This window comes from Trachemys scripta, chromosome 5, assembly GCF_013100865.1.
Source record: "Trachemys scripta elegans isolate TJP31775 chromosome 5, CAS_Tse_1.0, whole genome shotgun sequence".
In the NCBI taxonomy this organism is placed as follows: Eukaryota; Metazoa; Chordata; order Testudines; family Emydidae; genus Trachemys; species Trachemys scripta.
In genome coordinates, this window is record NC_048302.1 from 58,560,746 (window position 1) to 58,624,493 (window position 63,748).

Here is a 63,748-nt window from a genome sequence, read left to right on the forward strand (position 1 = left end):
TAGACAGCACTGATGACACTGGAATCCAAATGGGTCTGTAGACAGCACCAGCAGGATTTCAGTCGGTCAAACAAACATTCAACCACTATTCTACACCAGCTGAGAGTGTAATTAAACTTTCTTTAGCCAGGCCTTCTGAGATCAGGATATGGTTACTTAAGCTAAAGAAGAATGGGATCGACGGGTTCCACCAGAATAACAGTGTGGATAGTAACTACATTTATGACAATGTTCTTTGGTGGGCATAGTGTCCCAGCCTATCCATGAATGTAGATTTCTGGTTAGCAGAAAATCTTGGCATCATGAACTTTTCCATTGCAGCCCACACTGACTTGCATAAATCAGCCTCTGTGGTCCACAAGGGTCTGCCTTTGAGGTTTATGTACTCCTTGTTCTCTGAGGAGGGCAACCTATGGGCATGTGAGTCCCATCAGTGGCCCCAGCCCAGGGCTGGCTCCAGGCACCAGGCAACCAAGCACGCATGCTTGGGGCGGCACCTGGTAAGGGGAGGCCAATCTTGGGGTGGCGGGGGGCAGCGCGGGAGGGGTGCTCCGGCGGGGGGGCGGCGTGGGCCGCGGCACTCAGGGGGTCTCTGGCGGCGCTCAGCGGGGGGGCGGGCTCCGGTGGCACGGCGCTTGGTGGGGGGGCGGCACAGAGCGCTGCGCTCAGGGGGGGGTTCCAGCAGCGCTCGGCGGGGGGGCGGCATGGGGCGCGGCACTCGGGGCGGGGGGGTTCCGGCAGCGCAGCGCTCGGCGGGGGAGGCTTGGCAGGGCGGCGCTTTTTTCTGCTGCTTGGGGCATCAAAAAAGTTAGAGCCGGCCCTGCTCCAGCCCAGTCTGGAAATCCCATTTGCTCAAAGCCAGCAATTACTTCAGGAATATTGTTTATGTTCACCACCTTGGGGTAAGCCATATGCCTGATTGTCTCATAAACCTCCACAGTTGACTTTCCAACACCAATCTGGTTAGCTGGGCCTGTTCTAACTTTTTTGCTGCCCCAAGCAAAAAAAAAAAAGAGCACTGCCCCCCCCCAACCCCCCCCCCGCCCCGCGCCACCCCCAAAACACCCCCCCCCCCGCCGCCCCGCCCCCCCCCACCCCCCCCCCCCAAGTGCCCCCCCACAGAACCCCCCCCCCCAGTGCCACGCAGCCGAAACACCCACACAGCGCCATGCCATGCCCCCGAAACAAAAACAGCCCACCCCCCGAGCGCCGCCCCGACAAAACAAAACAAAAAACCGAGAGCCCCCTGCCACCCCAAGATTGGCCGCCCCTTACAAGGTGCCGCCCCAAGCACGTGCTTGGTCGGCTGGTGCCTGGAGCCGACCCTGCTGGTTAGAATCAGAACTGTAGCAGTCCAGGGTAGCCAGCTTCCAGATGGTTTTAGCAATCTGCTTCTGAACCTGTATGGCCACCCTCATGCATGTGTCATGACCCACCACTGGAGGGTCAGGGCAAGCTGGTCACAGAGCTCCAGAAGTTCTGGACCCACTGCTGTTCCTCCCAGGTCTGCATAATAATATGAATCCCCCCCCCACACACATACATCTTCGTCTGTGCTTTTGGCCCTGTTCTAGAAGTGCTGGCCTATGTAAAGGGCATCAGTGTCTGTACTGAGAGTCATGAACATCATCAGCCAGTTTGAACCCGCCATGTCTGTATTGTCCTCCTCCTCTGTCAGATGCATTCAGGAGGTCAGAAAAAGCTGCTGAAATGTCCACCAAAGGCTCATAGAAACTCTGTGCTTTTTCAGAAACGGGAGTGTAAAAGCCCAAGCAAGAGAAGTTCTTCAAATGGTGATTCTGCCATGTTGCTGGCTCTGGTTTCCAGGCACATGCAGACCCAAAAGACAGCTTGGCAGGATGTAACATTTGGGCTGCATGATCAAGTTTTCCCACAGGGCGGCACACCCACACCTATGAACAAAGGACTAGAGCAGCCACATTTCAGGAGGGTGCTAGGAAGCCTGGGTTATGGTAGTTTGACTCAGGGCTGTTCATCGCAGTGTGGACACGGTAGCCTGGGTGTGGGTCCTGGACTCAAAATTTTGTAACCTACGATCACCAATGAATCGAGACACTCAAGTCCTCGGTTTTCAAACCCATTGTCCATGGACTTGAGACTCACTAACCCTGGGCTTACATTGCAGTGCCGACATACTCCTTTGTAAAAACAGGCTAAAGGAGGGAGAGTATGTACTTAGGAGCAAACTCTGCATGGGCACTACATCTAAATAGAGATACACACTCCCTGTGTGACCCTGAGCTCAGCTCCATGCTGCTGCCCTGCATTAAAGTACTCATGGGGCAAGGCTGGAGGATCTATTGCTATGTGGGTCGTTGCATCCTATTTCTTCCTCCTTACCGAAGCGGGAATGTTAAAGCAATGGAGCTATAGTGCTAAACTGCCCCAGGGGAGGATTCCTTCCCCTGGACCATCATCTGGAGTAGCTAAGCTAGGTGCAGGGCTGATGTTAGCATAAGCCGAATTTAAGCTATTAAGGAAAATAAATCAATCAGTAAAGGTTGTTTGTGCCAGGTGCAAAGTACAAGCATCACTACATCCAAACATTTGTGCACAAAGAGTCTTCTCTGTCCTGACACTTTTTCAGTGAACAATGGAAATCAAAATTGCAGAGAAATTCTTTGAAACATGAAATGCAGATACAACGTTTAAAAAAATGAGGTATAAATCACAAGATTCTCGCCTCCTTGTAGGGCAATGTCTTCATTCACAACGACACTTCCAAATAGTTGAGCTACAGGGCATGGCAGAGTGACTGGTAGTTACATAATCTGAGATGTTACTAAATTACAAAACAATTCCCTGATTAATGGGACTGTGGCTGATTTCCTTGCTATCAATGTGCTTAGTCAATTATAGTTCTCCATGGGCATTTCGCTTGTGTGAAGACTGTCAGATCTAGTCTAACCAGTGATTCTCAGTGAGAGAGAGAAATTCATTGCATGCATGAACTTGGGTTTTTTTAGCATTTCCTGGTTTCAGTCATTTGTTATGTTTTACCTGGTGCAGCCAGCCAAAACAAATTAAATTGATGAGAAATGCCAAGCTACACAGCAGCTTGTACAGACATGGCCTGTCCCTTCCCTTTTAATGTGGTAACCATGAGAAATAGGGACTAAATCCTCTAAGGTATTTAGGCTCCTCTAACTTCTATTAAAATCAATGGACATGAAGTGCCTAAATACTTTTGAGAATCAGGGCTTGAGCTGATTTTCCACCACTTTTATGTGTATGTAGCTGTAAGAAAGCTTGGCATATTGCTATGCAAACATTCATATACACACCCATTCCCATAATCAGAAATCTTAAGCTGTGACGGGAAAGACTGTAATGAGTGACTGTCACAGTATTACCTTTGGCAACATTTGCATACCTTGTTGTGCCAGTGAAGCTATTGAAATGGCACTCAGAGAGACTAAATTCATTGCTGCATGCACCAGTGCTCCCTTCGTGCTACTTCTCAGCAAGAGTGGGAGCTAGAGCAACGCACGCGCCGCAATAGATGGAATCTGATCCTATCTTCCATGGTGCAAGATACAAGATTGTATCCGCATCAGTTCCATTTGGAAAGTTATCATTGCACCATAAAGGCTAGAATTAAAACTTTTTTTTAGGGCTGTCAATTAATTGCAGTTAACTCATGTGATTAAGAAAAAAATTAATCACGATTAAAACATTTAATCGTGATTAATCGCAGTTTTAATCGCACTGTTAAACAATAGAATACTAATTGAAATGTATTAAATATTTTGGATGTTTTTCTACATTTTCATATATATTGTATTCTGTGTTGTAATGGAAACCAAAGTGTATATTTTTATTACAAATATTTGCACTGTAAAAATGATAAAGGAAATAGTATTTTTCAATTCACCTCATACAAGTACTGTAGGGCAATCTTTGTTGTGAAAATGCAACTTACAAATGTAGATTTATTTTGTTACATAGCTGCACTCAAAAACAAAACAATGTAAAACTTCAGAGCCTTCAAGTCCACTCAGTCCTACTTCTTGTTCAGCCAATCGCTAAGACAAACACATTTGTTTACACTTACAGGAGATAATGCTGCCCTCTTCTTATTTACAGTGTCACCAGAAAGTGAGAACAGGCTACTTTTGTAGCCGTCATTGCAAGGTATTTGTCACAGTTGCCAACTTTCACACGGTAAATAAGCACCCCAACTTTCACAATAAGCCAAAAATCAAGCTAATCCAACTTCAAAACAAGGCCAAAACAAGCCAATCCCTAAGAACCCCAACACTTGATGTGACTAGACCCCCCGACATGCAGTCTGGGACTGTGGTGGGCCCATTGTGCACCCTAACTCTCCCCCCACTTTGCTTGCCACTTGCCCCTGCTTGCCGGGAGCCGATTTGGGGGGGGGGGGGGGAAAAAGGCAACAAGCTACAATGAGCAACTCACAAGCCAATTAAGCCAAAATCAAGCCCAATTTCTGTGTTTTTTTTCGAGGGTGTGGCATGTCTGATTTACTTGCTAGATATGCTAAACATTCGTGTGCCCCTTCATTCTTTGGCCACCATTCCAGAGGCCATGGTGGTGATGCTTGTTTTAAAAAAAAATGTGGTAATTAAATTTGTGACTGAACTCCTTGGGGGAGAATTGTATGTCCCCTGCTCTGTTTTACCCACATTTTGCCATATATTTCATGTTATAGCAGTCTTGGATGATGACCCAGTACATGTTGTTCATTTTAAGAACACTTTCACTGCAGATTTGACAAAACGCAAAGCAGCTACCAATATAAGATTTCTAAAAATAGCTATAACACTCGACACAAGGTTTAGAATCTGAAGTGCCTTCCAGAATCTGAGAGGGACGAGGTGTGGAGCATGCTTTCAGAAGTCTTAAAAGAGCAACACTCCAATGCGGACATCACAGAACCCGAACCTTAGGGGGAGGGATAGCTCAGTGGTTTGAGCATTGGCCTGCTAAACCCAGGGTTGTGAGTTCAATCCTTGAGGGGGCCACTTGGGAATCTGGGGCAAAATCAGTACTTGGTCCTGCTAGTGAAGGCAGGGGGCTGGACTCGATGACCTTTCAAGGTCCCTTCCAGTTCTAGGAGATGGGATATCTTCATTATATTAGCTAACCAACAAAAAAGAAAATCATCCTTCTGCTGGTGGCATCTGACTCAGATAATGAAAACGAACATGCATCAGGCCACACTGCTTTGGATTGTTGTTGAGCAGAACCCATCATCAGCATGGACGCATGTCCCCCGGAATAGTGGTTGAAGCATGAAGGGACATATGAATCTTTAACACATCTGGCACGTAAATATCTTGCGACGCCAGCTACAACACTGCCACGAGAACGCTTGTTCTCACTTTCAGGTGACGTAAACAAGAAGCAGGCAGCATTATCTCTTGCAAATGTAAACAAACTTGTTTGTCTGAGCGATTGGCTGAACAAGAAGTAGGACTGAGTGGACTTGCAGACTCTAAAATTTTACATTGTTTTATTTTTGAATGCAGTTTTTTTGTACATAATTCTACATTTGCAAGTTCAACTTTCATGATAAAGAGATTGCAATACAGTATTTGTATTGGGTGAACTGAAAAATACTATTTCTTTTGTTTTCTTTACAGTGCAAATACTTGTAGTCAAAAATAAAGTGAGCACTGTACACTTTGTATTCTATGTTGTAATTGAAATCAATATATTTGAAAATGTAGAAAACATCCAAAAATATTTAAATAAATGGTATTCTATTATTGTTTAACAGTGCAATTAATTGCGCGATTCATGTTTTTAATCGCTTGACAGCCCTACTTTTTAAAAATTTTTAATGAAAGTTTAGATTCCTTAAATACAGGGATACCAACAAACTCCGCTCCTCCTCCAGACCCAGGATTAGCCCCATTTTACATAACATCTTCATTAATGATTTGCAAAAGGATGAAAACAACATGTCAAAGACATTTGCAGATTATGATAAACTGAGAGGTAGTTTGCACACCAAGGACAGACAAATAGTGCAAACCGGGACATAGAGTCAGTAGGAATATGCAAATAAGAATTATTACTTTAAATTTGTCTCAATATTTTCCATTTAAATCCCACTGGAGTTTCTGGAAGTAAAATTGACTAGTCTCCCTTTCACTTCCCACGCAGGCGCACTCCTATTCCCCCGCCCACAAAAAAATAACCTGACAAAAAAAGAACAGAATGAAATAAAACTTGGAAACATGAAAGCTTCCAGGAGCAAAAATAATTCACAACACGCGAATAGTGTAAATTAAATGGAAAGCTGTAAGAAAGTATTGTGAACTTTTAGATTCACTGCACTTGGTACAAACATCTCCAGATCATTTTGAATACGTCTGCGCTGTTGCGGAAATATTCCTTGTCTTTGTAACTTTATTTTGTGCTAATAGCTCAAATGCCATAGCGTGAAGCATGCATAGCTGTATGTGTTTAACTGCAGCAGAAAGTACTTTCCTGCAGGGGGTTGATCTCCTGAGCTAGTTTTTTTGCAGCTATAATAGTAAATTGGGGATTGCATTACAGAACAAAGACACAGCTGTCCATCACTATGTGGTTGTAATGTACCTACACTTGGTATATTGTGTCCAGACCCAAACACCTCATTACAAGGAAGATATTGATAAAATGAAGGAAGGTCAAAGAAGATCAAGAAAAATAAACAGGCTGGAGGAGAAACTTAGCAGGACTGATACAATGATTTTCATACTTAACATAAATGAATAGGAGATTTGAGGTGAAAGAGGACCTGAATACTATGGGGAAAGTTGGCCAAAGACATTTTATTTTTTAAACAGGCATTAAAAATCTGCTTTTATTAATTAAGAGATTTATTCTTTGTTTCTACTTAGAGAAAAAATAAACTGTACACACAGACCTCTCTGAACAAATACATCTTGAAAACGGTTGTCACACTGTCTGGAGTGGGTTATGGCAAACCATCAAAAGTAGGGCAGATACCCAAAACTACTGGTATGTTCTATAATTAGATTTCACCAACCCAGTAACAAATGTGAACGCTTGGCTCACTGTAACAATCTTACCGTGGAGTCACAGACAGTCCTTTTGGACTCTCCAGTTTGTTTTGCCACCCAGGCAAACTGGAATTAGTGATAAATGGTCATTTACAGCAAAAATCATAAAATATTCAGGTTGCTCCCACTCCCATGAGACCAATCACTTACCTGAGACTAATTTGTACCTTAGATCTCACACCAAAGACAACACTGGTAGCCAATCCTATAGTAAACTAATTAAGAAATGAGAGGGTTATTTACAGGTTAAAGCAAGCAACATATGTTCACAAATGAGTTCATTCTATGATTCCAAAAAGATGACAGAGATGTAGTAATCAGACAGCACTGAATGTCTTTTCAAGGCTAACATAGGTTGACCCTGGGAATTTCTGCTTTTTTGTTTCTTAGTTCCAGCCCTTGTAAGTGTCTAAAGGGGGGGGGGGGGGACAACAAAACCTTCTCATGTCAACTATTCTTATTTCCCTCTTCTAGCATTCAATCCAATGGGACAAGGCCTTCTGCATGTACTTCTCCATGGGTGGATGGGGCAATCAACAATACTTTTCTCTTACAATGGTGGCTACCCGCTCCAGCCCTGACAGGGTTAAAACCAGTCCTGGGAGAGAGCTGGAGAGCTGAGAGAACAGCCCAGGCTGAGTGGGAAGTAGGCTCAGCTGAGGCCATGCCCAAATCAGGGCCCAGCTGGCCTTATAAAGGCTTGAGCCAGGCGCTTAAGCAGATAGTCTCTCTCTGAAGGCAGAGAGAGAAGAGCCTGGCTGCAGGGAATTTAACCAAGTGCCTAGAGTGGAGCAGGGCTGGGGAGCTCTGGCCTTGGAAAGCCCCAGGTTGCAGGCCTAGGGTAAGGCCAACGGGGCACCTGGGTTGCAGGAGGCAGCCCACGGGTATGCAAGGCAGAGGAAGCAGATCCAGACACCCCCCCTTGCCTGTGATGAGTGGCTGATACACTGCAGTCTGCCCCAGTGAATGGGGGCTAAGTGGTGACTAGCAGTAGCCAAGACTGAGGTGGGAATAGGGGGTGGGGGTTCCCTTGGGAGGGGATTGGGGGTTACTGCCAGAGGGGCAGCACCCCCAGAGAAAGGGGCACTGGGGTCCTGGGAGGGACATGAGGGCCAGCGGTAAGGCGGATCACCGGCCTGCAGAGGGCGCTCTGATGGCTGGAGAGCTAATTCCTGACAGAGACCAGCAGGAGGTGCTGCAGGGGTGAGTCCCATTGCTACAGGCCCACTTAATTTTGATAGCCCTCCTGGATAGATCTCCATGCTTATACTGCTAGAACCCATCTGCAGACTTTGACACAGTAGAGCACAAGGTACGTACACAGCATAGCAGGAGTAGAAGGCCCAGCACTACAGTGGCTCCAGTCATTCCCCTTCAGCACAAGTTAGAGAGGGGGGATGGATAACTGCTCCTCCTCCTCTGAAAGCCCTCACTTACCGGGTCCCACAGGGATCCATACTGTCCCCTCCCCTTCAATATCTACATGAGATCACTGGTAGAGGTAACATGCCATGGGTTTGGCTGCCAACACTATGCTGATGATGTTCAACTATATATCTCATTCTTAACTGATGCAACCACTGCTACTGCTAACATGTCAGAATTCCCAGAGGAAATTAGCTTTTGGATGAATAGCAGCTGGCTCAAGATGAACCCTGATGCTGGTCACAAAGGAGAAATGCTTCAAAGACCTGGCCAAAACATCATCACCACCTTCTTACAGCCCCATTCATCCATGTGGTGTGAAGCCTTGGGGTCCTGTTTGACTCTTCGCTAAGCGTGGATGACTAGGTAGCATCAATTTGCAAAAATACCTTCTTTCACTCTAGCTCTCTAGGAAACTTCATCTCTTCCTCCAGGACAAGGCCGTGGACGCAGTGATCCATGCGTTTGTTGCTGCCATGCTGGATTACTGCAACTCATTGTTTCTGAAGCTGAATGTAAAGACAATGCACAGGCTCCAGCTGGCACACAATGCTCCTGCCCGCCTTTTGGAGGAGATCAGGTGAATCCAGAGACTGACCATCTTTAGGAAATGGTACAAAACCTTCTCTTTGAATTGTGTGTGTGTGTAACTTACAGTGGAAAGACTTTCTCAAATACAACTTTCGTTACATCCCCAATTCCTTGCAATTCCCTCTCCAAACAACAACAACCCTACCCCACACAGAGTTTTCACCCCATAAAGTAAGCACTGCCAATGACTCCATGAAATCCACTAAGGACTTTGCTATTGATATTGATTTTACAGGGAAAGCACTCAAATATGACAGTGATGGGTGGCAATATTATTAACACATGGCTCGTGGACACTTCCTTTGTCCTCCTGGGTATCCTGGTTTACATCGTGCCTGTGGCAAAAGATCTTACCTGTGTCCATCAACATAAGGAGCTCACCTTTTGGTGTCACTAGAGCAATTTCTGTGCTATGCCCTGCTCTGAATCCTGATTGTGAGGCATCCAGTATGTTGGCTAATGTCCCATGTTGTTGGATCTTGGTAGTTACTACTTTCTCAGTTATTTTGCCCAGATATCGCCCACTTATTTCAATGGGTCCATACTCACTGAAGGCAGGTTATAGAAATAGATCCCACAGGTAAGAAGAAAGCCTGGATCTCAGTTCAAAGGAAGTGATGGTGATTTGACCATAACAATTGTGCATTTTGTCTACAGAAAGGGGGCAAGTTGTTTGGTATTTTGCATTATTCCTTGCCGTGGGCTAGGAATGGTTGCTTTCTACACTTTCCTATAAAAATGGGAAAATCACTTATGCTGTACGTCTAATGTTTGTCCGATGCTGAGATACTCATTCAGTGTAGCTGATTGGAGTGAAATGATGTGAGAGCCTGTGGAGCAATCTGGAATGCTAAAAGTAGGGTCCAATTTCCTGGTGTGATTTAATTTTAAGTTGACAGTCATTTGTATGTATTTGGCATTCTGCGATAGAGTTTTGTGCCATGCTGTATTTGAAAAGGGGTACCAAAGGGGTACCTGTTATCGTATTTGATTATTGGGAACTGTGTTATATAGCTGCTTTAGCAAATCACAATTCCTAGCATTTATGTCACAAACAAACCAATTCCATCCTACCTGTTAGAATATACAATAGGAAGAAAACTGAGTTTAACTTAGCAACAGAGGGTCCTGTGGCACCTTTAAGACTAACAGAAGTATTGGGAGCATAAGCTTTCGAGGGTAAGAACCTCACTTCAAGCCTTGCATCTGAAGAAGTGAGGTTCTTACCCACGAAAGCTTATGCTCCCAATACTTCTGTTAGTCTCAAAGGTGCCACAGGACCCTCTGTTGCTTTTTACAGATTCAGACTAACACGGCTACCCCTCTGATACTTGAGTTCAACTTATTTTTGACTGGAGCCTTGGAGTATTTGCTTTTTATAAATTAACTTTTCCATGGGACTTCAAATTGAAAGTTTCAAATCCCCCTGAGAGACAATCACTTCAGAATTAGGTGATTTTTCCCAGAGGCTATCAAAGGGAAAATGTGGAATTGTAGCATGCCAAACAGCTACGTGTTCTCTCCTGTGTAAAGGCAGCTGTTGAGTTGCCTGTTCTTTCAACGGAATGTTTCAGTAAGTGGCTGGAAAAAGTTTTCCAGGTTCCCGGCACAGAAAGCGAGAATAGCTGACTGCTGAGGCTGCTGCTGCTGCTCACGTGGCTTTGTGCTCTCCTCTGAGAGAAGGGGCCAATCCAGGAACCCCAAGAGGAGAAATTGTGGAATTTGTTCCTCTGCATTTAAAAATTCAGCTCTGCTTATCAGAGACTGTGGAATGTTCAGCGGGTGACAAATGAGTTCTGAATCAGGGTGGGGACTATGGAACAAAAACAAATTGAAAATTATTTTTGTTACAGTTGTTCCTCTTTTAGTAGTTAATACTTAATACTCACAGCCATGCAGGCAGGATGAAGGCATTGGCCCAAATGGCAAATGCTTAGGGCCCAGCTCCTGGAGGCCTGTGATGATGCCAGGCTCTCTTCTTTCATTTAAATAAAGAAGAATGTGGTGACAATACCAGCCCACCATATTTCAGTAAATGAGACCTACCTTCACGTCTGTAGTGCTATCTATAAAGCAGCCTGCAGAGCCATCCCACGTGGTTGTCACCCGGTCTACGTCCCCTGTCTCGACACGGAGAGCGCCGCCTTGTTTGAGCGATATGAGGCATCTGGTGACCCAGATGTTGCTGACCATCTGATCGAATCATTGGACACTGCTTGCCGAGCCAGATGGGAGGAGAAGACCAAGAGGATGAGCTTTACCTGCTCCAGCCACAAGTGTTGGAGTCTGCTTCGACACCTTGGAGCAGCACAGCAGCCACCTGCACTCTGCCAACCCTCAGTGACACCCAACCAGGTAGCTGGACACCTCCTTATAGTGGCCAGAGCACCTTTGGAGAAACAGGTGCGAAGACAAGTGAGGAATGAATGGGGTATGTTTAAACATCTACACCAGATCAGAAGCTGCCCAGAACCATTCACTGGAACAGACACTGGGTAGCATCAAGTGTGGAACAGCTACAGTCTATGGCAACATATCCCCAGAATTCCTGAAAAACCTTGGCTTCCGTTCTCGGCTTTGGCTTGTGAAATTCTTCACCAGGGTCATCAGTGAAGGGAGGCTACCGAAGATATGGCGCACCGCAAAAGTCATTGGCCTCCTAACGCCTGGAAAGGATCCAAGTCAAGCAGCAAGCTATTGTCCCATATCATCATTGTCAGTGTTCTTCCAGGCACTGGAGCGCTTTGTCCTACAGCGCATATTACCTGATGTGGAGAGAATTTTGAGCCCTGACCAAGCCGGCTTTCGCCGAGGCCATAGCACATGCGACCAAGTACTCACGCTGACAACATTTGTTGAAAATGGCTTCCAGAGAAACTTGAAAACAGGTGCTGTTTTCATCAACCTAACAACGGCGTATGATACAGTGTGGTACACTGGCCTGCTTGTGAAGGTAACACGGGTCCTGCTACCTTGGCTCACAGGAGTCATTTAACTGTTCCTCGGTGATAGACAGTTCAGAGTTCATATGGGGGAGAAGATGAGTGCTTGGAGATGACAGAGCAATGGGTTACCCCAGGGCTCTGTGCTTTTGCCAACCCTGTTCAACCTTTGCATCAATGACCTGCCAACAACGGAGTAATGAAAGGTAATTTATGCAGATGACATCTGCTGCAGTACCCAGGCCTGGACATTCCACGAGCTTGATGCCATCTTAAACCAGGACGTGATAAAGTTAGCTGACTACTGTAAGACTTGGCACCTCCAGCCAAGCGTCATAAAAACAGTCTCCAGTTTGTTCCATCTTCGTCACGCCAGCGCAACCCGAGAACTGACCATTCAGATAAATATTCAGAAGGTGAAGCATGAAGTAGAACCGGTCCATCTAGGTGTGACTTTAGACTGCACACTGAGTTACCATGCCCACCTGAAGAAGACAGTAGCTAAAGTTAAGATGTGCAACAATCTTCTTAGCAAACTGGCAGGTTCGTCATAGGGTGCTCATGCTCCAACTCTGCGGATGTCAGCTCTTGCCACCTTGTATTCGGTGGTGGAGTACTGTGCATCGGTATGGAGCAGATCATGACATATCAAACTGGTGGATATGCAGTTACATGCCGCCATGCGTATCATCTCTGGCACCCTGCATCCGACTCCACTCCCGTGGCTCCCAGTTCTGAGCAATACTGCTGCTCCTCATATCCGATGAGAGAGTGCCACTGGCAAGTGACTGGAGAAAGTACATGCCAACTCAAGCCTGCTGCTGCACAATGACCTTTTTAAACCACCAGCTGTATGTTTGTTGTCACGTCACCCATTATGGTCTCATCCACCATGCCAGGATGTTACGGTGGAAATGCTCTGGCGAGAAGAATCCCCAACCAGTCCCTTATCGCCAACCCCACAATTTGTCTGCCTGGTTTTGACCTGCCCCATTACCAATGGTCCCTGTTGAACAGGTTCTGGACCGGGCAAGGTCTCTTTTCAGCCTACCAGTAACTCTGGAGCCTTCATGACAGCCCTTTGTGCAGCTGTGGCACAACACAGACAATGACGCACATTGTCGATGAATGCCTGCTGACTAGGTTCAGTGGTGGCCTAGAAGAACTGCATCATGCCACTGAAGATGCTAGGTGATTATGAACACGCTAAATAAAAATTTAAATAAATATGCTGTTTCTAGCTCTGGCTGTGAAGAAAAGCTTGTGTGATGCAAGAGCAGCAGTTGGAGTGCTGTTTGCAGAGACCCAGGGAAAAAAATAGCTCTGAGAGGTGTGGACAGGCAGGTCTGTGAATTGTTGATTCTGAAACCTGCTTTGCTGGAGAATTCCTGCCAGAGGCCTCTGAGTGTGGCAGGAGAGGAGAAATGCACAGCATTCCCTGGCCTAGAGTGCTACCCCCGGTCCATGCACCCATGCTCCCAGGCAGATCTATCCAAGCTGGTGGGGTAAGTACAGCTTTCTATTTCTGTTGCTTCCAAGGTATGGGGGTATTTCCTGCTGCTGCTCCACGCTCACCAGGGGATAGAGACCGACCCCAGGATTCCTACCTCTCATTTGGGATGAAGGGCTTTCTCTGATCACTCTGGTCTATCTGCCCTCCTCTACCACTTACTCTCAACTCTGACCCTTTCTTTCTCTCTCTCTCTCCCTCTCTCTCCAGAGTGAGTGGTGCAATGGAAGCAATAATGAATGCAGAGTGTAGAAGATGATGTGTCTGGCATAGAAACAGCTATAGCCATACCGGATCAGACCCCAGTGGTTCATTTACTTCAGTATTCTGTCTCCAAAAAATCATGAGAGAGATTTTAAAATCTCATTATTTTTAAGACAAATAAATATTGGTACTTTTAATTTGCCTTCTGTGTTTTGAACCTTTAGGGGTAATGTTTTACTACACAATGGTGAGACCTAGAAACTTGCACTCTCTCTCTCTTTTTTTTTTTTTTTATAAAAAGCTGAGATTCTCATGTATTCAAATGATTCCAGGAGCTGGGGCTTTAAGAAAAATAATCAGTATCACAAGTCTCATGATAGAATGATGAGAGTTAGCGATATTGCTTATGCTGTGCAGTACTTACATGACTAGTCCCTATTGCTGCAGTGAGCCAATTTAAGAATAAATTCTACTCAGGCCTGGTCTACACTACGACTTTAATTCGGATTTATCAGCTTTAATCCGAATTAACCCTGCAACCGTCCACACAATGACGCTATTTATTTCGATGTAAAGGGCCCTTTAAATCGATTTCTGTACTCCACCCCGACGAGCGGAGTAGTGCCAAAATCGATTTTAGCAATTCGAATTAGGGTTAGTGTGGCCGCAATTCGATGGTATTGGCCTCCGGGAGCTATCCCACAGTGCAGTGCATCATTGTGACCGCTCTGGACAGCAATCTAAACTCGGATGCACTGGCCAGGTAGACAGGAAAAGCCCCGCGAACATTTGAATTCCATTTCCTGTTTGCCCAGCGTGGAGAGCACAGGTGACCACAGATAGCTCATCAGCACAGGTAACCATGCAGGCTGATAATCGAAAAAGAGCACCAGCATGGACCGTGAGGGAGATACTGGATCTGATCGCTGTATGGGGAGAGGATTCAGTGCTTGCAGAACTTCGTTCTAAAAGACGAAATGCAAAAACTTTTGAAAAAATCTCCAAGGGCATGATGGAGAGAGGCCACAATAGGGACTCAGATCAGTGCCACGTGAAAGTCAAGGAGCTCAGACAAGCCTATCAAAAAACAAAGGAGGCAAACGGTCGCTCCGGGTCAGAGCCACGGACATGCCGCTTCTACGCCGAGCTGCATGCAATTCTAGGGGGGGCTGCCACCACTACCCCACCTGTGTTCGTGGATTCTGGGTCGGGGATAGTCTCATCAGCGACGCCTGAGGATTCTGCCGATGGGGTAGAGGAGGAGGAGGAGGAGGATGAGCTTGCAGAGAGCACACAGCACTCCATTCTCCCCAACAGCCAGGATCTTTTTATCACCCTGACTGAAGTACCCTCCCAAGCCTCCCAAGCCAGTACCCAAGACTCTGACCCCATGGAAGGGACCTCAGGTGAGTTTACCTTTTAAAATATAAAACTTGTTTTAAAAGCAAACGGTTTTTAATGATTACTTTGCCTGACTTTGCATTTGCGGTCAGTTCAGCTACTGGAAAAGTCTGTAGCTACTGGAAAAGTCTGTTAACGTGTATGGGGATGGAGCGGAAATCCTCCAGGGACATCTCCATGAAGCTCTCCTGGAGGTACTCCGAAAGCCTTGCCAGAAGGTTTCTGGGCAGTGCATCCTTATTGCCTCCTCCATGGTAGGACACTTGACCACACCATGCTTGCAGCAAGTAATCTGGTATCATTGCCTGACAAAGCCTGGCAGCGTATGGTCCCGGTGTTTGCTGGCATTCAAGCAACATCCGTTCTTTATCTTGTTGTGTAATCCTCAGGAGAGTGATATCACTCCTGGTAACCTGGTTGAAATACGGGAACTTAATTAAGGGGACAGAGGTGGCAGTTCCTATTCAGCTGTTTGCCTGTGTCTGAAAAGAAATCCTTCCCTGAAGTTAGCCAAGCGCAGGGGGGGAATTGGCCCAGAGCTTTTCGCATTAGGCTAGCAGGGATCTTCCCTGTTACCAGCCACGCGGTGGGGGGAGGGGTACCGTGATCATCCCAGAGGATTCATGGGGGGGGGGGGGGGTTAGTTTGTTTTCTGGTGCTGCTGAATGTTAACAGAAAAACCGCAGCACTCTACTTGCCTGAAGGGGCCCAGACAAGCCCCCCCACACTGCCCCCCCCCCAACTGGCTTAGATTGGCCAGGCTTCTGCAGCACTCTACAAGCTATGCTTGGTATGTGGGAAAGGAGGGCAGAAGCTTACCATGGCCGCATGCAAGCCGAATTCTGTTGCCCAGACCTGTGATCTCTAGCAGCAAAGCCACAGGCACTCAGCATTAAGAGGGAAAATGCGACCTTGCACAGAAATCACACGTGCTATGTAATGTGAACAGTGTTGGTCACCATGAAAGAGTATAAGCATTGTTCTGCAAAATGTAGCTTTTAAAACAATTCTCTCTTTTTTCCCCTCCCTACAGCAGCTGCAAATTCCTCAAGCCTCCCCCCTCCATCCCGAAGGTTATCACAGATAAGGCGTCGTAAGAAGAAAACGCGAGACGAGATGTTTTCTGAAATTATGGAATCCAGCCGCAGTGACAGAGCTCATGTGAATGAGTGGAAGGAAACAGTTTCAAAATATAGGAAAGAAGTCAGTGAACGTGAGGAGAGGAGGGACCAACGTGAGGAGAGGAGAGACGCTCGAGATGAGAGGTGTCGGCAGGAAGACCAGAGGATGAAAGATGCAACGCTGGGGCTGCTCCGGCGTCTGGTGGAGGTTCAGGAACGGCTGCTGGAAAACAGACTGCCGCTTCAGCCCCTGTTCCACCCTTCCCCCTCCCCATGTTCCGTATCCTCCTCACCCAGACGTGTAAGAACGCGGGGGGGGGAGGCTCCGTACACCTTCCCATTCCACCCCAGTAGACAGCCCAAGCAAAAGGCTGTCATTTTTTTAAGCTTTTCTTTGTGGCTTTTTCCTTCCCAGCAATCCTCCTCCCAAATACCACCCGGGTTCCCTCCCTCGTTTTCTAATCTATTAATAAAGAATAAATGATTTTTAAATGATAGTGACTTTATTTGGTTTGAAAGAAAGCTGGGGGAAGGGGCAGGGTGGGTTCCTTACAGAAAATCAGTCAATAAAGGGGGCGGGTTTTCATGAAGGAGAAACAAACAGATATTTCACACTGTACCCTGGCCAGCCATGAAACTGGTTTTTAAAGCTTCTCTGATGCACAGCGCTTCATGGTGTGATCTTCTAATCGCCCTGGTGTCTGGCTGCGCGTAATCAGCAGCCAGGCGGTTTGCCTCAGCCTCCCACCCCGCCATAAAGGTCTCCCCCTTACTTTCACAGAGATTGTGGAGCACACAGCAAGCAGAAATAACAATGGGGAGATTTCTTTGGCTGAGGTCAGAGCGAGTCAATAATGAACGCCAGCGACCTTTTAAACGGCCAAATGCACATTCTACCACCATTCTGCACTTGCTTAGCCTGTAGTTAAACAGCTCCTGACTCCTGTCCAGGCTGCCTGTGTACGGCTTCATAAGCCATGGCATTAAGGGGTAGGCTGGGTCCCCAAGAATAACTATTGGCATTTCAACATCCCCAACGGTTATTTTCTGGTCCGGAAAGTAAGTCCCTTGCTGCAGCCCTTTAAACAGAGTAGTGTTCCTGAAGACGCGAGCGTCATGAACCCTTCCCGCCCAGCCCGCGTTGATGTTGGTGAAACGTCCCTTGTGATCCACAAGTGCTTGTAGCACCATTGAAAAGTACCCCTTGTGGTTTATGTACTCGGTGGCTTGGTGCTCCAGTGCCAAGATAGGGATATGGGTTCCGTCTATTGCCCCACCACAGTTAGGGAATCCCATTGCAGCAAAACCATCCACTATAGCCTGCACATTTCCCAGAGTCACAAACTTTCGTAGCAGCACCTGAGTGATTGCTTTGGCTACTTGCATCACAGCAGCCCCCACAGTAGATTTGCCCACTCCAAATTGATTCCCGACTGACCGGTAGCTGTCTGGCATTGCAAGCTTCCACAGGGCTATCGCCACGTGCTTCTCAACTGTGAGGGCTGCTCTCATCTTGGTATTCTGGTGTTTCAGGGCAGGGGACAGCAAGTCACAAAGTTCCATGAAAGTGCCCTTACGCATGCGAAAGTTCCGCAGCCACTGGGAATCGTCCCAGACCTGCAACACTATGCGGTCCCACCAGTCTGTGCTTGTTTCCCTTGCCCAGAATCGGCGTTCCATGGATAGAATCTGCCCCATTAACAACATGATCTCCAAAGCACCGGGGCCTGTGGTTTCACTGAATTCTGTATCCGTGTCTGTGTCCATGTCCTCATCATGCTTGTCGCTGCGCTGCCGCCGCCGCTGCCTCCTCGCCTCGTTTCTCTGGTCCTGGCTGAGCATAAACTCCACGAGAACGCGCGAGGTGTTTACAATATTCATGACTGCTATCTTGAGCTCAGCGGGCTCCATGCTTGCCGTGGTATGGAGTCTGCAGTGTTCACCCACCCAGGAAAAAAGGCGCGAAAATGGTTGTCTGCCGTCCGTTGCTTTCATGCAGGGAGGGAGGGAGGAGGGAGGGAGGAGGTGAGGCTGTACCCAGAACCACCTGCGACGATGTTTTTGGTCCCATCAGGCACTGGGATCTTAACCCACAATCCCAATGGGCGCGTGAGACTGCGGGAACTATGGGATAGCTATGGAATTTCTACCCACAGTGCAACGGTGCAGAAATCGATGCTAGACCCGGTACTTGGACGCACACCACCGAAGTAATGTGCTTAGTGTGGCCGCATCCATTTCGACTTTATACAACCTGTTTTTCAAATCCGAATTATCTAAATTCGGATTAATCCCGTAGTGTAGACATACCCTCAGTCTGCACATGGGTGGTAGGCCAGGGCCCACAGTGAGCAAGAAGAAAGAAGGGCAGGAGGGATAGCTTAGTGGTTTGAGCATTGGCCTGCTAAGCCCAGGATTCCAAGTTCAATCCTTATAGGTGCCACTTAGGGATCTGGTCCTGCTAGTGAAGGCAGGGAGCTGGATTCAATGACCTTTCAAGGTCCCTTCCAGTTCTAGGAGATAGGATATCTCCATTTATTTATTTAATTAAATTTGGGCACCCACGCATGTGACATGTAATACAACCCAAACCCCAAAAATATCACCACACATCTTGCTATCTTGCATTTCTTTATTTCTGCTCACTTCCTGCTGAAAAAATTGCCATGTGTGCAATAATTTGTAGCTTGACATAAATGCTTGGAAAAGCTAGGGTTTCACAAGCAGAGGCTGGATTTATTTTTGTGCTCTTATGCTGAAAAGAAGAAATATAATGTACCCTTCCCCCTCCTTTTTTTTTTTTTTTAAGCTTTACAAAAGAGGAAGACAGAGCATCACTTCAGACTAAAGGGCACATACACTTACTGGACATACTGGCATATCTGTTTATACTGACGTATCCGATAAATACTAAACATCAGCCTCTTCTGGCTAGAAATTAGAGGAAGTATTTTGTTCCTTTTCAAAAATATGCATTCAGAGTGAGTATGTTTCTTTATTAAAGCTAGATGGTTCCAAAAGATGCCATTTGGGCCAGTCTCCAAGAAAACAACTCTAGATATTGACAATCTGTCTAACCAATTGACCAGGATTCAATCTCTGTCTTTAGGAAAAGTTACCAAGGAGGTTGTGGCAGGGCAATTGTGGCTTTTGTCTGAGTCCCCAAGATTTCTTTGACCTCTGTTGATTGGGTTATAGGAATGAAATAGAAACTCTGCTGCTTGTGTTAGCTCATGATTTCTACCTACTGATGGATGAAAATAAAGTGTTTGTACTGATTCTCTAGATCTGTCAGCAGTTTCTTGAATTGAATCACTTGTGGACCTTAGTAAGGGTGAATGGATCTGTTCTTGAGTGACTCCATTCTGATCTTTTAGAGAGAATCCAAAAGACAATTGTGGACCATTGTTCTTATGTCCTAAGGGTACTGTCTTGATCCCATAGTGTCTGTCCTAGCAACCTTTCTGCTCAACTTGTGTATATGAGACCGAAGAGTGTGTTGATGAGGAAACATGGGCTGCCAGGCATTCAGCATGTTGATGACATCCTGCTGTACATCTCCATCACCTCTGACTCAGCCGGAACAATGGAACCAATAATTCATTGTTTATACGAATGTGGCATTTGGATGAAGGCTAGTTGGCTGCAACTTAATCCAAACAAGATTGAGATAATGTAGGTGGATTGGAGAAGAAGTTAGAAGCGCTGATGTAACTTATTTTGGCCCTCCTGATTGAGGGACTATGACTGCTATGTGCAACACAGATGTGTTATTAGATAGTGGGCTGGTCCTGGATGTCAGGAGAGAGTCAATATTTCATTAAATGCCCCAATATCACACCAATTCCAGATGATACACAAATGTATTTATCGAAAGAGTGGTGGATAATCTGAAAAACAAAACAGCAAAAGTATTAAGTAGTAAATACAATGCTTCTCATACTTTTTCATTTTCAAAGTGCTTTACAAACTTAATTCTAGCTTTGATAAGCAGTTTTCCTCTTGATTACAAAAAAGCTATTAAAGGGTGTGTTTAAAAAAAACTAGTAATCCTGCATTGTTTTTCATTGTCAGTCTAAAAATATTGTATCTAACATTGCTACAATTGAAAGGAATTAGAGATTTTCCCCTCTATGTTTTTTTTCTAGCTTGTTGCTGTATGCATATGACAGAACTTCATAAAAAAACAGCTTCCCTGTTTCCCGTGTATAATCAGTTTCACACAGCAAAAATGCTTTAAGTATGAACAAAATGTGATCAGCTGGGAATTTAAGCAGGTATAATACTTTTAAATCATTTTTGGAAAATGTCTAGCTGCCATGTTGATATCAATTATTAATTTTAACATATTAGGATCAAACTGCATGAAGAGGCTCAGCCAGGCTTCTTCTGTTTGCACAACTTTGGGAGCACAAATATTTGCACACACATTCTGCCACATGCACATGGAGGAATTTTAGTGCATGAACCTCCCCCTCCCCCATATGTAAAATTTATCACATATACTCATAAATGGTTGACCTGGAAAAGTGTACATGCAAAGTTGTGTACAAAAAAATGCAAAACATATTTTAAAAGTTTGGTGCTTAGAATCCAAAAGATTCCTCTTTTAGGTCTGGTTTAAAAAACAACAACCACTTGTACCTTTTTCACTTATGCAGCTGTGTAACATCTTTTTGGTCAGGAAGTTTGGTGAGGCACAAACAGTTTTAGTCCATCCTCTCCTTTAGAAGTGGCATGAATGCAAAATTTATAATTTCCTTTTTCCTAGTACAAATTCCATGCTGACTTTTAATTAGATGCACCTTTTCAGTGAGAACTTGACATTCTTTTTCATTAAAATTCTCTGTCTTGGATACAGGATCTTGATCCAATTTTCAGAACTGTTGCCTATTAACTTAATCTTTGTTGATAATAAAAGTCCACTTCAGATAATGTCTTTGAATACAGTGTCTTGGGAAATGAAAAAACTCTTCCTTCCCACCCACCCCCCCCGACTAAACAACTTGACCCAGTAAAATAGTCTATATATAAACAGTGGTTTATAGAACAGAACACTTTCAACTCAGAGGGACCTATATAAAAAAAATACCTTATGTAAGCTGAGATGCTCCATTCTCAATAGAGTAAACTAAGACAAAAATTACTCAACTCCTAATCCAAAAATAAGTGTAGATTTAAATTGAAGGAATGGGAATAGAAAAGTACTGAAACTATTATTCCTGTCAGTGCTGCAGTCACTGATTGTGAAAGAAAAATTTGTACAAAAGCATTGCGTCAGTGGTTGCACCAAAGAGAGCTGACCAAACAAAAGAAGAGACCTTCTGCTGAATTGCAGCATACAGAGAAGATACTTCAAGAATAAACAGTAACTTTTGTATCCGTTTTCTAGCACAAAAATAAATGCGGCAGAGGTTTGACTATAAGGGATGGTATAGTGCAGAGTAGCTGTGCAGTGGAAATATTGAACGATCCTACTCATTCCAAAAGCAATGAATTCGTAGAGTGAGTGCAATGGTTACTTAAAGTTTATGGGACAAAGAGTTAAGGAACATTTGGAAATTTGTTAACGTGAAGCTTTGACTAAGCAGGACAGATCAGTGTTTGCCAGCCTGAGAGCTGGCATAGCATCAGACCTGCGTCCTTCCATTGTTTATCAGCCAAAAGATTTCCAGAATCTGTTGCCATCTTGCAGATGAGAAGACTGCATGGATCCTAATGCATGAGACCAATACAAAACACTGGCACCGAAGCTGTAAGCCTCAGTAAAAAAGATAAGTACTTCATCTCTGGCTACCCAGGATTCCTATAAGATATTTTTGTGAACTTTAATAACTATGGGCCTGTTCTGACTTCCATTGAAGTCAAGGGCAAATGACTTCAATGGTAGCAGGATCAGATCCTGTGTGAATTAAAAACAGTGCTGTTCTGGCAGGGGGAATGTAATGTATAGCATTGTAATGTATTACTTGTACCTATATTGTGTACATGCAGAAAGAACTTGTTTGCTTGGATATCAGACTCTAACTTAAAAAAAGGAACTAAATTGCCTTTTGCAGAATTTACATGGAGTGACAGATATGTCTCATCCTTTCCTTTATTGTTTATACTGTTACACTAGACATTCTGAGCAACATCAGGGTCCCATTGTGTTATGCGTTGTACAAAAATAGAGGCAGACATTGGGGAGACAAGCATATATATATAGTTTTATGTTATACATATAAGCACTTTTTTCTTTTGTAATTGCACCTCATAATTAATGAAGGTGGGGGGGGGGGTCTCAGAATTCTGGGAATATACCATTAGCATCGTTTGATAATGTTAAAACTTCTAACCAAGTTAAAGGTTATTAATATCCCTCCCTGACTTAAACCAGAATTTTCAAACATCCAGAGGTATGTCTGTTTAAAAAATTGGACCAGGTCTGTGAATTTTATGAATATTTAACTTATAGTATGAATTCACTTCAAAGACTTCTCATACTTCCAAAATAAAGCAGCCAGAATGGGAGAAAAAAATCCAACAGGAAATCACTACAAGAAAAAAATCCGAATGTGAATTCCTTCATAACTAAACTTACACTGGATTTCAATTCCCTTATATTAATTTCTCTTTCTCGCTCTCTCTTTTAAGATGTTGAACCAAAGAAAACCAAACACTAAGCAGATCTGGCGAGTATGGATCTTCTACATGGCCATAAGTACAAATTGCTCTGAAGAAAAAGCCATGACGCAGGTGTGTCCTTCATGTGATGCCACTCGTTTCTGTGACTGTTCTTCAATGGATTTGAGCAACATTCCTTCAGGTTTAACAACTGATGTCATGGGGCTAAATCTGTCCTACAACAGCATAGACCATGTCAGAGAAACTGATCTGAAGCTGGGTTTGAATCTGAGAGTGCTGCTGCTGCAATCCACTCAAATTAGGACAATAGATAAGGAATCATTTATTTTCCTTGGAAAATTGGAACATTTGGATTTATCAAATAATAAGTTGACTCACTTGTCACCCATTTGGTTTAGACATCTTTTTTCCTTACAGCAACTAAACATACAGGGTAATTTATATACAACACTGGGGGAGAATCCCTTGTTTTCTAATCTCAAAAATTTGAAATATCTGCACCTGGGGAATAACAATTCCTTTTCTGCTATACAGAAGCAAGACTTTGATGGAATTACAATTCTTGAACAACTTGAGATTGACGGTCAAAGGCTCAGGCAATATGAATCAGGGAGTTTGACAACAGTTAACAGCATAAATCATATCATCATAAACATAAATGATGTTCAGGTGTTATCAGTGATGTTAGAGGATCTTATAAATTCTGCAATATGTGTAGAACTGAGAAATATAGCCTTCAATACAGCTAATGAATCTTCATTATTGGAGCCAATTAGTCATTCTGTCATGGAGAAACTTGTGTTTAAAAATGTTTTGTTTACAGATGCAAGTGTTATCAGAGTGTTAAATATCTTGAGGCATGCTAAACAAGTGTTGGAGCTGGAAGTGGATGATTCTGTACTACGGGGAACTGGAAAATGGCATGGACAAATTGAAGTAAATGGAGAAAGTGCCATTGAAGTAATCACTGTACAGAGATTAGCTATAGAACAATTTTATTTGTTTTCAGATCTTAGTGGTGTGGAAAATCTTCTAGGTAACATTACCAGAACCACAGTTATAAATACCAATGTGTTCCTGGTGCCTTGCAACATTTCAAAACATTTTTCCTCACTCCTTTATCTTGATCTCAGTGAAAATTTGCTTGCAGATCCAACTTTAGAACATTCATCCTGTGATGGTGCATGGCCCTTGCTGCAAACTTTCAATTTAAGTCAAAATTCATTGGATGATTTAGAAATGACGTCACGAAGTCTATCTCATCTAAAACACCTTACTCACCTAGATATTAGCCGAAACAATTTTGGTGAGATTCCAGAATCGTGTCAATGGCCAGAAAACCTGAAATATTTAAATATCTCAGGCACTCAAATACCCAAATTAACAACGTGCATTCCTCAAACTCTTGAAGTTTTGGATGTTAGTAGTAATAACCTCGATGATTTTAGATTAAAGCTACCACGGCTCAAAGAGCTCTATGTTTCAAAAAACAAATTAAAGACCTTGCCAGATGCTCCATTTATTCCTAACTTAATAGCCCTGAGAATCAGCAGAAACAAATTAACCAGTTTCTCGAAAGAAGAGTTTGGATCATTTAGGAAAATGGAGACACTGGATGCAGGTGACAATAATTTCATCTGCTCTTGTGAAGTTCTCTCCTTCATTCAATATCAGGAGGGAATAGCTAATGTCTTGGCTAACTGGCCAGAGAATTACATCTGTGACTCTCCGTCCTCTGTGAGAGGGCAGCAGATAAAAGCTGCTCGGCTTTCGCTGTTTGAATGTCACAGAACTTTGGCCGTGTCCTTAATTTGCATTCTGGTGGTTTTGGTAATCCTGCTTATTGTGATCCTGGGCTACAAACTTCATGTGATCTGGTACATGAAAATGACCTGGGCTTGGCTTCAAGCAAAAAGGAAACCCAAGAAATCACACAATCATGACTTCTGCTATGATGCTTTTGTTTCCTACAGTGAAAGAGACTCCGAATGGGTTGAAAACGTAATGGTACAGGAACTTGAGAACGCTATCCCCCCATTTAAACTGTGCCTTCATAAACGGGACTTTGTGCCTGGGAAGTGGATCACTGACAACATCATTGACTCCATTGAAAAAAGTCATAAAACTCTGTTTGTGCTGTCAGAGCACTTTGTGCAGAGTGAGTGGTGCAAGTATGAGCTGGAGTTCTCGCACTTCCGTCTCTTTGATGAGCATAATGATGCAGCAATTTTGATTCTTTTGGAGCCTATTCAGGAGCAAACAATCCCCAAAAGATTCTGTAAACTGAGGAAAATAATGAACACAAAGACCTACCTTGAATGGCCTCTTGACGAAAATCAGCAGCAAATATTTTGGAATAACTTGAAAACAGCATTAAAATCCTATGATGTCATTTAAGGCTGAACCACTAACTCAGCCACGCTACATTTCCAAGCAGGACATTTGTAAAGCCTTTTTCCTGTTAAGAAATTGTGTTGGGTTGGATCACAGAAACCCCCTTGGGAGCTGCCACCTGATGTGCAAAAGACTACCCCTGCTTCTGTTTTCCCTGCCAGCTCAGGACTCTAGCACCCTGTCTTGCTGAGCCAGACACTCCTGTCTGGCTCCAGACACAGACCCAGGGTCTGAATCACTTGTCCCAAAGCTGCAAGTTTACCTGAAAACAGCTCACAGAAGTGTGCTTGTCTTTAGCACGCAGATGCCCAGCTCCCAATGGGGTCTAAACCCAAATAAATCCGTTTTACCCTGCATAAAGTTTATGCAGGGCAAACTCATAAATTGTTTGCCCTCTATAATACTGATAGAGAGATATGCACAGTTGTTTGTTCCCCCAGGTATTAATACATACTCTGAGTAAATTACTAAATAAAAAGTGATTTTATTAAATACAGAAAATAGGATTTAGGTGGTTCCAAGTAGTAACAGACAGAACAAAGTAAGTCACCATATAAAATAAAATGTGCAAATCTATGCCTAATCAAACTGAATACAGATAATCTCACCCTCAGAGATTCTTCAGTAAGTTTTTTCTCAGACTGGACACCTTCCTGGCCTGGGCACAATTTTCTCCCCTGGTACAGCTCTTGTTGCAGCTCAGGTGATAGCTAGGGGATTCTTCATGATGGCTCCTCTCTCCCCTTTGTTTTCTTCCACCCCTTTATATATCTTTTGCATAAGGCGGGAACCCTTTGTCCCTCTGGGTTTCCACCCCCCCACTGGAAAAGCACCAGGTTAAAGATGGATTCCAGTTCAGGTGACATGATCACTTGTCACTGCAAAACTTCATTACTCACTTGCCAGCACACACACATACAGGAAGACTCACAGGTAAAGACAGCCATCTGCAGACAATGGGAGTCCTCAAGATTCCAAACCATCATTAATGGCCTACACTTTACATAATTACAATAGGCCCTCAGAGTTATATTTTATATTTCTAGTTTTAGATACAAGAGTGGTACATTTATACAAATCGGATAATCACACTCAGTAGATTATAAGCTTTGTAATGATACCTTACAGGAGACCTTTTGCATGAAGCATATCCCAGTTACGTTATACTCACTTATTATCATGTTTTTATAAAACCATATAGACTGCACAACGTCACAGAAATATTTTGTTATGCTGACTTTTATGTCAGTGTTGTGGAGGCTTGACTTGACTTCACACTAAACTAATTTTAGCTTAGCTAAATGAAAGATACCAACTGAGAGCATCTCTGTCTCTAAAAATGATTTGGGGAAGAAATACTACTGAATCTGGTGTGCTTCTTTAGTCTCTTTTTAACCATTCCAAAACAAATGCAGTTACAGCGCTCTCTCTTTCTCTCTCATAAAAAAGAGAGCCAACATGCTGAAACATGCCACAGGATCCATTGATTACATCGTCTTATTTGTTTTAAATATCATCAGACTATTTAGAGTCATTCAACAAAAATGCAGTGGAAAAGTAGAAATTGCCCAGTTAGATAAAAATAAGATCTCTGAAGCCAGATCCTCCCACAGGTAATACCTTTCAAAGAGAATAGAATAGAGAATATGTAACTCCAGGGGAATCAGTGATTTACACCAGGATTGTTTGTGGCCCAGCAATTTAAGAAAGAAGCAACTTGACAAATATGTCAGATACTTGGTGTGAAAACTTTGAGATGCGTCCAATCTCAAAGGTCACAGGATCACTATGTGTACGTTTTAATGGTCTGTGTACTTTATTTTTTCTATGTGTTTATTATTTGTTATTATATGCACTGTAAAAACACTGAAGTCACGGTTCCTGTCCCTAGTAGCTTACCCTAAGATATTCAAACAACAGACAAAATGCTTGTTGGTGATGTTAAGTATGCATCTTTATTAGGTTTCCTCTCCCTCTTCCCATGTACCCCAGCCAATCTGTTCCACTATTGCTGCCCCAATGTTACCCTTCTTTCCTTCTACCTACCCCACTAAGGTATAGGTATAGTAGATTCATGGTTTTTTATAGTGGGATTTTTTGCATGGATGTAACCCACCTATATAGTGGTACCACTGCAAACCTCATGGGTAGACACCGCATTGTTGTAAAAAGTGAGTTTCACTGACTGTAGTTTATTTTGTATAACTGAGGCACCTCAAATTAGTAAACATTATTGCAAAGATTGGCCATAATCTTTCTGTGCTTTAGTTCCCCATTTGTAAAATGGGGACAATAGTACCATCTCCCAGAGAAGTTGAAGATAAATTCATTCATGTTTGTAAGGCACCAAATACCTTGACGACAAGCACCATGGAAAATCCTATGAGGAAGTGAATATTTTTGTATTCAGTGCAGGGATTAAATGGTGTACAGTAAATTAGGCACGAGGCCTCACCTTGAATTAGGAGGTAGAAAAGAAATATCGAGGAGTTGCTCATTTGTCGAGCAATCTTTACTCACTCATCTCCTAACTTTTAAGTGTTTGACTTCAGAACTTTAATAATATGCTGTTAATGTAGTCTTTTATGCAATTTATAAATATATTTTAAAATATATCTTTGTTTTATTAGATGGAAGTGAGAGACAACTGGTGACACTTATTTTTCCTTTCCTGTATTCTTAAAATGCAATCAACTCTTACAGTGTTTGGTTAACAAATAAAACAAAGGCTTTCCAAGTTACTACTGTCAAAGTTAGGGCTGGTCTACACTTAGTCCGGACTTCGGACTAAGGTACGCAAATTCAGCTACGTTAATAACGTAGCTGAATTCGAAGTACCTTACTCCGGACTTACCGCGGTCCAGACGCGGCCGGAAGTCTCCCCCCGTCGACGCCGCGTACTCCTCTCGGCGAGCTGGAGTACCGGCGTCGATTGTGAGCACTTCCGGGATCGATCCCAGAACATCGATGGCGTGCCTCCGGACCAGCCGGTAAGTGAAGACTAGGCCTTAGACTCAGGACTCATTGTTTGTCAGACCACTCTGTTTTACTAGCACAGCACTCTGCTAATAACACCCAGATAATGTGAGCACCATGCAAGACACAAATTATCTTATTTATACAGATAAAAGGGTGCGAACTTAACAAGATAACACAGGAAGCAGAATCTGATAAGTTTACCTGGGCTAGACATCCATAGTTAATTTCCTTACTAACTTTTACCAATCTCCAGTTAATGTTTCACCATTAGCTTAAGCGGAATCATTGTTTATGCCTTAAATGTTCCTTTTCCTGACACCTGTATTTCAGCATTCCTTATTTCTGCTGAAAGGTACATACAGCATTTCTTTAATCCATTTTATTTTTACAATATAATTCATTCTACTTTCACACTACACTACTGTGATCATGTCATTAGAAGCTCTCTGTCATCATGAAGTTAGTGAATAGGGCCAGATTAATTCTCCTGTGGGCCCAGGGCTATTAGATTTTCTGGGGCCCCTATATACAAGTCTTTTTCCTAATTTAAAACAAAATGATCACAATTATGGCATCGAGGCTATTAACGCTATACTAAACTTGCTTTTAGTTAACATAAAGCCATTCTGTGGTTACATTTCAGTCTTAAAAGATATAGAATATAGTTAAGTTAATTCAAAATAGCCTACTTCTTACCTTGGAACAGCTGTTCTTAGTTTCTTTCTGGGAGGGAGTTTGGGTGCAGGAGGGGGCTCCAGGCTGTGGCAGAGTGTTGGGATGCAGGACTGGGTAAGGGATGTGGGCTCTGCGAGGGAGTTTGGGTGCAGGAGGGGGATTCTGACCTGGGACAGGGGGTTGGGGTGCAGGAGGGAGTGTGAGGTGCAGGCTCCGGCTGGTGGCATAGCAGGGCTCAGGCAGGCTGCATGTCGTGGCCCCATGCCGCTCCCGGAAGTGGCTGGCTGCTGGCATATCTCTGTACACCCCTGGGGGGAAGGGGGATATCGTGTCTCCGTGTGCTGCCCATGCCCGCAAGTGCCATCCTCGCAGCTCCCATTGGCTGGGAATGGTACTGGGAGCAGGGGCAGCTCATGGAGCTGCCTCCCCCACTTCCGCCTGGGGCTGCAGAGATGTGCCAGCAGCTGGCCACTTCTGGGAGCAGCGTGGGGCCATGACATGCAGCCTGCCTGAGCCCCGCTGTGCCAGGGCCCCCCTTAGCCTGGGTCCCTGGACTGCAGCCACTAAGGCCCCTGCATTAATCCAGACTTGTTAGTGAACCGCTGATGCAATAAGCAGTATTTACTTTAAGGCACTTCTGACTTGAATAGCACTGAGCATAGTTAACATCTGGCATCATTATTCCAACTTGTTTGAGGATTTAGGACTGAATGAGACTTGGAAATTTCAATTAATGCAGGAGAAATATTTTGTTTGTTGTAGGAGGAAAATCAGACCCTGGTTTAAAACCTAATTTATCTGGGAGAAACTGCAATTAAGCCTCTTTAATATAGGGGACTACTCAGATCTTCACTCTTCTGTGTGACATGGTGGCCAGTAAGAAAGACAATTGAGGATTGAAAAATATTCTATTCTGTATTGGCTGGTATATCTCCCTCATCACCACTCTATCTGTAGTGCATTAAGGGACATGACTAATATCTGTCACATGTGATTGGTTCTTTCTCTCCTTTCCCTAGGGATAGAAGTGTGTGTGCAGTGGAATGTTTTGTTTGGTAAGGGGGATTTTTTTAATGCACAATTAAAAAAAAATGTTGATGCTTCCATCCTAGGTTCAAAGCATGCCTTTGTCACATCTTGAGATACCCTGTTTAGGTTCCATCTTTCCATTTGGGAAATCCGTGAGGGGATTTCCTTTGTAGAAGCAACAGATATGAGAATTCTAAAGTAGACTAGAAATGGGCTCCTGCCCAATTCAGAGACCTGGATTTGAAGGGAACGCTACCTCAAGCTTCACATAAGCTTTCTAGAAGGAATTCCAGATATCCTGTGTAGACAGCGGTAACAGATTACTATGGGGGAACACCAGGAAAACAGCATTTTAAAAATACTCTTGAACAGTTAGAATGATTTGGGTTTTCAAAAGAAACCAACCTGCTTCTTGGAGTACCCATGTCCCAGCAAAGTTATCCCATTGAGGAGTCAAGTGTCTCTAATCTGGAAGAAGCCCAAAGTACATTTAGAGACATCAGTCCCAGACACCATCATTAGCCAGCAGCCAAAATTACAAAATGCTGCATTCTATCAATTATAAAAACAAAAAAACCCAACAACAACACAGAGCAGAGGAACCTGTTCATCTACTACCTGGTCTTGGATTATAGGTCACAGTCTGTTTAGAATTGGATGATTCAGAGGAATTTGGTTAATGGGCTTTAATCCTACCACGCAGTTTCTGCTGATCTCTTCAGTAGTCTTGGGCCTGGTATACACTAAAATGTACCATGTTTTCATGTGGTTGTGAACAATGGTGTTAATGAACATAATGTTGAACATGATTAAGCAGTCACTGTAGACCAGGATAAATCATGTTCCCCATCATATCAGCTAATCATGATCAAACTTTCACCTGAGCAGGGTACTGTGGAAGTACACTAGGGCAAATCTTTAGTAACTCCAGCTGATGAAATTATGCTCTGAAGCAGAGGAGTGATATTTTTAGCATAGTCAGTGTAACTAGAGAAGCTCCTCTCATTCATGTGTGTTAATCCCTTCTGGAATTTTATTAAACTAAAATCTTCATCAATTATACCCCTGGGTAATGAATTAGACAGGTTAATTATCTAATGCTTAGAAACATATTTCCTTTGCAAGGAAGAAAATTGGAATGAGAAAAAAGGCCAGGAGTGGGAGCAAGTGGTAAGAGAACATAAGAATGGCAATACTGGGTCAGACCAATGGTCCATCTAGCTAAGCATCTTCTCTTCTGACAGTGGCCAATGCCACGTTCTTCAGGGGGAATGAACAGAACCTGGCAATCATTTCATCCCTTGTCATCCGCTCCCAGCTGTTGTCAGACACTACCGGTGTGGTGCTCTGCTCTGCTCAATGTTGATATCAGTCGTCTGTGTGCGTTCCCTCTGTGTGCTGCCCTGGCTCTGCGCAGATACTGACACAGCAGACCCCGAGAGAGCCCCCAGTGACCACAGACTCTAATAAGGTACAAAGGCACCCGGGCCAGGTTTATTGTCGAAGAGAAACACAGTCTCCAGCTCGCCGGATTAGGTATCGATGGGTCTGCTAGTATATATGTGCTCCCTGGCAATGGACCGGCTCAGTCAGTGGCAGGACTTTCCACTGCCCCCTAGGCCAGACAAAGATGTGCACTCCGGGACCTATTCTTATAAACAGGTGCAGAACAGATTACTCATCACTACTGACACATTAAGTTACAGCCCCTCTATTAGGGGGTTGCCTTTCTCCTGGCACAGGTTGGTTGGACAAACTATCCATCCATCATACTGTCTATCCATCGTATTGTTCTTTCATATTGTCTATCCATCATATTGTCTCTACTGTATTGTCTTTAGGCTAGGTCTACCTGTTCTTTGTTATCTGTGTGGGATGTGTTTGCACTCAGTTGTTCTGGTGCCGTCTTGGCCCATGTTCATTTTATTAGTGATTAATACATACTTCTAGTAGCCCTCTTCTTGCCAACTTCTGTGAGCAGGGACCTGCCTCTGGCTCACAGCCCAGCTTTGCTTAACAATGTCTTGACTATTACTCTAGTTCAGGCCTCATACTGGGCCTCCTGTACAAGATTTTATGTTTCAGGGCCTCATCTTACTACACTAGCTTCTGACAAACAGGCTAGAAACACCAAGGGCAGGTCTTCACTACGGGGGGGAGGGTCGATTTAAGATACGCAAATTCAGCTACGTGAATAGCGTAGCTGAATTCAACGTATCGCAGCCGACTTACCCCGCTGTAGGGACGGCGGCAAAATCGACCTCTGCGGCTTCCCGTCGACGGCGCTTACTGCCACCTCCACTGGTGGAGTAAGAGTGTTGATTCGGGGATCAATTGTCGCGTCCCGATGAGACGCGATAAATCGATCCCTGAGAGGTCAATTTCTACCCGCCGATTCAGGCGGGTAGTGTAGACCTAGCCCAAGAGTATGGAGATGCATCCCTGACCTTCTTGGCTAGTTCTTTTTTGAACCCTATTATATTTTTGGCCTTCACAACATCCCCTGGTAACAAGTTCCACAGGCTGACTGTGTGTTGTGTGAAGAAATACTTCCCTTTGTTTTAAACCTGCTTCCTATTAATTTCATTGGGTGACCCCTGGTTCTTGTGTTGTGTGTAGGAGTAAATAACACTTACTCACTTTCTCCACACCATTCACGATTTTATAGACCTCTATCATATCTTCCCTTAGTCGTCTCTTTTCCAAGCTCAACAGTCCCCGTCTTTTTAATCTCGCCTCAGCTGGAAGCTGTTCCATACCCGTAATCATTTCTGTTACCCTTCTCTGTATCTTTTCCAATTAATTTATCTTTTTTTGAGATGGGGTGACCAGAACTGCATGCAGTATTCAAGGTGTGCATGTACCTTGGATTTATATAATGGCATTATCATATTTACTGTCTAATTATCTATCCCTTTCCTGATGGGTCTTAACATTGTTAGCTTTTTTGAGTGCTGCTGCACAATGAGCAGATCTTTTTAAAGAATTATCCACAATGACTTCAAGATCTTTCTTGAGTGGTAACAACTAATTTAGATCCCACCATTTTATATGTACAGTTGGGGTTATGTTTTCCAATGTGCATTACTCTGAATTACTCTGCTACTTTGAAATCTGCATTTATTAACATTGAATTTCATCTGCAATTTTGTTGCCCAGTCACCCAGCTTTGTGAGAACCCTTTGTAACTTTTTGCAGTCAGCTGTGGACTTAACTAGCTCCAGAAATTTTGTATTGTCTGTAAACTCTGCCACCTCACTGTTTATCCTTTCCCCCAGCTCATTTATGAATATGTTGAACTGGACAGCACTATTCCTAGCAGGGATCCTTGGGGGAACCCCACTATTTACTACTTGTCATTCTGAAAACTGACCATTTATTCCTAGGCTTTGTTTCCTGTCTTTACAGTTACTAGTCCCTGGGAGAACCTTCCCTCTTAGCTCATCACTGCGCTGGGGAGGTGAAGAGGAGCATGCAGAGAGTGAAAGGGGAGAGGTTTCAGAGTAGCAGTCGTGTTAGTCTGTATCCGCAAAAAGAAGAACAGGAGTACTTGTGGCACCTTAGAGACTAACAAATTTATTAGAGCATAAGCTTTTGCGGACTACATGCTATATGCATCTGAAGAAGTGGGCTGTAGTCCACGAAAGCTTATGCTCTAATAAATTTGTTAGTCTCTAAGGTGCCACAAGTACTCCTGTTCTTCTTTTTGAAAGGGGAGAGACAGGAATAGATCAAGCGAAGCCTTTCCCCTGACTGAAGTCCCAGTGAAAACCAGGGGTCGGGGCTCTCTACACGGGGAAGCAGAGTGATGACTGGCTGCGTGGGAGGACAACCGGTGCCTGGCCACAGTTGACTTTGCCTTGCAGACTGTCAGAAAAGGGAGAGGGGGGCTAGAGAAGGCGGGAGGAGATTCCCGGAGGAGGGAGGGAGGGAAGATGCAGGCAGTGAGCTGGGGAGGTGCCGGGCACCATGGCTGTCTCCTCCGCCCTCCTAACGAATGCCCCCGGCTCGCTGCCTGGGTCCGAGCCAAGCCGCTCGGGGCCGCACATCAGCACGAGCTGGCAGGCAGCTTGTCTGCGCGCAGGCGGGGCTTTCCCGGACCCTGCGGCGCCCGAGCGACCCAGCCGCTGCAGCTGCCCTCCCGCGGGGACAAGCCGGAGCGAGGGCGGGCGAGGAGCGGAGCGTGACTCGGGTCTGCGGTGGGAACCAGTGCGATAGCCTCGCCCCCGCTACCCACCCGGCAGCTCCCAGTGCGGCCGCAGACGGGTCCCGTGTCCCCGGAGGTTGCAGCCCCCCAGGCGGGAGGAGCCGCTCCGTACAGCGCTGGGGCGAGCGGGGACAGAGGGGGAAAGAGCAAAGCAGCCTCTGCCTGGGGTTGAGTCTGGTCCCGGCCTTGCTGGGTCCCACAAAACGGGCTCACGGAGGCAGCTCCCCTCGGGCCATGTTTGACAGCTTCCAGCCCTGGCTTATTGGTTGACGGGCACTTGGTTTGTAGGGTGCTCTTTGTTCTCCGAGATATTGATTTATTAGACCTCTGATCACCTCCCGGAGAAGCCCGGTGTTGAAGACAGGTGAGTCACAGACCCGAATAGGTAAGGTAGAAATAATAATCTCTCTCGGGCGCGCCCTGGGACATCTCTTTAGTTACCTGACGTTTTTCCTGCGGTGCCCATCGTGGTCAGATCCAACTGGTTCAGGACTTTGCGTGTTTGTATCTGATGAATGTAACCGTATTAAGTATATTAGCAGTTATCCTCCATATAACTTTAGCGTAGTTGCTCTAGTTCAGTGGTTCCCAAACTGGGGTTCGTGACCCCTGGGGGTTCACAAAATGTTACAGGAGGTTCTCGGGGAAAAAATTCCCTAATGGCAGACAGAGCTGTCCCTAGGGACCCTGGACAGCACGGGGCCAGCAGCCTGGAGCCCCTGGACTTCCAAGAGCTAAGCAGATCAAAGCAAGCATATCTATCACACTGAGGAGATTTAAACTTCAAGACTCATAAGAAATGGAAAGGGAGATAGATATTTTTTGTTGTTTTTAAAATAAAAGAGGCAGGTAGTATTGTTTTTAAAATGATTATGAAGAACAAGTTTAAGCTTTGTTGTAACATGCGTTGTTTGCCTGGACTGCTCAAGACCTGAATGCATATGTAGGAGGAACTCTTTGAGTTGGCTTCTTAAATATCTTCATGCTGTTTCAAATCTGATACTCCTTGATGAAACATAGGAGCCTTGTCTTATAACAGGCTTATTCAAAGTGATACAAGCTACGGAAGTGAGATCTTGGAAGAGTGTTGCCGTTTTCATAATGTAATAAAAATAATGTAATTATAAATAATAATTAATAATAGTGTGTAATAAGTATATCATAAAAACAAATTTTATATTTCCAAGATCACTGCTTTTATAATTTATACTCAGGTAAAGGAGAAAATCCCTGGAAATATTCATTTTTAGGAGGGGGTTCGCGAGACTTGACATTTTAGTGAAAGGGGGTCACAGGTTGTTAAAGTTTGGGAACCACTGCTCTAGTTGAATAGTAACAATTTACACTATCCCGTTTAGGACCTGCTCCTGTGTCTGTGAAATCAATTTCAAAATGTCCATTGACCTCAGTGCTTCAGGGTACATAGAACTGTTAACATTTATTTTTAAACTTTAGCTTAATAATAGTTTCCTGTACCATATTTAGTTTGCAGAACTTGGCACATTTCAGTTTTATTGTAATAGTTATTAATTGATATGAGTACTTGTGGGGCCCTGAAGAGACAGCTGTACAACAGCTTGAAAATTGCTAAGTTAGTTCATACCAAGTTTACAGCATAGACATTACCGTGTTTCTTCCTGCAAATATTTGACTGATGCTAGTTGTTTCTGAATTTCTACCTGACAATGCTTTTAGAGTGGCATGGATGAAAGTGACTTCTTTCCAAAGCAATGATGATGCGTAGGGGCAAGATAACATTGTTACTTTGACAGAGAAAAACCATTTAAAAAAGCAGCCATGAATATTGTCAAGATCTTAAATTTAATTACTAGCCAGAAATATGAAAGTGAGGGTGCTGGCAAAAAATGAACACAAATAAGAATGGGATTTTCCCTGGCATTTCACACAGTAACACAGTCAAAAGAAGAAGACTGGGAAAAGTGCCCAGCATAATGCATGTTAAAGAAAAGCTTGATTATTTCAAATATCTGAGAAGTTACTCAAGAATTCTTTCCCCTCCATGCAATTTGCTCCGCAGTGCATCCAAGTGAAGTTTCACTTTAGGCTACTGTCCAAAGAAGTGCTGGTGCCTGTGGAGCATGGTGTGTGTAGCTGAGTCAGCTAGAGATTACACCTAGTGGCTAGCCATTTCCTCACTTTTTGTCCAGAATTTTCTATCTGTAAATAACTGCCCATATTTGCCACATTACTCAGTGTTTCCTTTTGAATTTCCTGAACCATTTAAGAGGCAAAGTGTAGTCTTTCTGCATTTTATAAACTGGGTACATTTGGGGCTCATGAAGTGGAGGGTCTGATTGTAATCCAGCTATTTAATTTTATTCCCCACTCCCCATCACTGTAGTGACTGAGCAACCTAATATCATTTAGATAAGCCCGTAGTCAGAGCAGAGGGTAGGGAAAGCTGGAAGCCCCAATGCCGGCCTGCTCCTTTTCCAGAAGTACAGTACTAGACAACTGGGCTGAGAACAGGGGGAAAGTTAAAGGGGCAAGCGGCTCCTGTGATACCCCCCAGCTTGTTGGCCCAGTGTATTCTTTGCTGTTATGACTTCCATTGCTGTAGCAGGAACATAGCTGAGTCTAGAGAAGCGTGAATGGTGTAGTCATAGTTCGGGACTCTCCGCCCATGATTTCCACTCTGTGGCAAAAGTTCTAGGGAGAGGCAGCAATAATAGGAAAAAAGGTGGAATAGGTGAGAGAGTAGTGGGGGGCCTCATGGACGAAGACAGTCTGCTAGTGTGGGGCCAGGATGTGGTGTGGTGGGGGAGGGGTTGAAGAAATGTACCCTCCCTCAGTATATAAAATAAATGCACAAACACCGATAATTATATCCCTTTAAATAACCATAAGACTAGAACGGTTTAGGCAGCCGCTTTCTTAATCCTCTGGTAACCTTTTCTCTGCTCTTGTGGTACTCACAGGGGCTATGGGAAAACATGTGGAGGTAGCCTCTTTCCAAGCACACTATCTTAATTTCTTTTTGGTCTACGGCTGGTATTTTGTTACGTAGCCTGGCTACGGTACCTGCTACAGTAGCCACTGCCAAACCTCAGATGGGGGAGAAGGAAAGAAGAATGGGGGGCACAGCCATCTGCACTGGGGGGACTGAGGAAGGCAGAACAAAGGACGCTGTTGACGGCGAAGAATGTACCAGTGTTCTTTCTACAGACAGGGCCTGCTGCAGTAGGCTGGGCTAGCAGTACATTAGCTGCCTCACAAAGCCATGTCACTCCTGACCCACAAACACTCTCATTTTGCAATGCTGTTCATTTCCTGTAAAAAAGCTGAAAAATGAGATGCTAAGTGGGGCAGACAATGAACAAGGAAGAGCGGCTGTCAGCGATGCTAACCAGAACATCCACCGGGGAAGAGGCTCTGGCAGCATAAAGTCACCATAGCCTTCTCTCTACTGAAGGTCTGTAGGAACCAGTGCTGAACCCTCCTCTCAGGGATTCATTGTCAATATTTACAAATATTTGTTTGTCATCACTGTCCATATACAATATGGTAATGAAGGCTCTGCACAGACACTAGGAAAAGGCAGTCCCTATGCCCAAGACTTCACAAGCTGAAAAATCAAAAGCTAGCTGAAGGTTGAGGGAAAGGATTACAACACATACAATGCTTTTTCTTCTTTTCAAAGAAACACTCTGCAGAAATAGTGATATATCTTGAAAATAATTTTAGTATTCAATAAGCTATTTCTACAAGAAATTGCTTGTTCCCAGCTCTCATTGACTTCAGTGGGAGCTGGAGTGCACAGAAAGTGTAAGCACCCTACAGCTCAAACTTTGTACACAAAATGAAATCTGCAGATCTGGGGGGAGGAAAGGGGGAATAACTAGAGGGTGTTTTCTTAAAAAGCAGTTTGTTGGAACCTAGCTATTTATTGAACATAAAAAAGGACTAGGTTAGTAAATATCACATTATTATCAGGTTTATGAATATTTGACTAAAGTATTCACTCATCTGTGAAAGACTGGTGCAGGTAGTAATTAATGTAATGTCTTTCATTCCAAAGTTAAACACAGCAGAAAAAGAAAAAGGAACTGAAAGCCAAACAGAAAATCATTCTAGCACATTTATGTATAATCTGATTTCCTTGACGTAATATTTTAAACACTTGATATATTTTTCATGTTCCAAGGGCTTTACAACAATAACTACTCCTAACATCTTATTGAAGATAGTCAGTAGAGACTATTTTTCAAGTTTGGCTTTTTTAACACTAGTAATTCATGTTATGCTTATTCTATCCCTCTTTTAAATTTTAGGTAAAATCATGTCTAACCAACTCTGGAAAGGGTGGGTCATCTACATGGTCATAACGGCAAATCTTTCTGAAGAAAAAACCATGATGCAGATGTGTCCTTCATGTGATGCCACTCATTTCTGTGACTGTTCTTCAATGAATTTGAGCACCATTCCTTCAGGGCTAACAACTGATATCACGGGGCTAAATCTGTCCTACAACAGCATAAAATATGTCAGAGAAACTGATCTGCTGGTGGGGGTGAATCTGAGAGTGCTGCTGCTGCAATTCAACCAAATTTGGACAATAGATAAGGAATCATTTATATTCCTTGGAAAATTGGAACATTTGGATTTATCAAATAATAAGTTGACTCACTTGTCACCCATTTGGTTTAGACATCTTTTTTCCCTACAGCACCTAAACATACAGGGTAATTTATATACAACACTGGGGGAGAATCCCTTGTTTTCTAATCTCAAAAATTTGAGATATCTGCACCTGGGGAATAACAATTCCTTCTCTGCTATACGGAAGCAAGACTTTGATGGAATTACAGTTCTTGAGCAACTTGAGATTGATGGTCAAAGGCTCAGGCAATATGAATCAGGGAGTTTGATAACAGTTAACATAAATCATATCATCATAAACATAAATGACGTTCAAGTGTTATCAGTGATGGTAGAAGATTTTATACATTCTGTAATATGTTTAGAACTGAGACATATAGCCTTCAATACAGCTAATGAATCTTCATTATTGGAGCCAATGAGTCATTCTGTCATGGAGAAATTTGTGTTAAAAAATGTTTTGTTTACAGATGCAAGCATTGACAAAATGTTAAACATCTTGGTGCATGCTGAGCAATTGTTGGAGCTGGAGCTGGACAATTCTATACTGCAGGGAACGGGACACTGGCATGAACCAATTAAAATAAAGAGAAGAAGCCCCATGGAAGTCGTGACAATACAGAGATTAACTATAGAAAAATTTTATTTGTTTTCAGATCTTAGCAGTTTAAAAAATCTTGTAGGTAACATCACTAAAATCACAGTTGTAAATACTAAGGTCTTCTTGGTGCCTTGCAACATTTCAAAACATTTTTCCTCACTCCTTTATCTTGATCTCAGTGAAAATTTGCTTGCAGATCCAAATTTGGAACATTCATCCTGTGATGGTGCATGGCCCTTGCTGCAAACTTTCAATTTAAGTCAAAATACATTGGGTGATTTACAAATGACGGCACGAAGTCTCTCTCATCTAAAACACCTTACTCACCTAGATATTAGCCGAAACAATTTTGGTGAGATTCCAGAATCGTGTCAGTGGCCAGAAAACTTGAAATATTTAAATATCTCAGGCACTCAAATACCCAAATTAACAACGTGCATTCCTCAAACTCTTGAAGTTTTGGATGTTAGTAGTAATAACCTCAATGATTTTAGATTAAAGCTACCACGGCTCAAAGAGCTCTATGTTTCAAAAAACAAATTAAAGACCTTGCCAGATGCTCCATTTATTCCTAACTTAGTAGCCCTGAGAATCAGCAGAAACAAATTAACCAGTTTCTCGAAAGAAGAGTTTGGATCATTTAGGAAAATGGAGACACTGGATGCAGGTGACAATAATTTCATCTGCTCTTGTGAATTTCTCTCCTTCATTCAATATCAGGAGGGAATAGCTAATGTCTTGGCTAACTGGCCAGAGAATTATATCTGTGACTCTCCGTCCTCTGTGAGAGGGCAGCAGGTAAAATCTGCTCGGCTTTCGCTGTTTGAATGTCACAGAACTTTGGCCGTGTCCTTAATTTGCATTCTGGTGGTTTTGGTAATCCTGCTTATTGTGATCCTGGGCTACAAACTTCATGTGATCTGGTACATGAAAATGACCTGGGCTTGGCTTCAGGCAAAAAGGAAACCCAAGAAATCACACAATCATGACTTCTGCTATGATGCTTTTGTTTCCTACAGTGAAAGAGACTCCGAATGGGTTGAAAACTTAATGGTACAGGAACTTGAGAACGCTATCCCCCCATTTAAACTGTGCCTTCATAAACGGGACTTTGTGCCTGGGAAGTGGATCATTGACAACATCATTGACTCCATTGAAAAAAGTCATAAAACTCTGTTTGTGCTGTCAGAGCACTTTGTGCAGAGTGAGTGGTGCAAGTATGAGCTGGAGTTCTCGCACTTCCGTCTCTTTGATGAGCATAATGATGCAGCAATTTTGATCCTTTTGGAGCCTATTCAGGAGGAAACAATTCCCAAAAGATTCTGTAAACTGAGGAAAATAATGAACACAAAGACCTACCTTGAATGGCCTCTTGACGAAGGTCAGCAACAGATATTTTGGTTTAATTTGAAAATAGCATTAAAATACTAGAAAAGGTCTGTCAAGACTGAGCCAGTAATGAGTCCACTATAAGGGCCTGATCCCATTACATTTGCAGGATTAGGCTCCTAAATTTCCCAGAAAGCTGAAAACACTGAAGTTTCTACATGGTGTTATGAAAATAGTTTTTAATCTTTTTATGTTTTGTTTTTGCCACGTATTGTCTCCACATTTCAATTGACAGTAATGAAATTTGTGTTAAGGAAATATACGAATTGAGGACAGAAAATTGTTTAGAGACTTGTCCATGTCGTCTCTGCATACGTGTCTATAAAAAGGCTGTAGTGCGAGAATATGCAATATCTGGTGCAATTCTGTATTCGTTATATAAACCATTTAAAACCAAATGTAGTCATCCTATTTATTTATATACTTAAGATTATATTTTTTCTGGCACCCATACCATCTAAGGCCCAGCTCCTCAAAGGTATTAAGGTACCTAACTCCTTTTGAAATCAATTGGAATTGGGCACCTGAATACCTTTGACAACCTGGGCCTAAGTGCCTGCCACATTATTAGACTGGCAATGCAAGGTCATTGATGGACTCCATTGAGTCTTCTACTCTTCACTCTTCCCTGGTTATGGGGCCTTGCTTTGGATATAGATTTTTTGGGGTTATGGGGGGGTTGAAAATGGTAGTCTGGTTACTTTTTGTAAAGTAAAATAATGTAAAGAAAATAAATCCAGAGTTATAAAACATGTAACCCAAGGAAACATTTGGCTATTGCTCAAATTTGTTGTTAATTCTTTCAAGGCCTGATCTAGCTCCCATTTAAATCAATTGGAAAACTTCCCATTTTACTTCCATTGGAATTGGTCTAGACCCAGGATAAAAATGTCAAAAGTCCCTATAGCTATGTTTATACTGCAATCACAGGGTGCAACTGCAGGTCTGTACACATACCCAAGCTAGTTTGAATCTAGCTAGATCGGATCCTGCAATGCTGAAGCCACGGCAGTGTGCACTTCAGTGGAGGTTATGCAAACTTGCCTCAAACTCTGGATAACTATTCACAGGGCTAGCCTATGCTGAAGCACATGCTCTCAAGTTAACTAGATTAAAGCTAGCTCCAGTCTCTCTACCTGAGCTGCAATCATACCTGGGCTTACACATGTGTCAGAGCCTGGATAGACTATGCAATAGAAGCATATCCAAAAGTGACTTAGGAGCCTCAGTCCTATTTTCAAAAGTGATTTAGAAACTTAGGCCCTAACTCCTAACTACCTAATGAAATAAGAGCTGCTCTGAAAAAAAAATCCACTATCTTGCTCCTCTGAGTACTCCAATTCGTCCTCTTAAAGCTATAGCCTACATCCCACTGCATCGTAGGCTCCTAAATCACTTCTGAAAATGGGATTCAGGCTCTTAGGTTGCTTAGGTACCCAAACCTCACTTCCACTGTAGTCAAGAAAAGTTCTGTAATTGATTTCAATGACAGGAGGATTGGGCCTATTCTCATAGTTCTTTTTAGTACTGTGGGTCTTTAACACATTCTTTTGGAAGATGTTTCGTTGATTCACTGTTATATAATTATTCAGGTCAGTGTGGGAAGTCCTCTTGCACTTCTCACTAATCCTTTAGCATGCTGTAACTAAATCTGCTTCCCTAACACCTCCCAATTAAGTAACTCTCAGACAGTGCAACATAAAAAGGAAGATTTATTTACACTCGTATTTGCACATGTGAACATAGCCATAAAAACATTATGGAGTCAAAGAATAGTACACACTAAACAGAAATTTACGCTAATGAGCACAATACGTTGAGCTGCTCGTAGTTACGGAACTGCCTGTTGAAATAAGAGCTGCTCTGAAGAATTCCACCGCACTGCACCCAAAACTGGAGTTTTGGATCATTAATTTCACCACTCCTTCTTAAAGGCAAAACTTCCACTCTCTCTGCTCTTCCTATTTGCTGAAGTTTTATGGTTTATTCTTCTTCCATTTCTTATGTTATATATCAAAACCTTAAAGTTGTCCTTAGTTGGCTCCATGTAACTTCAAATTTATCCTGGAATATGATCCATTTAAGTGACGTTCAATATATTTTTCATTTGAAACCTCAATATAAATACTTTTAAAGAATAGGTGATGTTTAGTCTGAATACAGTAGCTGTTATACATACCCTGGAGAAATTACCCTTCCAGGGGCAACTTCACTGACTCATGAACTGCAGAATATACTCTGACATGCACAATCTGTGTTCTAGTCCCTCCTTTTTGGGCTGAGAGTCTGGTACTGCTGAGGCAGTACGTTAGGCAGTCCCTGAGAAGGGAGAATCTCACATAATTTTTGAATAATACCTCTTTTATAGCTAACATATAGAATTATGGTTAGGGATCTTGCCTTCACCCCTCTTTGGTTGGAGAGATGGTTGCTAAGAGGTGGCCCCTTAGAGTATAGTGTGTGTGTGGGGGAAATAAAGGGAAGCGACCTCTCTGGAAAAAAAATCCATTCTTCTTTACTGGGGAATTGGTGGGAGGAAGTCACCAGCAGTGGCCTATGTTTGTAGAAGTTCATAAATCTAGAAATTAAATGGGAGAAAGCATTTTACATTGTTGATACCACAGAGTGGCACTTGTTTTAATTCTGGACAACTCACTTATTAAGGGCTGCTCTACTTCACAAAATTAGGTTGGTTTAACTGCATCGCACAGAACTGTGAAAAATTTCCCATCCTGTGCAATGTAATTAAGTTGATCTAAGCCCCGTGTAGACACCACTAGGTTGACGAAAGAATTTTTTCGTCAAACTAACTACCGCCTCTGGGAGAGGTGGATTTACTACAGTGATGGAAGAACCCCTTTCTTGTTGCAGTAGGTGTCTGCACCAGAGTGGTACAGCTGTGACACTGTAGCATTTTTAGTGTAACCATAACCTAAAAAATATTTTACTATTAGGGTATGTCTACTCTTAAACTGCTACAGTGGCACAGCTGTCATAGTGTAGACACTACCAACGCCAACGGGAGGGGTTCTCCTGTCACTGTTGGTAATCCACCTCCCTGAGAAGCGGTAGTTAAGTTGACATCTGTTGAGCTAGCACGGTGAACAATGGGGGTAGGTTGGCATAGCTACGTCTTTCACGGGGTGTGGATTTTTCACACTCCCAAGAGATGTAGCTATGCCACTGTATGTTCCCAGTGTAGTCCAGCCCTTAGAAGTAAAAGGGCTGCAGTGTCTTCAACTACAGTGGAATATACTTGTAGCCATATCAAGTATTGACTTGTAGTCAATTTGCCATATCAAAACGTAAGGCCCACCCATGTGCATGACTGTCACACCCTTCCTACACTATACATTTCCTGTTTGACAGTTTGAGGGTAGGAGAATTACAATGGGAAAAAATACATAATATAATAGACATAAAAATGTTAGTTACTGACAGTAAAGATTGAACAAAGACACACTCCACCAACTCAAAAACTTGAAAAGCATGGAAATAAAAAGTTAAGGGAAGAGTTGTCTGTAGTCCTTACTGCTTTCACATCCCCTACTGTGTCTTTCACTTCCATCTGCAACAGATCCCAGCTTCACTGATCTTGCACCGTAAAGCAAAAGCTTATTGGTGACTTCTGATGCTCTTGTATCAAGAGAGGGGTACATGTGAGGAGATTATTTTGCAGCTTTTATGATGGATTTCAGTGGAGTTTGATTAGTACAAGCAGCTCTTTAAAGAGGGGAGCACCGATACAGCAAAAAACAATGGCGAGAGAGGTGCCTACTAGGACTAGTAGTAAAGACAGGGCTTGTTTATACTTCTCTGCAGAACTACTGGTTGTGAACAGTAGCGTGCTCCAAAGTGCTGCACTGTTACTTCCTGGTGTGAGTGCTGCGGACACGAATTAAAAGGTTCCTAGTTCAAATTAAGTTAGTCTTCTGCAAACAGGGCTACCGTAATGCAAAACAGGAGCCTTTTAGTTTGTGCCAACAGCATCGACTCAGGGGAGTGACAGAATAACATTTTGGTACACACTCCTGTAACCTGAACTGTGGGGCAGTGTAGACATAGCCTCAGATTAATGTTTGCTGCATTTGGGAATAAGTGATCTTGAGTTAGTCTTCACAGCTGTGGCTGGTCCTCCAAATAATCACATTAATGGATGCTGTTAACGCTGGCTGAATAACTGACTATTTGGGTCAGGGGCAGGTCTGAAAAATTAAAGAGAAATCACATTGGGTCAACCCAAAAGGAAACTGTTTCACAATTTTCAGTGAACTGAAATGTTGAAAAAATTTTCATTTTCATTTCAAGGTTGTTTTTTTTTTCAACATTTAAAAACAGACTAAATAAGGGGTAGGCAACCTATGGCACGCATGCCGAAGGCAGCACGCGAGCTGATTTTCAGTGGCACGCACACTGCCTGGGTCCTGGCCACCAGTCCGGGGCCTGTGCATTTTAATGTAATTTTAAATGAAGCTTCTTAAACATTTTAAAGACCTTATTTACTTTACATACAACAATAGTTTAGTTATATATTATAGACTTATAGAAAGAGACCTTCTAAAAACATTAAAATTTATTACTGGCATGCGAAACCTTAAATTAGAGTGACTAAATGAAGACTCGACACACCACTTCCGAAAGGTTGCCGATGCCTGGACTAAATAAAACTCAGGGAAGTTTCAAAATCAAACATCTTTCTGCAATGAAAAAATATAAATATTTTGTTTTGGAAATACACAAAACATTTTGACATTTGCAAATGTTTTTTCTTTCTCGGACCTAAACAATGAGCCAAAATCGACCCAAATTCATGAACTGTTTCAGTCGAGCTGAATCTGCATTTGTTTTCAGCAAAAAAAAAAAAAAAAAAAGGTTTTGTTTTTGAAATTTTGCCAAGCTCTAGTGTTGCATTTAAGTTTTATGAGCCAATCCTCAATTTCATCAGCCAATGCTACCTGTCACAGAGTGGCTGGGCCCCTTAAGGGGTGATAGGCCACAGCCCTACCTGGGACAAGCTTAGCTCCTCTCCCCAGATGGGAAGGATGAGTACTAATAAATGAGGTCATGACTAACTGAGGCCAGGCCAACAGATATAAGGGAGAAGCCTGAGGGAGAGTGAGGAACTGGAGTATTACTGTCTCCCACTTGAGCTACGTAGGGCTGGGAGTGTCAGGCAGAACAGAAGCAACTGGCCTGAAGAAGCTGTTGCAGGTCAGTGCTGTAAGGAGCGAGACTGATTCCTGTAGGGAATAAAGGGACTCTTTGGATTATAACCCAGCTTCAGGAAGGAGGGCTAGGGACTCCTGATTCAATGAGAGAGACTGAACTCAGCTCTGAGAAGGAGGGACTCCTGACTCCAGGAGAGAGAACTGTTCAAACTGTAGAACCCTGGGGCCCGCTGGGGAACTGGTATGAAGTACTAATGTCTCTATAGGCTAAAGTGGATCCCCCTCCAGAAGGGAGATATTTTAAAATTACATGAAATTGGTGACATTTTTGAGGAGCCCTGGGAGAAAGGGAAACTGAGAAAGTGTGCTGCAGAACCACCCAGGCCAGGAGAGTGTGCTCAAGAGGTGGCTACCTATTTACACTACCCGTCTTTCAGTAATCTGGCTTGAACATCAATCAGTTGGTGCTATTGACATACTTACTAGTGCAGCAAATATAAAAACAATATTCAGAAATAGCCATTTCTTTTACTAACATTGTCCTGTCATAAATGCTCCTTTCAAGGAGACCCTTTCCATGCACACTTTGAGAAAATCGGAAATGTTTTAATTTCATGCTGTTCAAGTAATGTAGAATTGCTGTAACATCAGCGAGGTCCACCTGAGGCTCTTGTAGAGCAGTGCAACAAGAACACCAGAGATCAGTCTTAATTATATTTTTACAATATTAATTACAGGATATAAATAGTATTTTACATATTGAAATACCCAACATTTTACATTCTGGGTATAATCACATATCCTAGTCTAAGCCCAGCGAATAGTTAATGACTTGGACTATTCCTATAACAACTGGTTGCCAGGCCACCAGATAGCGGAGCCAATCCAACAGTTGCCCATACAAAACATGTGTACGCTCCCACCTAAACTACTGCTGCCAAGATTGTTTAAAGATGAAAAGAGATTTGGTATGACATCAGTTCCTTCAGCAATAAGCGAAGAAAAGTACTTGTTTAATGTTCTCACACAGAGTGCTCTCCGGTTCCTCTACAGTAGTGATACTCAGACTGTTGCTCCTGAGCCACAAGTGGCCCTTTAATGTGTCTCCTGCAGCACATGATAATTAAATCACACAGTATTTTAATATTCACCAATCTAAGTTATTAAGTATCAGGATGCTTTTACTATGTTATTAACCAATTAAGTTATCAACTTGCACTAAGTTATTCACTTATTTTCTGGGAGAATAATATATATAAACAGAATATTTCCCCTGTTGAACAGTTTAAATATGAATAGAACTATAGTAAATGAAATAATGCATTCACACTACTGTGGCTCTTTGGGTAATGTTGATTGCTAATTTGGCTCCTGAACCACTGAGGTCTGAGTTTCACTGCTCTAGATTACTGTGTTTTGAATGATATTATCATAAAAATTTTTAAAGTAAAATGTAAACAGTTCCCCCAATGGGAATTGAAATGGGTTGAAAAAGTCAGTAGGGCAAATTCTGCTCCAACTTGAATGGGGTTTCACAAATGCAGCAGCAGAATTTGGGCTACTGTCCTTCCTTCTGGAGAAACTAGGAGAGAAAACTCTTGTTTACTAACTAGTAAGAAGGAAGTAAAGAAATCTGCTGCTATTACTGGTATTTTAACTGGCCATATTTATTTTTATTTTTTACTCCCACCTCTCTCCACTGGATCATAACACAAACTAGCAAAGTCAAAAGAATTAAAAAATGGAAGTAAAAAACACATTGGTTAAGAAAAGGATACGGGTTACTTAACATCCTCTTCAAATCAACTTTCTCGTTGCAGTATGGGCAAATCTGCTTTTTGCCAACAATGCACCAACCTCGGATGCAAAATTCATGAAATCTCGTATCAGGCATATTGTTAAGGATTCTTTCAAATATAAACAAGGAACAATACATGCTTCTGTGAACTTATCTACAGATTTGAATTATTATTGATTGCGCACATTGCATTGCTATTTATCTCAGGCACTTACACAGGTCACTTAACTTCTCTGCATCAGTTTCCCCAACTAAAAATGGGGATAATGATATTTACCCAACTTGGATGAAAAGCATGCCACACAATTTCATATTATATTTATTATTATTATTAGATATGGGCCCAAGGCAAAATTCTGGATCTGGACATCCTTGAATTTAGGAATAACTGGAATCCAGAGCCAAATTTATTAGTAGCTGGCCCTATTCTTGAATGGGCTGAATCACAACCTCAGATCAAAATACTCTTGAATTTCCCAGTTTGGGTCTATAACTATTATCGTGAGAGTCTAAGGACATTGTTAAAGAAAAAAGAAGTGCAGTTGAGCATTTGAAATTCATGGAAAGTCAGGAGCCTTATGAAGTTGTTATAAAGTAGGTTATAATTTCTTTTTTAATTTGGGGAGAGGGGATTAAATGATTGATTAGTTGTAAACTACTTACATTAAGCTATTAAAAGAAGTGATATCAGTTACCTTAGAACAGCTTTAAAGGTCTCCTGTCCTTGTCATGCTTTCATATATTGAGCTGTGTTCCCTGAGTGATTCTGATCCCACTTTCACCCATGCAAATTTGGGGGTAACCTCACCTGAAGTCAGTCACATCAGTAACTAGGCTAGGTGAGTGGAGAATCAGGTCCCTTGGTACTTAGGTGCCTTAAGTCTAGGGTTTACATGTCTAAATCCCAGTTTTAATTCCACAAAACTCCAACCAAACCCTGTAGGCTACTAAACTAACGCGGTGCCTAAGTTTCTGCCTCTGAGCATGTGCACTGATGCCTATCTCCTGCCTAAGCCCCAGAGCAATTCATGAACCAGGGGAAGATGGACATTTGTCTATCTAATTTGCATGCAGAGCCCAATTGGGTAGACTGCTGAGAGGCCACCTACTGGATCAGATCCTATTCAAAATCTGGAGCTCACCTTAACTTTTAGCTCAGTAGTTAGCGCTCTCACCTGGGATGTGGGAGATCCAGGTTCAATTTTCCCCTCAGGCAGAAGGGGTGAAATAACTTAAACAGGGATCTCCCATCTCTCAGGAACGTGCTCTAATCATAGACCTATGGGAGATGGGGGCGGGGGGGGGGCTTCCTTAATCTCTCCCGCTGAAGCTCTTCCCCTTTGTATAAACAATTAGTGACTAGAGCAGGGGGGACTGGACCCTGGTTAAGGTGGGTGTCTTAACTACCAGGCTATAGAGTTATTCTCCTTGTCCCTGCATCCACCAAATGACTATTTAAGTTTTTATCCACAGTGGTACAGCATCATCAGGAGAGATTAAAGGAGCCCCGCATCAGCCCCAGACCTCCAGAGAGCTGGGAGACCACTGTTCAAATGCCCCCTCCCCCGCCTGAGGGGGAACTGAACCTAGATCGCCCACATCTAGGGTGACCATATTTCCCTGTGCTGAATACAGGACACCTGGTAAAATTAATCTTATTCAAGCGAGTTCAACGGCAATCAATCCGAACTACACAGTACAAACATTCAAATTAACATCAAGTTGACTGAGCCCTTGTTAAAAAGAAATACTGCGTAGTTGGATTCTTTTTATTTACCTTCTTATTTTTAAGGCTTTAGGGTTCACACAGGGAGAGGACACGGCCCCCCCTCCTGTCTGATATCGGGGGGTGACCAACCCTCCCTGCCCAGCACTCTCCGCCCTCCATGCCTGGCTGGGCCCCTGGAACAGACCCGCCTCTCCTGGTACTGCATCTTCCCAAGGTACCATGTGGAGGGGGAAACATAGGGTCATCCCCCCCACCCCCGATTTCTGCCAGGGTTCACACCAGAATGTGGCCAGCAGCAGCCTTTTTGCACTGTGCAGAATGGGACCTGCTTCCAGCACAGTGTCGAAAGGCAGCTAACACCTCTAGGCTGTTGCTGGCCACCGACATAACCCAGGCACCGCCTGTCCCGAGGCTACAGTGCAGGCAGGAAGGGGTTAAGCCCTAAGGATGCATTGTGCACCAGGGCCCAGGGAACCTGACTGCAGGGGCTTCAGGGAACTGGGCCAGAGAGATGACTCAGCAGGGGCAGGGCCGTCTCTGGCTTTTTGGCCGCCCCAAGCACACAAAAAAACCAAACCAAACCTGTGGCGCGGCCAGAGCACGGGTGCAGGGGGACTGGCTGGGGGAGGGGGAGGGGGAGGGAGCGGGCGGGAGAGAGAGAGAGAGAAGGGGGGGGAAGGGGAATATGGAGGAGCTGCAGGGGGTAAAGGGGCAAAGCAGGGAGAGGACAGCAAGAGGGGAAGCATGTAAAGAGCTGATCGGTGGGCAGCAGAGGTGTCACATAACTGGCCATCGCCCAGCGCTTGCCTGCACTCACCAGCCACCACAGCGTGCAGAAACATAACGGGGGGCAGAGCCCTACTAGCCGAGAGCTGGCACCGCAACAGGGGCTATGCTGACAGCCCAGCAGGGGGAGCAGCCAGCCCCACCCCCAGCCTTGCACACCCACCAGACCCTCCACTAATCAGCTGGCAAGCAGGGATCCGACCAACAGCAAGACCCACCAGTACTGATGGGGAAGTGGGGGAGGAGAGACAGAAAATACAGGACAATTTGCCCATTTTTAAGAAAAAGTTGGGATACCTGCAGGAGGCCTTAAGTATGGGACTGTCCCTTTAAAAACGGGATGTCTAGTCATCCTACCCACATCACACATGAGTGCATTAACCATAAGGCTAAAAATTATAGTGTGAGCAACAGCTCCATTTTGTGTGTGAGACAGGTGCCTAACTCATTCCTGCAGCAAACTTCTTAGGTGTCTAAGCTGCCTGACTTCAAGAGATGTGTTTTCATTTGTGGACCACTAAGCCGAGTCAGGCACCTCCCTGCAGCCCAGAGGCAGTAGCCTACCTCAGAGAGGAGCAGGGCTTATCACACACCCAAGGCCGGCTCCAGGCACCAGCCCACCAAGCTTGTGCTTGGGGCGGCACCTGGAGGAGGCGACACGGCGTGTCACTCAGTCTCTGGCCGCCGGGGAGAGCGGAGCCCTGGCCAGGCTCTCCGCCCTCCCCCCGGCACTCTGGCCGCCAGCGGAGCTGCGGTGGGCTCGCCGCCCTCCCCCCGGCGCTCCGGCCGGTTGGGAAGAGCGGCCCGCGGCCAGGCTCAGCGCCCTCCCCTGCCGTGCTCCAGGGGGGTAGGGAGGGAAGGGGGGCGGCAGGAGGCTTTTTTGCCTGGGGCGGCAAAAAAGCCAGAGCCGGCCCTGCACACACCTCTTTTTTGGTTTTTCTCTGTCTAATGTGCTGGCTATTCCGATCTCCCCATTCATTGTATAGGGAGTCTAGGTGCCTAACTCAGGCTTTGTGGATCACAGTGGTGTTCCTGTGATTTTTTTTCTACAAGTTAGACACCAGGATGCTCAGCAATGCAATGACTAAATCCCTTGTGGATCAGGCTCTTCTATCTTAACCTATGGTACATCAGATGGCAGCAGCGGCTCAGTGAAACTGCATCTCTCAATGGCCGAACTTCAACTTGCAGCTACTCTGTTCTAGGGCACTGATTTTTCTGGGGAAGGCTATGCAAACGCTGCTGCTACGCAGTCAAGGTATTATTGGACTGTAGATATGGATCGCTACATAGAAAGTGGGCAATGGTCATAGATTTAAAGCCAGAAGGGACCATTATGATCATCTAGTCTGACTTGTATACCACAGGCCATAGAAATACCCAAAATTAATTCTTTAGGAAAAAAAACAAATATTGATTTTTAAAATGGTCAGTGATAGAATATCCACCATAACCATTGGAATAATTTACCTAAGGTCAATTACTCTCACTGTTGAAATTTTACACCTTTATTTCCAGTTTGTATAAACAGTAATCAAGTCACCCCTTAACCTTTGCTTTGTTAAGATAAACACATGGACCCTTGAGTCTGTCACTGTAAGGCAAATTTTCTGTTCTCACGGCTTGTCTCTGAACCCTCTCCAATTTTTCAACATTGTTCTTGAATTGTGGATATCAGAATTGGACATAGTATTCCAGTAGCAGTCTCACCAGTGCCAAATACAGAAGTAAAATAACCTCTCTATGGCTCAAGATTTGCCTGTTTATGCATCCAAAGAGCACATTAGCCCTTTAGGCCACAGCCTCGCTGTGGGAGCTTATATTCAGCTGACTATCCACCATGACCCCCAAAGCTTTTTCAGAGTCAGTTTTGCAGGATAGAGTCCCCCATCCTGTAAGCATGGCTTGCCTTCTTTGTTCCTAGATGTATATATTTACATTTTAGCCATCTTAAAAATGCATATTGTTTGCTTGCACCCAAGTTACAAAGCGATCCAGATCACTCTGCATCAGTGGCCTGTTCTCCGAATTATTTACCACTCCCACAATTTGCAAACAATCTGCAAACTTCATCAGGGATAATTTTATGTTTTCTTCCAGGTCTTTGATAAAAGCGTTGAATAGTGTGGGGCAACGAACAGAGCCGTGTGGGATCCAACTACAAATACACCCATTCAATGATGATTCCCCATTTACAATTACATTTTCAAACATGTAAAGTTAGCCAAGTTTTAATTTATTTAATATGTGCCATATTAATTTTATATCATTCTAGTTTTTAATCAAACTGTTGTGCAGTACCCAGTCAAATGCTTTACAAAGGTCTATGTACATTACATCAAACACTATTACCTTTATCAATCAGACTTGTAATCTCAGGCTTGTCCCTGTGGCGTGCCGCCTCCCGCAGCTCCCACTGGCTGGGAACGGTGAATGGCCACTGGGAGCTGCAGGGGCCATGCCTGCGGACAGTCAACATCTGTAAAATGTCTCACGGCCTGCAATCAGCTTACCCTGGTTGGCCACCACTGGGTTAGGTGCTTGGTGTACCTGAGTTTCAGTAGCTTGGGAAGCAAGCATTGCATGATAGCACTTAAACTTAGGTCTTCCACTAAACCTCATGTGAGCAAACAGGCAACTTATTCTATATCGCTATTTTTACCTTTTGTGCTGTGGTTTCTTTAATTGTGTTCATTTATTTCTCTTCACTTCTGTTCCCCTCCCCCCCCACCCAACTGTTTATTGCTAATCATTTTATTTTTGGTGCAACAGCAAGAAAAGAGGAAACCATTATTTCATAATTGAATTGAAAGGATACACATGATTGCATGATAGCTGGTAGGTATTTTCAATTATCCCTTCCTCATTTATGTCCACAAAGATTTTCTGTCTACAGACGGCACAGATGTCATTGGACAAATTTCTTGTAGGCATCCCACTGACATTATAAAACTGTTGAATATTTATAGTGGGGGAAACAACACTTTCCATTAGGGCCAAGGAGACACAAATAACTCAGTATAAGTCCACAATGGTTAAGGACAGGAATGAAAGAAGCTAAAACTCTCTTAGATACTAGTGACAGAATGTATAGATCCTGACATGTAGGTGGTTTGGAGAGAATTAAAATCTTCTTGCTGAGAAGAGAACTTCAACAAGTGTCTGCCTCTATTGCAAAGCGTGCCAAACATCCCAGACTTGTCCTTCACTAAGGACACCTACATTCCCTAACTGCCTCATTAAGAAGAAAAGACAAGAATTGCAAAAAGGGAAAGATTTAATGGCTCTTTCACTGGGTTTTGGAGAACTAAGAAGCAGACCCACCTATGGCAATGAGGAGTCTTTTTTGGTCTCTTGTTTATATGGAATCAGGTTGAGAGAAACCCTATTTTTGCCTTTTTTGTTTGGACCAGCCCTCTACGTTGCTATATAGGGATTGTGTCTCCTAACTCAGACCAGTGAATACTCACTGGTTATAATACTGTATTAAGAAATTCCTTTTGAAACTAAGATCAGTCAGAAAGTAGGAGAGTTTGCCTATGGCACAATAAAAGTTGTCTTTAAGGAAAGGTTAGATAAACTTGTAGAAAGAGTACGGGGGGATCTTTCTTCTAGAAGCATGGGGTACAACTAGACTCAAGAGCTCATTGCCAGTCCATCTGACTGTCATTCAACGTAATGAAACCAGCACTTATGCCTATAGTGGAAGCCACGTAATCAGAACAAATCTCTGCAAAATCTCTTCCCATCACTCCATAGTAGAGTCCATAAAACAAAAATATCACACCAAAAATCCATGGAATCTTCCGTCTTGATTCTGTATAACAACAGATAAAGAGCATATGGGTGTGTTTGCTAGTGTACAGAATATAGGGAGAAAGTATCAAACTGATTTTTACTCCTGATAGCTCGGCCTTTGTTTTTCCTCACTACAACTCTGTTTTCAATTTCCTTCGAAGCCAACTTCATATTTGTGGTGTAATAAGGAACAACATTAATCTCATAGAAGTATGCTCTAACAATTTCTGTTATCTTTATAGACACTTAACTCGACCTAAATAAGGTATTATAGAAAGTGCAAAATGGCATTTTTTTTCCAAGGGAAAAATCTTTAAAATACAAATGAATTAGGCGGACATTTTATTGTTTCAAGGAAGCAACAAAATCACCCAATACTTAGTAAAAATGTAAAATGCCTTTTAAATAAATGCGAAATTATTTTAGCTGAAAGAACTCATCCTGGAAAAAATGCTCAACAATAAAGTTCACTATACTGCAGTAAATGAAGCTTAAAAGCAGAAGCACTACACAAAAATAGCAGTCAGGAATTGTGAAAATACTGTGATCTAAGTCAAAAGCTTAAGTGTGATGTTAATAAAGCTTATTGTTAAGTCATCTTCTACAGTAGTTTACTTTATACAATATTAGTTATTAACAGCACCCAGAAGTTTATTAGGTACTTTATAGATCAGGTCCTTGTCCTGCTGAGTTTACAATCTAATCATACATACTGTACACGCACCTAAAAGAACAACAGATATTATATACACTTTGCAAACTCCCAAAGTTTTTCTTTGCCTCATCTCCAGTGTTCCCACAGCTCCAAAGCAATGCTGCCTGTAAATATTAAATGGGTACTATCCAGTCACTCCTGTCTGTGAAGTACATGTAATATTTTAGGCAGTTTTCCAAAACAGCCTCCTGATTTCATGTTTCCTTCTAAAAATCAGTACTACAAACACTGTTTTCTTATCAGCAACTGTAGACCAACAAGCCACTCTGTTTCTTTACTCATTTGCATACACAGATTGGGGGAATAATGCAATAACTGCCTTGAAGGAGACTCAAATAAGGGTCTTTTGTTCCCCAGCCATTAGTGGCTGCAAGTGTTGTGGGGGGGTCGCATGAACTTGGGAGAAGGTAACTCCTAATATTCCTCCATATAAATTTGAATAGTTGCTTCTGAATTGGCATTGATAGACTGTGGAGGTAGCAAAATTCAGCCTTTCAATCCAAGAGCAGCCATGTAGGCCAGGACTCCCTGGGAGGCCAGAAACTTCACCCAGGAGTACACTCTCGCAGATCTGGGAGCCTCCCATGAGGCCTAAGAATGCACTGCTAATTTTTGCTGACTGGGGGACACAAGGAGAGCCTTTAAAATGAGTGCAGTTGTTGTCTACATGAATTTGGGGGTGGAGAGGTGGGTTTGGTTAAAACCTTGATTGGATTTTGGCACAGGAAGGGGAATTTTGTAAATATCCTTAAAACAATTAATCAGTAGGCAGATGTGTAATAGTTTGTGGAATTAGTTGGGTTAAAGAGAACAGAACTGAGGGTAGGGGTAAGAGTCAAAATCAAAAAGGAAAAAACCTGACAATACAATAGATCAGTAGAGCGGCAATTGGACATAGCCATATATAAAGAGGAACTACAAGATGTGTGCTAAACATCACTCTGATCACCATGCTTATATATTTTATTTCTGTCCCTTAGCCTGTGTATGCATCATCTCCTGTGTGAATCCCATTGCAGGAGCAGGGCCTTACTTAACAGTTAAAATATACAGTTAAAAGTACAAACACCGGGATGGTATGTAATTTTATTTTTTCCCCTTACAATCCAGGAATACAATATATGAAGCCACTAAAGCAGTTTAAGTATCAAGTCTCAGGATTAATTGTGCAAAAAAATCAAGAAACTAGAGAAAATGTAAACCTGTGCCCTAAGCTATAGTTATTTGTTTGACGTGGGGAAAAGCTTAAATTTCAGGTGAATGTTTTCATTGCAACCATCAAAGTTTATAAAAATTCTACATAAAAGCATAATTGAAAGTAATAAGAGACACACAATCTGAAGATTACCTGAAGATACCTACCGAAAGAATAAATTAAATCCAAACATGGTAACATGCATAACTCAGTTTATAGATAAGAAGAAACCACTTGTAGACCAACCTGTGGATCAGAGAAAAGGAAACATACTGAAGATCTCCAAAAATCTCATACTGTATACTGTATCATATATCTTTTTACAAATTCAGTTTCTAACAAATGCAAGTTTAAAATGTCCTGTCTTTGTCTATATTCAAAATTAAACTGGGATTAAAATCCATTTGGATGGAAACTCCTTTCTTATCACAAGAAATGGGTGTATCACCACACTTGCATATTTAACAAAAATACATTGCCGAGAAGGTACCCTGGGCCTGCTCCACCAAAAGACGACTAGTGATTATTAGGATTTACTGCTGTGAGTAGTCGCTTTGAAGTAAATGGCCTTGGCTACACTGGCACTGTACAGCGCTGCAACTTGCTGCGCTCAGGGGTGTGAAAACAACAACTCCCTCCCCCCCAAATGTTATCTATAACAAGGTGACGGGTCACAAGTTCCTTACTGGGGGGAGGGAAGGGAAGGATAGGAATCTCATCTCTTAAACCTAAAATGAAATCATGTAGTGCCCAATCTTATTCCAGCTGACATCTATCGGTGTTTTGCCATAGACTCCAATGGAAGCAGAACTGAGGCTTTCCTCTGTTACTAAGAAAAATTAGGGACTTTCTGTATTTGAAAACAAAAGGGAAATACAAACTTTCCCCTAAAAAAAACTTTAATATGAAGCAATATTTTGTTAAAATTAGTATTTAATTATCAAGGTCTTGATAAAAGATTAGGTCATTTAAAATAAATAGATGTAAAAGATAGGAACACAGCAATTCTGGATCAGACATTGATCCAGCTGGGCCTAAGCCCTGCACTTGCAGAGATCAAGGGCTACTACAAGGTGTGGGAAAGTCTGCTACTCAACTATCAAAATAATATTGCTCCTCCCATCCCATGCACTACCAGTTGCCTCTGGTGGGTCATTTGAGGGTTTGTCTGCACTGGCAATTAACAGCGCTGCAACTTTCACGCTCAGGGGTGTGAAAAAACACCCCCCCCGAGCGCAGCAAGTTGCAGCACTGTAAAGCACCAGTGTAAACAGTGCCCAAGCGCTGGGAGCTACGCCCCTCATGAGGTGTTTTTTTCATGCACTGGGTGATTCTATGAACACCAGACAGGGTGAATGCAACCTCTGCATGTCACGCAATGTAGTGTAGGATTGGCATGTGATCTGCAGTAGCCAATACCTGATACTTCAAAAGAAGGCAAAAGGACTACAGAATGCTTCCCAATGTGCAGGGGGAGCAAGCACACACACTGTTACATGTACTCCTTTGTGGAGTTCAGCACCTTCTCCTCTTTAGTGGCTGGCATGAGTTATGGCTGTGCCTTCTCACTGCATTCTGCCCATCCCTTCCTGCCCCCTGTAGGGCACTGTTCACCCTCACAAGAGATGGGGAGCAGTTCCTGGCTTTCTTTGACTGCAGGAACTGGAATTCTCACTGGCCCTCACCTAAGCCATGCCAGTTGGAAGGGGCTTCCTGCTGCCTCCCCTTCCCACTGTGCACCTGTGTAAGGGCCAGGAAGAACATGATCCTAAAGTTCTAACATGGTCACATGTTATTTTTTGACTGCTGAAAGTGGAACCTAAAATTACAGTTCAGCCTCTTAAATTATCAGACCGTCAGCTACATAGGAGCAGCAACTTTCCCAGATTTGTTCAATGCTAATCATTGTTATCTAATTGGTTAGTTATAAATATTCATGTCTTAACCAATTTTAAAATTGTACTTTGAGATTTTCATTGCTAATTCTATAAAGGAGATTGAATTTTGGTGAAGATATTTCATTAAATCTAAAAAGAACTCATCTCTTCAAAGCTATTAAAGATACTCTTCATTGTGTTCCATACAAATTGAACTGTTAATTTTAATAGTAATTGCCACATATGAAATGTAGGAAAGTTATATCAAATAAATAAGAGTATAAAAATATGAAATCATGTCATAAAGATACAAGGCCTAGTATCTGCAATATATTAATAATTCTGTAGGATCACCATCTGGACAACATCATGTAACAACACATCTGCATTGCTGGTAAATGGCAACTCTAGCATCTGGATCATATTATTCCAAATTTTCCTCATCCATATATCATAGCAAGAGGAATTTCCTGACAAATCAGACAGCTGCCAAAAAGTAAAATGTTTTTTTCTTTATTGTACTTTAAATGAGCACAAAAAGACCTGGAAGTGAAGTCAGCATTGGCGTCCTAGACAGCATTCCCATTTTCGAATTATACAGATGGAACAAGTGGAACAACAATTCACACAAACATACAATGATTTTTTTAAAGATTATATTTGTACTCTGCCTCAAATTATCTTTTTTTCCTGTTATGAGTAAACAAGAACTTATACCACAAACAAATTCAGAAAAAAAAAGCATTATTGTGCTATTCCTTCCATCTTAAAGCAAGTGGTGAAAAATGCAGACATAAAGAAAATAACTGTTAATAATTAGATTTATTGTGACAGAATGAGCTCATCAGAACTTGTTAATTTGGCAACAGAAGCCAATGGGCTTTCTAAATATCTAGTTTCTTTTGATGCAGACATATTCAAATATTTAAAACATGTGCATGAAAGCAGTAATAACTCAGCTATGTGGCATTTAAATTTTAATGTAATAAGCTTACATTCAATTGTATGCCAGAAATTGGCAGAGATTTCTATATTAACCAAACCAAAATGACAATATTTTCAAGTTTAGACTCATTATTTATTGGTAGAAATCAATTATTTGTTAAATATATTACTTAATTTGTCAACTGTATTCCAAAGTACTCATTACATGGCAATCTTGCCACAGAGGATTTATGACTAGTAGAATACACAACTTATATTTATATAGTCATCTATGATCAGAAACATCTGAAATGATTTGAAGACAAATATTCCTTTTCTGTCCTACATATTTTAAAACTTTGTATTATGCCAGAAGAAAGCATTTTTCTCAACACAGATCATATATATTAAATATTAATCAGTGGTTAGCTTCCAAAAATAAGCAAACTCTATGATAAGAAGCACCTCAGTATCTGCTAGTCAGATTTTCCCTTGGGAAAAGACAGAGGGTCAAATCATTTGACAAGCTTTCTTACTATATTCTTTTTTTCAGTTGAAGATTCCAGACCTGACACTCCATTCTGTCACATCAGTTTGACATTGACTTCATTGGAGTCAAGTCAGTGTAAAACTAGTGTAATCGAATGGAGAAACAGGCCTGCTACTTGCACACTGAACTGATCACTTTCTGAAAATCAGGCTCTTAAGATATTTTTCAGCTTGCATATGAAAAAAAATGGAGGGATCCAGAATCATTACTCAACTTTGAAAAACTTGGACAACAAGTTTAATTTGTCAAGAAAACTAATCAGGATTTCATAAACTCTTATGCGTCTGACGAAGTGAGTATTCACCCACGAAAGCTTATGCTCCAATACGTCTTTTAGTCTATAAGGTGCCACAGGACTCTTTGTTGCTTTTTACAGATCCAGACTAACACAGCTACCCCCCTGATAATAAACTCTTATAGTTTCCTTCAATCTGCACCTCCATAATTTGGAAGCTAGTTCTCTCGGCCAACTAGCCGAGTTACAAGAAGTTACATCTACAAGAAGTACTGAAGCGAGGACTACTAAGATTTATTCCAGCATCAGGAAAACCACATTTTTTTTTTCCAGGCTCACACCCAGGCTATTTTACATTTGACCATCTGGTGGCTGGCAATTTCTTCCCTCACGCCAGAATTATCCACAGCTGAATTTTGGCTGGTTTGTTACAACAAATGCTCTCACTCCTTTGACACAGGAACCTTTCCCAGCATGCTCCTCTTTCAGTTGCTGGCCCTCTAAATTCTGAATAAACTTACAGAACGTATTTTAGAAGCTGTGGGCTGTAACTACGTCCCTTGAATTCAGTAAGTATTTGGGTATTTTTCCTCTTTTTAGACACACTGATGCCCTTTCCTTCCAGGTTTGATTTTTATGCTTCCTGTAGCCTATTTTCCCCCAAGTTTACCAAACAACTGGTAGGTTGTCAATCCCCCTCAACTCTTTGTCTGACTCCTACCTACTACAGTCATGCAAAGATCTCATTAATGAGTCAATCAAACAGGCATCCCGCAGAGGACATACATATCCAGCTCAGAATAAAGGAGACAGAAAGCATTTGGAGGTACCTTGGAGGGAATAAGAAGACTTAGGACAGCCTTCCATCAGAGCCTTCATACCACTAGGAATAAGAGTCCCTTTGTACCAGAGGCACCATGGTGCCAAATGGTTATGCCAAACCAAGCCACATGTGATGATAATCTGGTTCCCTAATCTCCTAGGGAAAGGGAACACAGAAGAAGGCAGTTTCCACTCTCCCTCCGATTACAACCACCTGCTTTTTGTCAGCAGACTAAAATTCCAAGCCTCAACTATACAGTTATTCTACTGGGGAGGGTTGTATGGCTTGCTTCTTTATCTGACCCCCTCCCCATCGCTCATACTCCCTAAGAAGTTAGCATTTAGTCAGCAGCATCAGAAACAAAAATATTTAATTCTCTCACATCTGTACATAGAATCTGACACACACACACAAAGTATGAGTAAACTACTCAGATACAAGTTGGATGATCAAAAGCTGGGTAGCAAGCAAGTACATGAGCAACAAGAGTAGAGAGCGGTTTTATCTTTATAATGTGTTGGGTTTGGGTTTTTTTTTTTAAACTAGGATTTAGTTAAATCTCACTGATTTGGTGAGATTACAGTGATATCAGTATGAGCACACCCTATAACCATCATAACTCGCACCTGACTGTACCTATATCAGGTAGTGATGCAGAGGCCTAAACCTGCCTGTATTTAGTTTTGTGATATAGGTTTTGTTTTGTTTTTAACTCCAAATATGCAATTCCCTGTGTGTTAGTCAAGTTAATCAAGTAATTAATGCAAGTGCATTCAAAGCCTCTTTTTCTAAATGAAAGTGTTCTGATCTGAGTTGATAAATCAGTGTGTGCTGATTGGTTTCAGATGCTACATTCAGATTATTTTGTGTAAGAATCTAGCTAGTCAGTAAACTTTTATGTCCTGATCCTTGTCCCGGATATTATTGTGCCTCATAAAGTGGCTCACATTCTGTTATCCATTACACTGGTATAAATTTAGAGTGATTGAATGGATTTCAATATTGTTGCAAAGTTATAGTTAAAGAGGAAGTGAATTCTTTAAGGTGATGAGACTAAAAGGGTTTACCAGTGGTGTGAATGATATCTCTTGTTTCTTTCTGTACTTGCCTAATGCACAAGCATTTTAAAATGTTGTGTTCAAGTTAGTTCACAGATTCCCTGTGATTCACAGAAATATCCTAAACAGGATGTTTATGTGGCCAGTGTCAGACATGCCTACCCTGTGGGGAAAAAAATGCAGAAATCGGGCTTGTTTTTGGCTTAATTGGCTTGTGAGTTGCTTGTTGGCTAGTTTTTGACTTGTAGCTTGTTTGACTTGTAGCTTGTTGTAGTTTGTTGCTGCTTTTTTTTCTTATCGGTTCCCAGCAAGCAGGGGCAAGGGGGGAGAGAGCCAGGGGTGCACAGCGGGTCCACCATAGTCCCAGACTGCATGGCAGGGGGATCTAGTCACATAGAGGGTTGGGGTTCTTAGGGATTGGCTTGTTTTGGCCTTGTTTTGAAATGGGATTAGCTTGATTTTTTGTTTATTGTGTAAGTCGGGGTGTTTATTTACCATGTGAAAGTGCAACTGTGCCACTGAGGAGGCCAATTTGAAAATTACGTAATATATGCTCAGACTTGCCATATGGGTGTAGAGCTATTCTTTTTCACAAACTACAAGATATATTAATGAAAAATTCTCTGAAGTTATCTAATGTGGAATTAATGCTCTGCACTATCTGCTGTTTGAGACTCAGTACATGTAACATTAACAGTCTTGTAAAAATAGATGCGCATGGATGCGAAACTAAATTATTTTCTCAGCTAAACAGAGCATAAAGCAGAACTGCCACAACCAAGTCCAAAATTAGCTTCAACTTCTGGTATGACGGTTTATATAGACAGACATTCTGCTTCTTTTCACTGCGTTTCCATTATTACTGGATTTGAAGATCTGGCCATTGCCACAGGACAGTGATTCATCACTTAAATAGGGCTGGGATGGGGGAGGGAGTGCGGGGTGCTGTGTGCAGGAAGGGGCTCAGGGCAAAGGGTTGGAGTGTAGGAGGGGGCGGGAGTGCGGGGTGCTGTGTGCAGGAAGGGGCTCAGGGCAAAGGGTTGGAGTGTAGGAGGGGGCGGGAGTGCGGGAGGGGCTCAGGGCAGGGGATTGGGGTGCAGGAGGGGTGTGGCGGGGGCTCAGGGCAGGGGGTTGGGAGCTCAAGGCAGGGGGATGGGGTTCAGAAGGGGTGCGGAGGGCTCAGGGCAGGGGGTTGGGGTTGCGGGGTGTGGCAGGGGGTTGGGGTGCAGGATGCAGGAGAGGTTCAGGGTGTGGGTTCCGGCCCAGTGCTGCTTACCCTGAGCGGCTCCGGGGTGACAGTGGCACGCAGCAGGGCTAAGGCAGGCTCCCTGCCTGCCCTGGCCCCGCACCGCTCCTGGAAGTGGCCGGCATCACGTGCCTGTGGCCTCTAGGGGGCAGAGGGCTCCGCGCACTGCCCTCGCCTGTGGGTACCTATCATATTCTATGATTCTACCTCCCCTGAAGCGCCCATTGGCCACGGTTCCTCGTTTCCAGCCAATGGGAGCTGCGGGGGGGCAGTGCCTGGGGCCAAAGGGATGTGGGGCCAGCTGCTTCCGGGAGTGGCACGGGGCCAGGGCAGGCAGGAAGCCTGCTTTAATCCCGCTCCGCCATGGGGCTGGCAATCCCGTGGGCTGGATCCAAAGCTCTGATGGGCTGGATCCAGCTCACGGGCCGTAGTTTGCCCACCTGTGTTGTTGTACATTTTAAAAAAAAACAACCCCCCCCTTATTAAAACCTGATTAATGCTTGTAGCTGAAGTGGGTCCTCTATAAAGTGGATATAAGATAGATCATATGAATGAGTATTAGGTCCACTAAAATCATCACCTACCAACCAGATAGAGTTTTTAAAATGTGATTAACTACTGGTTGAGGCTAAAGTTTCAAAAAGTAGATCCTAGTAAGCAACACAAGGCATAGTGTTAGACAAAGGCCAAATACTCGCCTATTATTTCAGCTGTTCCCCATGGCCATAAACTCCCTTTCCCATATATGAACATATAGCAAGACAATCAATCAAAGAGGCTCAACAAATGTATCCTATTTACAGCCCCAACAGATGTATTCTATTTACCCCTAAAAAGGAATTTAAAAATTCCTTTGGTCAGCAGAAAGTATGCACGTTAAGTCATTTGTTAATGGGTATAAAAAGGCTTGCTCTACGCTTGTAAGGTGTGCTCCTCCCTCTGGCATGAGTCGAGGGGGACACCCGCTCAGCTGACTGATCAATAAAGAACTTGAAGCCGTCTTCTAGACTCCCGTGCCTCCTTGGGGTAATTGGGCAGCTCCAGGGGGAAACGAGCCCATTTGGCTAACA

General features: G+C 43.1%; 3 protein-coding genes across 4 annotated transcripts; 2 read left to right on the forward strand and 1 right to left on the reverse strand.

Moving 5' to 3' along the window:
- Positions 1 to 21,604: 21,604 nt before the first annotated feature.
- On the forward strand, positions 21,605 to 25,468 carry LOC117878538 (toll-like receptor 2 type-2). Of its 2 annotated transcripts, none has more exons than XM_034772805.1 (2): positions 21,605 to 22,033; positions 22,906 to 25,468. In XM_034772805.1, exons 1-2 carry the CDS (start codon positions 21,978 to 21,980, stop codon positions 25,277 to 25,279), a joined length of 2,430 nt encoding a protein of 809 aa, XP_034628696.1. In that variant the 5' UTR covers positions 21,605 to 21,977; the 3' UTR covers positions 25,280 to 25,468. The 2 variants fall into 2 exon arrangements, with proteins under 2 accessions (XP_034628696.1, XP_034628695.1); XM_034772804.1 differs by having other exon boundaries at positions 21,605 to 22,029; positions 22,891 to 25,468.
- Positions 25,469 to 33,879: 8,411 nt separating this feature from the next.
- Positions 33,880 to 41,656, forward strand: LOC117878440 (toll-like receptor 2 type-2). The gene is made up of 2 exons (XM_034772628.1): positions 33,880 to 34,530; positions 38,459 to 41,656. The coding sequence occupies exon 2, from the start codon at positions 38,467 to 38,469 to the stop codon at positions 40,816 to 40,818; it is 2,352 nt and encodes a 783-aa protein (XP_034628519.1). The 5' UTR covers positions 33,880 to 34,530; positions 38,459 to 38,466; the 3' UTR covers positions 40,819 to 41,656.
- A 4,010-nt stretch (positions 41,657 to 45,666) lies between these two features.
- On the reverse strand, positions 45,667 to 56,158 carry RNF175 (ring finger protein 175). Its single transcript, XM_034771519.1, is given in 6 exon segments — positions 45,667 to 46,867; positions 47,723 to 47,824; positions 53,076 to 53,209; positions 53,947 to 54,048; positions 54,050 to 54,074; positions 56,133 to 56,158. Coding segments are annotated over 6 exon segments (510 nt in total). The 3' UTR covers positions 45,667 to 46,746.
- Positions 56,159 to 63,748: the final 7,590 nt, after the last annotated feature.

What these genes read in the sequence shown, in the direction of transcription:
- LOC117878538 (XM_034772805.1), top strand. Translation starts at nt 21,978, where the DNA reads ATGAGACCAATACAAAACACTGGCACCGAAGCTGTAAGCCTCAGTAAA. An exon ending in AGCCTCAGTAAAAAAGATAA is followed by an intron (nt 22,034 to 22,905) that starts GTACTTCATCTC and finishes GTTGAACCAAAG; the next exon opens with AAAACCAAACACTAAGCAGA.
- LOC117878440 (XM_034772628.1), top strand. Translation starts at nt 38,467, where the DNA reads ATGTCTAACCAACTCTGGAAAGGGTGGGTCATCTACATGGTCATAACG.